At 40.8% G+C, this 67,382-nt stretch overlaps 1 protein-coding gene across 1 annotated transcript; it reads right to left on the bottom strand.

Moving 5' to 3' along the window:
* Positions 1-28,977: 28,977 nt before the first annotated feature.
* Positions 28,978-66,081, bottom strand: syt10 (synaptotagmin X). Its single transcript, XM_060903674.1, has 8 exons — positions 65,919-66,081; positions 63,352-63,784; positions 52,657-53,218; positions 38,294-38,414; positions 37,952-38,123; positions 35,690-35,819; positions 29,144-29,220; positions 28,978-29,051 (listed from the first exon to the last, which is right to left on the bottom strand). Exons 1-7 carry the CDS (start codon positions 66,064-66,066, stop codon positions 29,149-29,151), a joined length of 1,638 nt encoding a protein of 545 aa, XP_060759657.1. The 5' UTR covers positions 66,067-66,081; the 3' UTR covers positions 28,978-29,051; positions 29,144-29,148.
* Positions 66,082-67,382: the final 1,301 nt, after the last annotated feature.

Genomic DNA, 67,382 nt, shown 5'->3' with positions numbered 1-67,382 from the left:
TGTTCTTTTTGGAGAGCAGTGGCTTTCTGCTTGCAACCCTGCCATGCACAACATTGTTGTTCAGTGTTCTCCTGATGGTGGACTCATGAACATTAACATTAGTCAATGTGAGAGAGGCCTTCAGTTGCTTAGAAGTTACTCTGGGGGTCCTTTGTGACCTAACCAACTATTACATGCCTTGCTCTTGGAGTGATCTTTGTTGGTTGACCACTCCTGGGGAGGGTAACTGGTCTTGAATTTCCTCCATTTGTACACAATCTGTCTGACTGTGGATTGGTGGAGTCCAAACTCTTTAGAGATGGTTTTGTAACCTTTTCCAGCCTGATGAGCATCAACAATGCTTTTTCTAAGGTCCTCAGAAATCTCCTTTGTTCGTGCCATGATACACTTCCACAAACATGTGTTGTGAAGATCAGACTTTGATAGATCCCTGTTCTTTAAATAAAACAGGGTGCCCACTCACACCTGATTGTCGTCCCATTGATTGGAAACACCTGACTCTAATTTCACCTTCAAATTAATTGCTAATCCTAGAGGTTCACATACTTTTGCCACTCACAGATATGCAATATTGGATCATTTTCCTCAATAAATAAATGACCAAGTATAATATTTTTGTCTCCTTTGTTTAACTGGGTTCTCTTTATCTACTTTTAGGACTTGTGTGAAAATCTGATGATGTTTTAGGTCATATTTATGCAGAAATATAGAAAATTCTAAAGGCTTTACAAACTTTCAAGCACCACTGTAGCTCTCAGTTCATATCATTTTTATACTTCCTGAACATTGTTCATTTCAGCTTTGACATACAATGTAGAAACACCTCCAGTGTTGTTCTGTGAAATGTCATAAAATTTCATTTCTATTCTCTTTGACTAGATTTAATAAATTCACTTGTTAAAAATCTTTGCATGACTACATTCAATGATGTTCTTTAAAAAATGCAGCCAATTAAAGCCTGATTTGGTGTTCTGATGATTGTGCTTGGTGGGCGGCACGGTGGTGTAGTGGTTAGCGCTGTCGCCTCACAGCAAGAAGGTCCTGGGTTCGAGCCCCGGGGCCGGCGAGGGCCTTTCTGTGCGGAGTTTGCATGTTCTCCCCGTGTCCGCGTGGGTTTCCTCCAGGTGCTCCGGTTTCCCCCACAGTCCAAAGACATGCAGGTTAGGTTAACTGGTGACTCTAAATTGACCGTAGGTGTGAATGTGAGTGTGAATGGTTGTCTGTGTCTATGTGTCAGCCCTGTGATGACCTGGCGACTTGTCCAGGGTGTACCCCGCCTTTCGCCCGTAGTCAGCTGGGATAGGCTCCAGCTTGCCTGCGACCCTGTAGAAGGATAAAGCGGCTAGAGATAATGTGATGTGTGTGTGATGTGATTGTGCTTGCTCCAGACATGTCACTCCTCCAAAATCTCCCATAGGTATTCATTTGGGTTGAGTTCTGCTGACCGTGAAGGCCATAGCATATGATTTACATAATTTTCATCCTCATCAAACCATTCAGCGAGTCCTTGAGCCCTGTGGATGGATGGGGGCGGACTACTCTCATCAGGACAGAAACGTTTAATCATAGAATAAAGGTCAGTCAGAAGAATTTTGTGCTGATTTATAGTGAGCCAAACCATGGCAGGGAAAAAAAAAAGTATGTGCCCCCTTACAGCAGAACAGATCCTTTGTCACGCTTCTGTATTGATTGGCCTGGAAGTTTATGCACTAAACCTCTTATTGAGTAACTCATGGCATTTGTTTAGATATTTTGAGATGATAACACATCATCAGGTAAAACTTCGACTGTATGAAAAATTGACTTTTCTAAAACGTGAAGACACCACAGTCTCATGCTCAAGCTGGCTGGTTGCAGTACAATCTTTAGCTCCGCCCATCTCCATGAGTTTCAATCACAAACCAGCCTATTTTCCATGTCACTTTTCTTGTCTAAACTGTCTTTCTATATACAGTGTCTGATTTGAACCTTTATTGAACTGATATCTGCACATTTTTATTTCTATCCATCCATTATCCGTAACCGCTTATCCTGTGCAGGGTCGCAGGCAAGCTGGAGCCTATCCCAGCTGACTATGGGCGAGAGGCGGAGTACACCCTGGACAAGTTGCCAGATCATCACAGGGCTGACATAAGGGGACAAACAACCATTCACACACACATGGTCAATTTAGAGCCTAACCTGCATGTCTTTGGACTGTGGGGGAAACCGGAGCACCCAGAGGAAACCCATGCAGTCATGGGGAGAACATGCAAACTCCACACAGTAAGGCCCCTGTCAGCCACTGGGCTCGAACCCAGGACCTTCTTGAGGTCCTGTGAGGTGATAGTGCTAACCACTACATCACTGTGCCGCCTACATTTTTATTTTCCTCCAGAAATTAGTTTTTAAAATGTTATTGTATTATAAAGTAAGAAGGCAGAAATACAGTAAGAAATGAAGTGATTGACAGCGCTGACTGGAAGAGAGACCAGTTGAAGCCAACCAGCAAACTTCATCACAGGATTTACCTGCTTATCTGAATATTTCTGGAAACATGCACTAATACAAACTGTTAACCTTTTCTATTAAAATGTTTGAAACATTGAGAAGTTTAATAGGAAGAAGGTCAGTTTAATGACTCTAGCTTAATTGCGCTAGCACATAAGCTGCCATGATGGCTCTATTATTTCAGTATTAAAGACATTCAGCCAACCAGCTACTGAAATTTCTGCAGTCAGTGAACATAAACACTATTAATAATATCAGGATGGATTTTATAAGTAGGTGTCCAAAATAATAAGTTTTTAACTAACTGTGCATTGCTGACTGCAGTCTAAACCAGCTGGTCTTCCTGAAACCACAGTTAATCTGTCAGCGCATGTCCAGTAGGGTGGAGCTAATTTTTAAAGTTTTTAAATATGACCATCTTACCACCCAATTTATATATATATATATATATATATATATATATATATATATATATATATATATACACACACACACACACACACCTCTCTGGTAAAATATTAACAAAAATGAAGAAATCTAACTGGTAGCTCAATCAGCACGAAGTTTGGCAGCCAAGCCACAAAGTCCGCCACAATTAAGTACTGTTGTCATTAAAGGCATTATTCAATATACAGTGGTGCTTGAAAGTTTGTAAACCCTTTAGAATTTTCTATATTTCTGCATAAATATGACCTAAAACATCATCAGATTTTCACTCAAGTCCTAAAAGTAGATAAAGAGAACCCAGTTAAACAAATAAGACAAAAATATTATACTTGGTCATTTACTTATTGAGAAAAATGATCCAATATTACATGTCTGTGAGTGGCAAAAGTATGTGAACCTTTGCTTTCAGTATCTGGTGTGACCCCCTTGTGCAGCAATAACTGCAACTAAACGTTTGCGGTAACTGTTGATCAGTCCTGCACACTGGCTTGGAGGAATTTTAGCCCATTCCTCCGTACAGAACAGCTTCAACTCTGGGATGTTGGTGGGTTTCCTCACATGAACTGCTCGCTTCAGGTCCTTCCACAACATTTTGATTGGATTAAGTTCAGGACTTTGACTTGGCCATTCCAAAACATTAACTTTATTCTTCTTTAACCATTCTTTGGTAGAACGACTTGTGTGCTTAGGGTCGTTGTCTTGCTGCATTACCCACCTTCTCTTGAGATTCAGTTCATGGACTGATGTCCTGACATTTTCCTTTAGAATTCACTGGTATAATTCAGAATTCATCGTTCCATCAATGATGGCAAGCCGTCCTGGCCCAGATGCAGCAAAACAGGCCCAAACCATGATACTACCACCACCATATTTCACAGGTGGGATAAGATTCTTATGCTGGAATGCAGTGTTTTCCTTTCTCCAAACATAACGCTTCTCATTTAAACCACAAGGTTCTATTTTGGTCTCATCCGTCCACAAAACATTTTTCCAGTAGCCTTCTGGCTTGTCCACGTGATCTTTAGCAAACTGCAGATGAACAGCAATGTTCTTTTTGGAGAGCAGTGGCTTTCTCCTTGCAACCCTGCCATGCACACCATTGTTGTTCAGTGTTCTCCTGATGGTGGACTCATGAACATTAACATTAGTCAATGTGAGAGAGGCCTTCAGTTGCTTAGAAGTTACCATGGGATCCTTTGTGACCTTGCCGACTATTACTCGCCTTGCTCTTGGAGTGATCTTTGTTGGTCGACCACTCCTGGGGAGGGTAACAATGGTCTTGAATTTCCTCCATTTGTACACAATCTGTCTGACTGTGGATTGATGGAGTCCAAACTCTTTAGAGATGGTTTTGTAACCTTTTCCAGCCTGATGAGCATCAACAACGCTTTTTCTGAGGTCCTCAGAAATCTCCTTTGTTCGTGCCATGATACACTTCCACAAACATGTGTCGTGAAGATCAGACTTTGATAGATCCCTGTTCTTTAAATAAAACAGGGTGCCCACTCACACTTGATTGTCATCCCATTGATTGAAAACACCTGACTCTAATTTGCTAATCCTAGAGGTTCACATACTTTTGCCACTCACAGATATGTAATATTGGATCCTTTTCCTCAATAAATAAATGACCAAGTATAATATTTTTGTCTCATTTGTTTATCTGGGTTATCTTTATCTACTTTTAGGACTTGTGTGAAAATCTGATGATGTTTTAGTTCATATTTATGCAGAAATATAGAAAATTCTAAAGGGTTAACAAACTTTCAAGCACCACTGTAAAATGTGTTACTTTTTTAATCTTTGAGTTGATTGAGCTACCATTAAAATTTAAGATTTAATGCACAAATTTTGTCTATATGGTTTTTAGTACAAATGGAACATGTTCGGGGGGTAAACCAAATAAAATTAATGAAAAACAATTTTCTGTCATTTAAGCTCCATGCTAATGTCCAGTTCATGTCCGAGTGATATGTCCTTATTAGAAACGTCTTTTCATTTGTTTTCCACCATACACACATTCTGCAACATGGTGGAAGGGGGCTGGTGCAAAGGATTGGGGTTTACCTCATTTTGCCTCTCATCTCTATACTGCACAAATTCGAGAAGGAGAAAGTCTCTACTGCTCAGATACCAGTTGCAAATTTGATGACATGGCAGAGGTATTTTGGCTTCAGTGCCATAGAATGGGAGTGAATGGAGCCACGCGGTCCATGTTTTCTACAGTCAATGAGGTAAAATAAGATGACATGATCTTTACGCAAGAAGAAGGCAAGAAGTTGAATTATAGTGGCTTGTATATAATCGCATATATACAAGCCGCTATAATTCAATATATAATCACATATATTGCCTCCTTAATGAAGAGACAGGAGGCAAAGTTGGAGGTGGTGGAGTTGAGGATGTTAAGGTTTGCGATGGGAGTGACAAGGTTGGACAGGATAAAGAACGAGCACATCAGAAGGACAGCACATGTGGAGAGCTTGGGAATTAAGCTAAGGGTCATTCCATGCCAAATCAAGAGGTTATACTCGACCATCTCAGATTTCAATGAAATTTGGAGGGCTCAGAGATACTATTAAAAGAAGTTAATCCCCAAAACTTGAGCTTCCTATCACCAATAGTTTCAGAGATACATGCATTTGAATTTTTCGATTTTTTTGTTTTTTGCTCAAAACATACATATTTCAAAGTGCAATATAATCTTTATTATGCAAGATAGAAACCTAAAATTTTGCACAGAGAGACTCAATGTCTTGTACTATAAGCTTCAACTTAGAATTCCAATGGTCATTGTATATTAGATGGTGATTTTAACAAGGAAATTAAAAAGACAAATTTGCATTTTTTGCATTTTTAATTCATTCTGAAGCTTGCCTGTGGCAGTAATGCTTAAACTAAGAATGTTATTCAAATCTACACAGAAATATCTACCAATTTCAGTTTTACCAAGTCTCCACTATTCCTAGTTTGTCTGTAATAGGGTTTTGAAATTTGCCGATTTCTAAAACATGCCATTTTCAGTAGCATGGATTCCAATGTGGGATAGCAGTTAGGAACTTGTAAATTTTTTTCAGTAATCTCCTAGACCCATATTTTATATTTCCAAGTTTTTGTTCTATTTGTTTTTGATATATTTTCATATAACTGATATTTGAGGGTTAATAAATGCTTCAGTAAGGCTCAAGTAGGTTAGGAGACATGTTTCTTCCTCAATTTTAAATAAAATTTCAATTAATGCTCAGTATTAATTATTTGTAAATTGATTTTAATCTAAGACTGTGTAACATTAGCAATCAATGACCAGCTATTGTGTACCAGTCAACAGCCAGCCTTATCAATATCAACACAGCACAATAGGTGACCTTTGATACCAGAACAGGTGGCTCATATCTTATAGTTTTAGAGTCTGTAAACTGCATACTTGTTCAGATAACATTATATTGCTTGGATTATATTAAATACATTGTAATATAGAGCACTGAGAAAATTTACCAATGTTATTAACTGAGTGTGTTTCTTTGCAAGGATTGGATATTTTGAATAGTTGACTAGGGAATTTAATTGTAGTTGCTTTCAATTTGAGATCAGTATAAATGAGTTAGCCCTGTGATGACCTGGCGACTTGTCCAGGGTGTACCCCGCCTTTCGCCCGTAGCCAGCTGGGATAGGCTCCAGCTTGCCTGCGACCCTGTAGAAGGATAAAGCGGCTAGAGATAATGAGATGAGATGAGATGAGATAAATGAGTTTGTTCTTAGACATCTAGAAATGGCTGAACTTCCTCCCTGTTCTATAGGAATTGGACTAAAGAAAGATTCTGACTGCCATAAACTAACATACAACAGAAATTGTAAGTTAAGTGATTTATATGAAAAATGACTGACTGACTTCTTTAGTTTTTATATATATATATATTTACTGAAAAATGTGAAATGTTCATATATTATTTAGCTTATTTCAAAATGATATTTTAAAACCATATTTCTGTGACATGAACACAAGTAAAATGTTTCCTTATCTATAAAAATCATTTAGTTGTATTTATCAGTCCTTAATCATCAATAAAATGGAAATAATATCAAAAATTCGAATTTGGAAAAAATGGATATTTTAAACACCTGTAGGTCAGAAATACTTGAGAGACACAGAACAAAAACTTGGAAATATAAAATATGGGCCTAGGAGATTACTGAAGAAAATTTACAAGTTCCTAACTGCTATCCCACATTGGAATCCATGCTACTGAAAATGGCATGTTTTAGAAATCGGCGAATTTCAAAACCCTATTACAGACAAACTAGGAATAGTGGAGACTTGGTAAAACTGAAATTGGTAGATATTTCTGTGTAGATTTGAATAACATTCTTAGTTTAAGCATTACTGCCACAGGCAAGCTTCCAGAATGAATTAAAAATACAAAAAATGCAAATTTGTCTTTTTAATTTCCTTGTTAAAATCACCATCTAATATACAATGACCATTGAAATTCTAAGTTGAAGCTTGTAGTACAAGACATTGAGTCTCTCTGTGCAAAATTTTATGTTTCTATCTTGCATAATAAAGATTATATTACACTTTGAAATATGTATGTTTTGAGCAAAATGCAAAAAAATAGAACAATTCAAATGCCTGTATCTCTGAAACCGTTGGAGATAGGAAGCTCAAATTTTGGGGATTAACTTCTTTTAATAGTATCTCTGAGCCCTCCAAATTGCATTGAAATCTGAGATGGTCGAGCATAAATTTGTCAGATATTTGTTGATTTGGCATGGAATGACCCCTAAGACAGATGAGACTGAGATGGTCTGGGCACATCCTGAGAAGAGATGCAGAGCATGTTGGAAGGAGAAGGTTGAGGATGGAGCTGCCAGGCACATGAAAACGAGGAAGGCCAAAGAGGAGATACATGGATGCGGTGAGAGAGGACATGAAAGTGGCAGGTGTGGTAGAGAAGGATGTGGAAGACGGAGCAATGGAGACGAAAGATCTGCTGTGGCGACCCCTAATCGGGAGCAGCCAAAAGAAGATGATAGTCAAAGTATAAAATATGTACACAAGCATATAAATATCATTCATATTATACAAATGTGTATATATAAATTATAATAAAATGGAAAAGCCACATCATTTTCATGTTTTTTGTAAAACATATAAACATTTTAACCACTAGATGGAACTGTATAACTACTCAGAAAATAGCTCTATTTTTCTGATCAAGGTTTTTGATGTCTGCGCTACAAGTCTGATACGAGCCTGATGTATTTTATTCTGTAATGTTGTCTATAGCCTTCCTCATATCTTCAACTAAAGTCCAGTATGTAAATATTCTACTGTCCTAAAACAATAGTTTAGCAATAAAACATTTGAAATGAAAATTTGTACAAAAATAAAAATATACTTTTTTTTCTTCCTTATCTCAAATCCATCACAGGTTTTACATGACAATACTGACAAGGCTTCCTTTAAATAAGCCATCTGGCCAAAAGTGAATTTTCCTCCACTTTACCCCACATATAGTCTATCAGCAAAGACATGTTTGGTATCCTGAGTTTTTTTCCTTTTCCAGGACAATTGACCAATCAATCTGCTAAGAAAGAAAACAATTCTGGCATTAAGGAATGCAGATTATAAAATTATGATGTTATCGCCTATATTATCCTCATTGCTGTTAAAAAAGCAGACTTCGGATGACAAACGTCCTTGTTGATGAACTACATTTGGAATTTAAAAAAAAAAAAAACACCCTGGTTTCTTTACCAAGCCTTTGTACATTAGTTACGGTCTGCTTTTGACTGACCATCAGTTAATCCATGCACTGACTTCAGCTATTCACCTGTCACATATTTATCACATGATGCCTCTCATTTCTAAAGTCCCAGAGTAAGTTATGCCCAAAAATATTACGATCAGGAACACTAAACATGCTTATTATCTGCAGTAGTTCTGCAGTCTGCATTAGCAATCATGAAATTAGAGTGGTGATTGATGCTGGTGTTTTCTGCTGTCTGGTCGCTGTGGGAACAAGTATGCACCTATTACACACATCCAGAGACGGCTGCTGCCGATGGGTGTTTCCATAGAGACTGCAGGAAGCCAAGGACACCATAAGCAACCCTCATAACTCTTAACATTGGCACATGTACTATTCTCTTCTATCATTGTGCTGCAGACTGCAAATGAAAGAATCCTCTGGTGATTTGGGAAAGCAAATACTAGGATATTATATTAATTTAAAATATGTAATAATACATATCTGCATCATTATAATGTACATAATTAGACTGGCCTTATCGTGGCTTGAAGATTAATTTTGAATGCTGTTTTTGAATTGGGTAAGACTATGTATTGGTAATTTGGAATGTACACTACATAAATTGTGTTCTTTACTTCTCATGTAATCTATAGTACATCGTACATGATTCTCTTATAACGTTTACAGCACTGTTGATTTCACAATTCTGGTTGGTCAGTAGAGGAGGTGTGGATTCATTTTCTGTAACAGCAGCTCCACATAATCTGAATGTAAAAGATTTGGAAAACCTAAGAACAAAAAATAAATGTTGCCAGGCAAAACAAACCTCGCCCAGCTGCACTTATTTTATACCTATATCTTGATAATGGTAATATTTCTCAATCATCAGCTGTCAGGTTATAGTCCTATGAAAATCCATGACCTTGAGTTTGACATTTCAAAGTCATTCAAGGTCAAAGGTCATGGTGCCAAATGAAAGCCCGTATGGCACTTCCTATATGTTGATAAGGATAAATATCTGTCTACCATCAATTGTTTTCAAGTTACAGCCCTCTGAAAATCCGTGACCTTGAGTTTGACCTTTCAAAGTCACTCAAGGGCAAAGATCATGGTGTAGTGGTTAGCACTGTCGCCTCATAGCAAGAAGGTTCTGGGTTCGAGCCCAGCGGCCGGCGAGGGCCTTTCTGTGTGGAGTTTGCATGTTCTCCCCATGTCTGCGTGGGTTTCCTCCGGGTGCTCCGGTTTCCCCCACAGTCCAAAGACATGCAGGTTAGGTTAACTGGTGACTCTAAATTGACCATAGGTGTGAATGTGAATGGTTGTCTGTGTCTATGTGTCAGCCCTGTGATGACCTGGCAACTTGTCCAGGGTGTACCCCGCCTTTCACCCATAGTCAGCTGGGATAGGCTCCAGCTTGCCTGCGACCCTGTAGAACAGGATAAAGCGGCTACAGGTAATGGATGGATGGATGGATGGATGGATGGATCTTACTGACTTCCAAAGAGAGAAAAAAGAAAGTTTTCTGAGATGACTGATTATAATTGCTATAATGAAAGACACAAAAGGAACTAACTGGTTTTATGGATGTTCCACAACATTAAATGGATAAAAAGTACAACATGGCTTTCTTTAATTCATAAAAAATGTAATCATTGGCAAATTGCAGTGGTATAAGAGGAACAAAAGAAGACTAAAACACTTGAAGATGTGCTGTTACTGGAAAATCCTCCACTTCAGGGTGATAACAGTACATCCAATTCACATCGAGCTCCCTCATCGTTGATGTTTTATTACTTACTTTATTCCTTATACCCATTCGACTGGTTCTATTTATTAAGAAACTCATTCATGCTACACGTACCTAGTTCTCAGATTTGTACACACTCTCAGAAAGCATCAACAAATTCCCTTCACTCCGAGATGAATTGTTCAGTTCTGCCCACAACTCTAGTGGGCTTATCTCCGCTGTTTACCAAATTGAGCAGGGACCTGCATAAAACCAAGGGTATAAAGATGCTTAAGCCTGAACAATAGGGCATCAATCTTGCTAAATCCACCATCGTGCTCAAATTTCATCTTTTCTAGCCATTTATAGCAAGCTAAACAAAAAATGCAAAGTTCAGTAAGCGACATCTATCTATTTCTGTTACTAGACACCAGCCTAGACACAACTTGCTGAAAAAACTCAAGATAGTAAACAGTGCAACTATTTTATATTTGATCAATTAAACATGAATCTGTGTGAATGTCTGTTTGGGTATATCTCTTTCTGATAGAAACTGAGACTGGACTGAGGTTATATAAGGTTACATAAACACACATCATTATGTAGCAGTCGGTCCCTGACTGCAGCCACCCACTGACTTGGAGCACACACATCTTCAGTCAGTGATTCATTCGTGGAGTGTGGGTGTCCTGCAGCCCATTCATAGAAACACTCTTTTAGTTTGGAAGAACTGGGATTTATGGAGAAACTAAGGATTCATTACACACTGTACTCATACACACATTTACATCTGTAAAGTTGGATTCATGAAACCAAGGCTATTATTATTATTATTATTATTATCTCCTCACAGGGGGCGGCACGGTGGTGTAGTGGTTAGCGCTGTCGCCTCACAGCAAGAAGGTCCTGGGTTCGAGCCCCGGGGCGGGCGAGGGCCCTTCTGTGTGGAGTTTGCATGTTCTCCCCGTGTCTGCGTGGGTTTCCTCCGGGTGCTCCGGTTTCCCCCACAGTCCAAAGACATGCAGGTTAGGTTAACTGGTGGCTCTAAATTGACCGTAGGTGTGAATGTGAGTGTGAATGGTTGTCTGTGTCTGTGTCAGCTCTGTGATGACCTGGCGACTTGTCCAGGGTGTACCCCACCTTTCGCCCGTAGTCAGCTGGGATAGGCTCCAGCTGGCCTGCGACCCTGTAGAAGGATAAAGCGGCTAGAGATAATGAGATTATTATTATTATTATCTCCTCACAGTACCCCCCCCCCCCCCCAACACACACACACACATATACATACATCTCATCGTTCATTAACACACTGAACTCAGGGACCGCACATCTCACTTTGCCTCGCTCATTTGCACTATTCCGCACTACCTCATCTTAACAGCTGCTAGTTTGTTTATACTGCTTATTTCATGTTTCATGTTTACCTGCTGTACCTCAAGTGCCCTTGACTGTTTGGTTATTTGAACCAATTTATGTGTGTGTGTGTGAGTGCCCTTGACTGTTTGGTTATTTGAACCAATTTATGTGTGTGTGTGTGTGTATATATATGAGTGTTTAGTTTACGTCTAGTTCATATCTAGAGTGTTTATACTGTTTATATTGTCTGGGTGTTTAGTCTGTGTGTAGTTCTTATCTAGTGTTTACACTTTATATTGTCTGAGTGTTTAGTATATGTCTTGTTCTTATCTAGTGTTTATACTGTTTATTTATACCGTTTATATTGTTTGAGTGTTTAGTCTATGTCTATTTCCTATCTAGAGTGTTTATACTGTTTATATTGTTTGTTTTTTTCAAGTATTCTATTTTTATTTATTGCATTGCCTGTTTGCACCATGGGTCAGAGAGGACTGATATTTCATCTGTGCTGTATGTCGAGCATGTATAGCATATTTGACAATAAAGTTGACTTGACTTGACTTGACTCATCCAGCCAATGAGCTTATGCCATCATGTGTTGTCCTTCGTCCGTCCAGCGTCGTCCACATTTCATGAAAATTGCTTCTTCTCTCTCAGTTCTTCACTGATTTTTATGCGTTTTGGCATGAAGGTAAGTCTGCTTGGGGTGCATATGGCTTCTACCCAAATTTGCATAATTGCAATTAATAATAAAGATAAGGAGTAATTAAGCCCTAACGAGCAGTTTCCACACAAATCGCTTCTTCTCCCTTCATTCTTCACCGATTTTGATTCTTTCTGGCATGAAAGTAGGGGTACCTAGGGTGCATATAACCTCTACCCAGATTTGCTGAATTACAATTATTAATGAAGTTATGGACTAATTAAGCCTTAATGAGCAGTTCAACAAAAAATCATTTCTTCTTGGGCATTTCCTCGCCATTTTGGATTCTTTCTGGCAAATAGGTTGGTATTCCTAGGGTGTATATAGCTTCTATATATCACTTGTATATAGCTTACAACATTTATTGCACAAGGTGGCCCACTTTAGATCATTCCTTCTGGACTAGACAGGGCTGGAGTGAACTACGCCATCATTGATGGTCTCATTATTATTATCTCAACTCATCTCATTAACTGTAGCTGTTTTATCCTGTTCTACAGGGTCGCAGGCAAGCTGGAGCCTATCCCAGCTGACTACGGGCGAAAGGCGGGGTACACCCTGGACAAGTCACCAGGTCATCACAGGGCTGACACATAGACACAGACAACCATTCACACTCACATTCACACCTACGGTCAATTTAGAGTCACCAGTTAACCTAACCTGCATGTCTTTGGACTGTGGGGGAAACCGGAGCACCCGGAGGAAACCCACGTGGACACGGGGAGAACATGCAAACTCTGCACAGAAAGGCCCTCGCCGGCCACGGGGCTCGAACCCGGACCTTCTTGCTGTGAGGCGACAGCGCTAACCACTACACCACCGTGCCGTCCCGTTGTTATTATTATTATTACAAAGGGGTGTTAAAATCTATACAGCAATATAAATCAGTTTGAAGTTGTTTCAGACTGATGCAATTAGACAGCATATTCAGTGCCTTGCATAAGTATTGACCCCCTTAAATTTTTCACATTTTGTAGTATTACAAGTTGGAAAAGAAACGGACTAATTGGGATTTTAACCATTCAATTTACACAATCTGTCTAACATTTAACAGTGCAAAGTTGTTTTTTTTTTTTTATTGTGACACAAAGGTTAATCAAACAAACAAGCAGATATTTGTTGGTTGTATAAGTATTCACCACTCTCGGTCAATATTTGGTAGAGCTACCCTCGGCTGGAATTACAGCTGTAAGTCTTCTGGGATATGTCTCTCTGGTTGCCCTCTCACTATAGTTTTGCCCCTGGGTCTTTAAGAGCATTAAATGCATTCAGGCTGCTCTTCTTCCATAGTGCCTTTAGTACAGTGCTTTCTTTTGCGCAGGAGGATCCTGGTTCAAGGGGGCAGCACGGTGGTGTCATGGTTAGCACTGTCGCCTCACAGCAAGAAGATCCTGGGTTCGAGCCCAGTGGCTGATGAAGGCCTTTCTATGTGGAGTTTGCATGTTCTCCCCGTGTCTGTGTGGGTTTCCTCTGGGTGCTCCGGTTTCCCCCACAGTCCAAAGACATGCAGGTTAGGCTAATTGGTGGCTCTAAATTGACCGTAGGTGTGATTGTGAGTGTGAATGGTTGTTTGTCTCTGTGTGTCAGCTCTGTGATGACCTGTCGAGGGTGTACCTCGCCTCTTGCCCATAGTCAGCTGGGATAGGCTCCAGCTTGCCTGCGACCCTGTACAGGATAAGTGGCTACAGATAATGGATGGACGGATGGATAGATCCAGGTTCGAGCCAGATATGAGCTAGTTTCGATCCTTGAGGTTGAGCACTCACATTCTTGCTTAATTCTGCTCGCACTCTGATCTCTAGGACGTTCTGCCATTCCTGGTGCATTATTTGTTTGCACTGCCTGGTGGATCAGTGTGTTAGCACACTCACCACTACAATCCTGAGACCTTGGTTAAAGCCCAACCTTCACTTATCTCATTCTGATTGGTCAATCTCTGCTAATAGGTCTATTCTTTGGGTGCTCTGAATGAGACGGTTAGTAAGATATCCTAATTACAGGGTGTCTTACAACCCCGTTACAGTTACTAATATAACTATACTGTATATTTTACTCGATTGAACCGTATAAGGTCATGGGTGCCCAAGGCACATTGATGGGCATGGGGATGAAGGATAGCCTGTCTGTTCCGATCCCACAGAAGAACACAACTTGCTGAAAAAGTTAATTCTGGCTGTGATAGAAAGGTGTCAGAACAAACAGTGAATCTCAGCTTGCTGTGTATGGGGGCTGTGTAGCCAAAGACCGGTCAGAGTGCCCATGCTGACCCCTGTCCACCACCAAAAGCACCTACAGTGGGCATGTGTGCATCAGAACTGAACCATGTAGCAATGAAAGAAGGTGGCCTGCTCTGAAGAATCCCTTTTTTTTATACATCATGCCGATAGCTGAATGTGTGTGCATCGCTTACCTGGGGAAGAAGTGGCACTATGTGAAGAAGTTAAGCTGGCAGAGACAGTGTGATGCTCTGGGCAATGTTCTGGTTGGAAACCTTGGGTCCTTGTGGATGTTACTTTGAGACATACTACCTATCTAAACATTTTTTCAGACCAAGTACACTCCTTCATGGCAGCAGTATTCCCTCATAGCAGTGCCCTCTTTCAGCAGGATAATGCATCTTGCCACACTACAAAAACTATCCAGGAATGCTTTGGGGAACATGACAAAGAGTTCAAGGTGTTGACTTGGCCTCCAGATCTCAATCCAACCAAGGATCTGTGGGATGTACTGGACAAAAACGTCCAATCTATGGAGGCCTACCTCACAACTTACAGGACTTAAAGGATCTGCTGCTAATGTCTTGGTGCCAGACACCACAGCACACCTTCAGAGGTCTTGTGGAGTCCAGGCCTCGATAGGTCAGAGCTGTTTTGGTGGCACAAAGGGAACTTACACAATATTAGGCAGGTGGTTTTAATGTTTTGGCTGATAGGTGCATATCCTAATATAACCTAAATACCATGACAAATAGGTATTAGCATGCAAGCTGGGTTATTTTGTCAGAGTTATTAGCTGTTTTTCGTTGCCTTGACTCAATGTTTGCTTTGTACTTTGGCAAATCTTGCACTTATTTAACATCAATAACTGAAATCAGTGTGTGATTTGAGGCTCTGTCCTGTTGTGATTATTACTTCAGTAAATTGTTTCATTACGTGTTGACTACAGGAAATTATTTTTGCAAGTATATTGATCTGTCTGTTTGTCCGTTTGTTTGCTGGTGCTCTAGCATCGTCATTTCTTGACCAATCTTCACCAAAATGCACAGGACAACTCATTAGGGCCACACAACGACATCATTAATTTTTGGTGGGTCAAGGTAAAGGTCAAGGTCACCAAAGTCAAATCTTGTAAAAACACCTAATCGGCCATAACTTCCGTTTCTTTGTGATTTTCGCAAGTGTCGTGCTCTCCACGACTTTTCATTGGTTTGTTTTGTTTGTTGTTTTTTAATAATGAGTGTGTGATTCTGTGTTATGGATTGCTGTGACATCCACAGTGCACTCATACTTTGCAGATCAATCACAACCCTGAATTAGATCGGCAATAAGGAATTTATTTTTCCAACATGTATTAGATAGAAATGTCAAAGATGCATGTAATATTCTTTCTGTAATTATTTGAAGAACATATTACTATGATATTTTTGTCATCTTACTGGCTTGCCATATGGAGCCCTTGTGTGTGTGTGTGTGTGTGTGTGTGTGTGTGTGTGTGTGTGTGTGTGTGTGTGAGTGAGTGAGTGAGTGAGTGAAAGTGAGAGAGCATGTGTCAAATAAAATCAGCCAAGAGGGCTCTAATGATGTTTTTATTTTTATGATCCAAGGGGCTAAATGTCTATTCCTGGTCGCTCATATCAATATGTTTCTACCGGCGGCACTTCTCTTGGATGTTTTAGTAAACAGACACTGTGACCTTTTATCTCTGAAAGAGTTTTTGCTATCCAAATCAAAAGCAAAGGAATGAATAGTTTATGTTTTCTTGGACAAAAGGTGCATAATAATCAAAAGAGGCTTTTCCGCTGTCAGATTCTAAAGAAAGATACTGCAGAGAATTTGTGATATGCTTTTACACTACCGTTCAAAAGTTTGGGGTCACCCAGACAATTTTGTGTTTTCCATGAAAAGTCACACTTTTATTTACCACCATAAGTTGTAAAATGAATAGAAAATATAGTCAAGACATTTTTCTGGCCATTCTGAGTATTTAATCGACCCCACAAATGTGATGCTCCAGAAACTCAATCTGCTCAAAGGAAGGTCAGTTTTATAGCTTCTCTAAAGAGCTCAACTGTTTTCAGCTGTGCTAACATGATTGTACAAGGGTTTTCTAATCATCCATTAGCCTTCTGAGGCAATGAGCAAACACATTGTACCATTAGAACACTGGAGTGAGAGTTGCTGGAAATGGGCCTCTATACACCTATGGAGATATTGCACCAAAAACCAGACATTTGCAGCTAGAATAGTCATTTAGCACATTAGCAATGTATAGAGTGGATTTCTGATTAGTTTAAAGTGATCTTCATTGAAAAGAACAGTGCTTTTCTTTCAAAAATAAGGACATTTCAAAGTGACCCCAAACTTTTGAACGGTAGTGTATGATTGAGGTAAGCAAGAAGCGATAACCTTTAATCACTCCTTATACTACAGTGCTGCTGAATCCTCAGTTCTGAATAATGTTCTATAACAGCAGCACTGACAGTAGTGTTGCAATACAGATCACAGGTTTATATTAACGCACTTATTCTAATGTCATTATAGCAGTTGATGGTTTCTGAGAGGAGACAAGAGATGTTTATTTAGCAGGTAAGGAAGGAGTCTCCACTGTCAGTGCTTTGTAACAGTCAGAGGTAAAGTTTTATATTCCTCTTCACCATAGTCGATACAAATGATCTGTTTTGCCTTGACTGCACTCTCACTCATGATTGATTTCTCTACCGTATACACATATGACCTGGTAATTTTTCACCTCACGCTGGTTTGCTGTTAAGACATGAATGGTCAATAAGTTTCTCAAACTGAATGTTATTTTGCGAGGTGCATTGTTGAGAGAAGCATTTATGTGTTTGTCAATACTGTATTGAAAGAAGCCTGTTGAATGCCGCTGTGTGATGTGTTTTCAGGGACCAGTAAAGCCTTAAAGAAGAAGTTAAGGCAAATTTTTTATTATCAAAATTGTATTTATCTCATTTGATTAAATCTAGGAATGCATTTTTGATCGCTATTTTGTCACTGCTATAGCAAGTTATGAGTGTTTGAAATATGCTATGTAATATATCAGTCGGCGGCACGGTGGTGTAATGGTTAGCGCTGTCGCCTCACAGCAAGAGGGTCCGGGTTTGATCCCTGTGGCCAGCGAGGGCCTTTCTGTGTGGAGTTTGCATGTTCTCCCGTGTCCGCGTGGGTTTCCTCCGGGTGCTCCGGTTTTCCCCACAGTCCAAAGACATGCAGGTTAGGTTAACTGGTGACTCTAAATTGACCGTAGGTGTGAATGTGAGTGTGAATGGTTGTCTGTGTCTATGTGCAGCCCTGTGATGACCTGGCGACTTGTCCAGGGTGTACCCTGCCTTTCGCCCGTAGTCAGCTGGGATAGGCTCCAGCTTGCCTGTGACCCTGTAAAACAGGATAAAGCGGCTAGAGATAATGAGATGAGAATATACCAGTCCATATGTCGAAGCAATGGCCGTAAACGAGATTCATTGAGACCTGTGCGAGACATCGTAGGACGGAAGTAAAATGTACAGCGGAAATCAAAGTGACCAAGATCTGCCGACATTGTCAAAAGACGCGCGCGCCCTCTTTCGAATGCTGACGTAATCAAGCCGGAAGTTTTGTTTGTTTTGATAGCAATCAGGAAAGTTTGAAAAAAGTAGGCAGTAATCGTCATTTAAACTCGTTTTTGTGCAGTATTTCATTTGGAAAACAGTTTTCAAAACGGCAGCACTGACACCTGGCTGACACTTCATGTTTCGAAGTCTCGCACAAGTCTCGTGAAGATCACGTGAATAAGCGACGCCTGCCGTGGACCAAACGAACTAAATTCAACATGGCTAAAAACCGAATAGGCCGATAAGTATAATATTTAATCGCAATTAGTTGCCAATACGAGTCACGATATAAGGTTACTAAAACCGAAAACGTAATTGAATAACACGTTAATTAAGAAATAAAGCAAGTTTAAAAATGACTTCAGTTCTTCTTTAAAGATTGAAATATGGTGCAGCTGGATGTGTGGGATATAATATCATCAAAAGCCTGGCAAAATCATCTCACCATGTCTCTGTTTCAGCTATTGCAATCATGTCTGTCCATTCTGTGTTATAGTGAACAAATACTTCTGTACATGTACTTAAACAAGTAATTAAATCCTAAAATTATACTCTTTTCTTTGCTGTAATAACCCGTTGTACTGTTTCCTCTCTAACAGGCTTTTAGCTTGATAGAATTCTTAAATCCTGACCTATTTGTGCTTTGTGTGAGGATTTTTTTTTTTTGATGGAGCACTTCTGGATGTTACTCTGGATAAGAACGTCTGCCAGATGCTGCAAAACTAAATGTTATGCTGACATGCTGACTGAGAGTCTATTCATTAGACAGAATTCAGCATGAGTAAATTCTCAGGCTATAAAATCCTTGCTTTCTTCTTTTGAGCGACAGTGTTGCAATTAAACTGACAAGGTGAACATGATGACATGTGTTGGCGTTGCAGGCACCAACCCAAAGGACATCCAAAGCCCATCAACAACTGCTGTAGCCCCTCCAGTTTCCTCAGCAAAGCCATCTGCAGGCTTAGACGCTATTTATACCACAGCGCAGTTTAATTCTCGATTCTGTGGATTAGTTTTCTCAAAAATCAGTCCTGACAGATGTGTTCATTCTAACATTATCTTTTCTATAGCATACATGTCAACCTTTGGTCAACCAAACCTGTATAACCAACCTCCAAAATCCGTATTTCCCTTATAAAATCCGTATAAGATGCAAATTAAAATAATTTACCTAAAATTTGAATGATAATTAACAATGATATATCCCAGTTACTTTTTATTCAATATTAATAATAATAAACCTTCAGAATGAATACAAAGCTCCAATGTTTGACAAAAACACAAAGTGTTATCAGCGTAGTTACGAAGAAAATACTTCGTTGTTTGGAGACAGGTTTCACCGAGTGGCTATTATGCGCGAGACTTCATATTAGCCACAAAGTCAGGAAAATCTGTTCGTAAAATTACGCTATAATGACTAAATACAATGAAAAGTATTTTTCCAGTCTCACCTGTGAAAGGTAATCCCATGTGATCTCGTTTGGATGGTAAACCTGTTGGTACAGTTAAACGCAGCACATGAATGAGGCATCTTTATTCTCGGGCGAGGATGACGTATGATTCTACGCAGAAGCCGGCGTCTATGACTTCACGGTTGGCGGGATTCTCGCAATGCGGTGTGCGCATGATCAAAAGTGGAATGAAGTCTCGCTACCACAAGATAACGCGCGATTTCATAAGACTCTTTACTGGCTGTCTGTGGTGTACAGTACATTTGTAAATGTTATGCGTTCTTTTATCATCGTGGGAATTGATTATAGCTCTAAATAAATATTGAAGTTTTTTTTAAAGAATCCGTATAACTTTATTTATACGCCCGTATACGACGTTTATTGAATCAAATCCATATAAAATACGGACATTCCGTATAGGTTGACATGTATGCTATAGTCTCTCTTGGCAATCCCTCTGTGTAGAGTAAGATCTCTGCTTGCTATGTTTGTGTGTCAAGGTTGATGTGACCTATACAGTTCAATGCATAACTTGCATCACTTTAGGCACACAGAACAGGTGAAATCATCAATTGTGTCGCTTGATGTAGACAGCTGACGTTACTTTCTAGCTGCTCGTAGCCGCTCCTGATGATCTTTCCTTTGCTGTTCAAAGTTCTGAGAACCTTTGTGAACTGTGGATCTCCAGACAGATCTGTCGATAGTTTTATCTTCCCACATATCAGGATTGATACATATATACAGTATTATTTACCAGCGGGGAGGTCCGTATCGTGAAATACCGTCACCAAGGTCTTGAAAACACTGACCGCGGCCTCTGGGCCGAGGTCAGTATTTTCAAGGCTGAGGTCCTACATGTAAATCTAAATTATTCATGTGAAATAAATTATCTGGAAATAATTAACAGTTATTCCACGAAATTGAGTTGGATATGCACTGATAGCCAATGAGATGCGTAGTACCGAGTCGGCTATAAGCCATGTACGATGAGATTGAGTAGAATAACTGTTTTATTCTATCAAAATTCATTGGATTTTGAGAAACAGAGCATTTTTATTTTTATTTTTTGCAAATTCGTGAAATATAAACTTTATACAGAATGTCCGACAAAATCATTTCTGCTTAGAATGTAAACAAACCAGTGAAATGACTAGCAATTAGTGAAATATGCTATAATAATAATTCTTGAAAAATAAAAAAGATATGTTCTTACCATCAGATACTTTTATTTAATATTTTGTTGCTTCTTTGTATTTTTTGGGGGTTTGTTTTCAAGTAGAGTTTTTATTTCATCTTCGGTTGGTTATACGCACCGCCATTTTCTTCTTCTTCTTGAGGGTTTTTGACATTTTGGCGCCACCAACTGGGCTGGAATGTGGAATAGGAGATATTGGGGGGGGACTATATTCTTTTAGCTATCCATCCATCCATTATCCGTAGCTGCTTATCCCATGCAGGGTCGTAGGCAAGCTGGAGCCCTAACCCAGCTGTCTATGGGCGAGAGGCAGGGTACACCCTGGACAAGCCGCCAGGTCATCGCAGGGCTGACACACAGAGACAAACAATCATTCACACTCACATTCACACCTACGGTCAATTTAGAGCCGCCAATTAACCTAACCTGCATGTATTTGGACTGTTGGGGAAACCGGAGCACCCAGAGGAAACCCATGCAGACACGGGGAGAACATGCAAACTCCACACAGAAAGGCCCTCGTCAGCCGCTGGGCTCGAACCCAGAACCTTCTTACTGTAAGGCAACAGTGCTAACCACTACACCACCGTGCTGCCCATCTTTTAGGAGAGTAGCCAATCAGAGCACACGATTGCTCATATCCACTGAATGTGGATAGAATAGAATAGCCAATATTCATAATACATGTGAAAAATCCACTATATGTCATAGGATGATTGTGAGAAAATCATGTCAAAAATGAAACCACATGCTCTCCATGTGAAAATAAATGAACTGTAAAAGAAATCGTGAAAACATGCACTACATGGAAGAAACATATAGTAATTTGAAGTGTCTAAAAACTATTTGCTGTGCATAGGTTATTCATGTCAGTTATTATGACTTGATTATTATGTCAAGTTCATGTGATGCTTCTTTAAGGTTATGTAAATCATGTGCTTTCTGCAACAATAATAACTGTGCCCTCTGGAAAAATTTTCATCATAGTAATTCATCTTTGGTTTATAACTATAATCCATAGTGCCTCTAATATATACTTTTCAGTAAATAGTTGTTGAAAGGATTGACTGGATCATGTGTATATTATCCAGGCACAAATTCATAGCTGCAGATCTGAGCCTTTCGCCCGAATGAAGTTATCAACCCCAGGTCTCGGATTCAGAAGGTTATTTTGATATCCTTCTACAAAAACAGCCTGATCAAGGCTGCGGGCACAACACGTTTGAAGCAGTCCTTTGTAGTCATCAGAGGCCCTGAGATATAAAGCACACTTCTTCCAGTAAAACCTTTTCTTCTTAGATCAACACGTCTTGAAGAAAATACATCATCTTTAGGGAATATCAGCGGTGCCATCTACTCAGTTTGAGGTGTCACTGATGTGGAATAAAGACAAACGCTCGAAGAGCATCACATATGACTAAATCAACAAGACTATGGCTTTTTATAATAATAAGTCCAGACAGAGAAAAAAAAATCAGGCTGGGGGAAAACGTCTGAAATTGTCTGTCTCCTACTGCGTGTATGATTACTCTATCTGGAGTTAATTCTCCAGAGAATTATTATCTCAGGTAGCAGTTTACAGTCTGTGGAAAACAAATTAGTCATAACGAGCAATGTGGAGCCCGTAGGTAATTAACTCAGTAATGGAGACTGCATGGTTTTAGAAGCTAATGTATGCATATCGGCATCCGTAGACACTATAAGCAATATTCAACATTCTTCATCATCCAGCTCCGGTTTCCCCCACAGTCCAAAGACATGCAGGTTAGGTTAATTGGTGGCTCTAAATTGACCGTAGGTGTGAATGTGAGTGTGAATGATTGTTTGTCTCTATGTGTCAGCCCTGCAATGATCTGGTGGCTTGTCCAGGGTGTACCCCGCCTCTTGCCCATAGACAGCTGGGTTAGGGCTCCAGCTTGCCTACGACCCTGCACAGGATAAGCGGCTACGGATAATGGATGGATGGATGGATCCATCATCCAAGTTTTTGTGCCCAGGACAAGCAGCTTTCATAGTCAGGCTCTCATCTCATCTCATTATCTCTAGCCGCTTTATCCTGTTCTACAGGGTCGCAGGCAAGCTGGAGCCTATCCCAGCTGACTACGGGCGAAAGGCGGGGTACACCCTGGACAAGTCACCTGTCACAGTCCGGTCCAGTCCATCCTTGCCTGAGTTTGTGGAACTCCCATGCAGGCTCCAGGCCGGATCCAGGACAGGAATTCAGTCCTGCCTTGCTGAAGGCCATTTTCCCTAAAGCGGCACTCCCACACTTGCTACCACTCCTCTCCCATCAGGCAGGGCCTTTTTAAGAACTGTTTGGAGCTACTCCAGATGCCAGACTGTCTTCTGTAGACTTTCCTTGCCTCACTACAGCCCTTTGATATTATATCTTCTTGATTCCCCCTGCCTGAATTGTTCCTTGTTTTTTGTCTAGTTTTCTGTCCAGTTTTTTGCCCCTGTTGTACCTGCCTGTTCTTTTGGATTGTGTTTTCGCTTCCTCTGCCTGGATTTTCCTTGTCCCTGTGTTCTTCGGTTTTTGTGAAGATTTTTCTGTCCTGTTTTTGTCCCCGACCGTGCCTGCCTGCTCTTCTGTGTTTTTGACCTCTTGGCCCATTCTTTGACCACCGATTTTTGCCTGAGTCCTATTGTACTGTACCTCTGCCCTCTACTTCATTAAAGAAGTTTTTCTCTGTACACTGCCCGCCTTGAGTCTGCTCTTGGGTCCTCACTTCACCTCAGCTTGCCATTTCTGACAGCACCAGGTGATCGCAGGGCTGACACACAGAGACAAACAACCATTCATACTCACATTCACACCTACAGTCAATTTAGAGCCACCAATTAGCCTAACCTGCATGTCTTTGGACCGTTGGGGAAACCGGAGCACCCAGAGGAAACCCACACAGAAACGGGGAGAACATGCAAACTCCACACAGAAAGGCCCTCGCCGGCTGCTGGGCTCGAACCCAGGACCTTCTTGCTGTGAGGCAACAGTGCTAACCACTACACCACCATGCTGCCCATATGTATAACATTATGCATTTAATGGTGATGCAACACACTTTCACACCTTGATATTGTTAAGTTGGTGGTGCTTTCTGTGTGGGAGGGATGGCATTACTGCTTCTCTGTTGGGCGGCATGGTGGTGTAGCGGTTAGCACTGTCACCTCACAGCAAGAAGGTTTTGGGTTCAAGGCTGATGGGGGCCTTTTTGTGTGGAGTTTGCATGTTCTCCCCATGTCTGTGTGGGTTTCCCTCACAGTCCAAAGACATGTGGTTAGGTTAACATGGGACGGCCTTGGGCTGAAGTGCCCCTGAGCAAGGCACCTAACCCCCAACTGCTCCCTGGGTGCTGTAGCATAGCTGCCCACTGCTCTGGGTATATGTGTGTGCTTCAGATGGGTTAAATGCCGAGAGGAATTTCACTGTGTTAAGTGTACGTGTGATAAAGTTGTTCTTCTTCTATCAATCACAATAACTCTCACTAATTGCAGACATGCAGAAGAGGGTAGATTTCCTCAAGTCAAGTTTATTTTTATAGCACTTTTAACAATAGACATTGTCGCAAAGCAGCATTACAGATTTTTAATGTCTTTAAACATGATCTAATTTTATCCCTAGTCTATCCCCAATGAGCAAGCCTGTGGCGACGGTGAGAAGGAAAAACTCCCTCAGATGACACGAGGAAGAAACCTCGAGAGGAACCAGACTCAAAAGGGAACCCATCCTCGTTTGGGTGAAAGTGTGTTACGCCACCCTGTGATGCAGCATGAACAGCAGTTTGAAAAAAATGTAGAAGTTGACTATGCATGTCTTGAAAGAAGCACTTGAAAGCCCCACCCACCCCGGCTGGTAGTTGTCATATGACAGGGGAGAGTTTGCTTGTGGGTGGGGACTGACAAGACCAAATTGTGGGAAAATAGGGGTGATCAGGGTAATGAATGAATTTGAAAAAAAAAAAAAAAAATCATGACTGGCAGTTTGACAAAGCATTTACTTAGTTAAAGTACATAAGAAACAGATACAATAAAATTACAATATTCAGTATTTACTGAATAGTTACAAAAGTTATCACAAAACTGTACATTTCATGACGACGAGTACCGGTAGTGAGCACTTTTTTTTTCTTTGCCAGATATACGTAAGACAAAAAGCACAGAATTTTACCAAGTAACTACTCAATGGCTCAAAGAATGGCACTTTCAGCTAGTTCAATTCAATCTTTCACAATAGATGCAAATTGTGTATAAAGTTGTACAAGATCACAAGTTTATCATACAAATTATCACCAAACAATCCATAGAAATGCACTTTAACATATTTTCAGAGACTCAAGTATTTACGCTCAAGTATTTATGCACGTTGGCACTGGAAAGGAGGATATGTGCAAATACAAAGACAGCTCCAAAATTCAGTAGTTCCTATTTAAAATTTCGAATATCATTGAGGAAATAGAGAGACTGGTGTCAACACGCTACAAGAATGCATTACTTTTCGTTTACCTGGGGCAGAAACATAGTCCTACTGTGCAAATTAAAGGTAACAGTACACAGCCTTTATATATTTGCCATGTTCATTGCATTACTTTTGTGAACATTTAAAAGACAGAGCACTTTTAGTGGCCAATTGTGTGAGTGTTGTGAAATTTATACATCTTATATGATTTCTGAATCTACACAGCTGTTCAATCACTAATTCACACAAGGAATGCTGTGCTGCTACGGTAACATGAAATCACTGGTAAATGGGAATAGAAAATCATAATGTAATCATAATTCTGGATTATACCTTTGGTCCAAGAATGTTGCATATAAATTTAATTACTGAGAATAATTTGCATAATTGCAACGTGTTGTAGATTTACTGCTATGTCGGCTGTTTTTGAGCAACCCATTGGGAAAACCTAAATTTCCAAGCTTCTTATCTCCTCCATACGGTATGCCTGTTTCTTATTCAGTTACAAAACATGTCCAAAGTTAATAAAAGAAATCAATTTGAATCAGTGTTGTAGTCGAGTCACTAAACCTCGAGTCCGAGTCCAGTCTCGAGTCCCCAGTGTTCAAGTCCAAGTCATTAAAAAAAAATTCGAGTCGAGTCCGAGAACAAGACTCCATCCGAACCATTTGACGGTGGCTGTTTCAGCGCCATTAACATTAGTTTGTTCTTGAACATGACGTCTGAACAGGTGAATGTGCTTCTCTTTATCAGGGAGTGTGAAGTATTCCGTCAGAAATGGTTGGGAGACGGATGCAAGTGTAGAAGGTGTGTTTATTAATACAAGTGAAGATGGTAAATAATCCAGAACGGCAGGCAAAATCGTAAAACGGTGAAACAGGCAATAGGTCAAGCGAGGCACCAACAGGCTATCGTAGACTCGTCAGAACCAAAGACGAGAAACAGGAAATCAGGAAACCAAACAAGGAAATAAGGCTCGGTAATGTGTCAGCAACGCAACTCAATACTTCGCAAAGTAAGTGTGTTTTCACAGTCTTTATATAGGTACGTTGATTGCACCTTAATCCTGTGCAGGTGTGAGTCGTTTACGGCGCATGTGAGAGAGTCCACTTGGTGCACACGCTGTCCGGAGCACACCCGAGAGTCTATCTGATGCACGCGCCAAGGCGTGCTGGTGTGACACTCTTGCACAAAATTAGCACAAAAATTAATGTCGATATAAATATCTTATGGTAAATTATTATAACGTTACAAAAAATAAAGAAAAAATCTGAGTCCTCGTCTCCAATTTACGAGTCCGAATGCAGTTAATGCACGAGTTCGAGTCCAAGTCTGACTCATCAGTGCTCAAGTCCAAGTCAAGTCATGAGTCCTTAAAATCAGAGTACAAGTCAGACTCGAGTACTACAAGCCTGATTTAAATTATGTCAAGATCAGCTACATTTTGCTATTAACCCCATATACCAGGATTTATAGAGTAAATTCAACTTACTTACAAATTCATACGAAGGTTCGTTTTACTACTTTATTTTAAAGTTAAATAATTCCCTGGAACACACTGTGTTATCGTTAACTCTGCATTCTATGTCTTAAATAAAGAAAAGGAAATAGACAGATACAGTTAAAAGGACAGAAACAAACATCCCCAAATCTGTGCTCAGTACTAAGAACTGTTTTTAGTTCACCATTAAAGTGACACAGGTCGATGTGCTGGTTCAGGAATCATTTAATCCACTCCCTTTTCTGAATTGTTTGAGCTGATACCCATCCCCATAGCTGGTACGCATCATCTTGTTTCAATACATTTTATTTCCTAATGCGGGGCGTCCTAACCACGTGTTAGTCTGTTTACAAACCGCTCGCTCGGCAGCCAGTTCGGAAAAGTCACGTGAGGTCATGCACGGGTCGCGACCGAGGAGCCACAGCAAACATGGCGGATCGCCCAGATCGAACGAAGACTCCTAAATCGAGACAAAAAACAAAGATTTTAAGGAAGTATTTGACATTCTCAGAGGCAAAACGCGCAGACAAGCCGAGTAAATATTGCTGGCCGGCTTTCCTCGCTTATTATAATATTATAATGAAGATAAACTTCGTCTGTTTCCGTACCCAAGTGTAAACATTAGCGCGCGGTGTGTTTCCAGCTCATTCTCCTTCACAGGCATGACGCAGCGGGCAATACAAAATGTGATTCAAGTACATAGGGGTTATTCTAGCCCCACAGGGTACTATTCATCTTTTTAATACATCGACCTGTGTCACTTTAAAAATGAACATATTCTATTCAATTTATTTTTCTTATTTAAAAATACATAATTCATAGGCCATACGTGTCTGAAAAATTTGTGTATGAAACTAAATATTTCATTTTATCACTGCTGTCAAAACTGGTTTTAATTTCAACACATTTTAATTTGATTAGTCAAAAATAACATAAGCTTTATTTTTCATAAGTGCTAAATAAAACTAGACCTTAGTAATGGGCCTTTAAACATTTCTATAGGTATAAACAGCATTCTCTGCATTATGCACATGTGCTTCAGTGCATATTTATTGATATCCTGCAAACAAATGATTGATGATTTGTTGGGTTAACGCACTCTGTGATTGTTTTTTAGTTGTGATAATTTACAATCTTTGTTGTGCATTTAATGACTTCTGGAAATAACTCATCACGCTACATTATCTGCTACTGTGAATTTCCTTTTTTACAAAATCCGTACTGTCATGAAAGCATCATTAGTTTGACAGATCACTGCAACTCCTTCACGCAGTCAACCGTTTCCTAAAATCCACGTTCATTTTCTTCACTAAAGTATGATTTCTGCTGTCTGACATCCTGTTGCATGTTTATTAATGTTTTAATCAGACATATGGCTTGCTGGGATCTAGCTCTTATTTATTAATGTCAGATTGAAGAAGCACCAATACCCTGGATTGCTTTCATAAGCCTGAGGTCTTTCCTCAAATCAGGAAATTGTAGATTTAAATTCATACTTTTCCCTTTTTCTGAATTTGTTGGATAAAATGGTTTGTGCATCTTAAATATTTAAAACAAACTTCAGAATTGAAGCATACACTGCGATGTGTCTAAAGCACTGAAATGAAAAGCTGTGGCCTGTTTTCTGATGAACAGGTCTTTATAGGCTATATTTTGAGAGCAAGCTTTAATGTCCAGTTTCCTTTCCACCATGTGATCACTGATTATAGCAAATGGAAAGTTAGAAAGAGTGATTCACTTTACAAGATTAAGAAATGTATACGTACCCATAAAGCAGGAGTATAAACATTTGCATACATTTTTTTTTTTAACCACGTGTTGACGTCTACATCAGTCAAGTGACTAGTCAGGGCCCAACACTGCTGTTTTAACAGCAGATTAAAACAGATTTAAAATTAGATTTAAAATTTGCATGCCACTATTATGGTTGTCATTAAAAAAATAAATATTTAAAACATCAGACGTCATCATTATACTGTCAAACATCACATTCCATCACATCACCATTCAATAAAACTGTTGCCTCACCCATTGCTGTTAACATACACACTTTCAGCACAAGTTCTCGAGGTAATAGCTGTGTGTGTGCATGGGATACCGGCACTGCATTTTACCCTCTGGCAAAAAGATGGAACTTTACAAGCTACAACAAGAGAGAAAGAGATATCTGGTGGTGCAAACCAAAGACATGGCCACTAAGCAATGTGAAAATATTTATGTCTTTAGGGATCTCACTGTGGTTATGGAGTCTGTGGAGGTTTAGGGGAAGGGCAGGAAGCTTGGCTTTCAAAACTGGATCCCCTTCCTGGCCACTGTTAGAGATAACATTAAGATAGTGTGTTAGATATATGAGTACACACAGGTTGAATAAATCCTCATTTGCACTTTTAAATGCTATTTTCTGCTTGGATAAAAGCAAACAGGTACAGGTCTGGTGACCCGTACAGTGGTGCTTGAAGGTTTGTGAACCCTTTAGAATTTTCTATATTTCTCCATAAATATGACCTAAAACATCATCAGATTTTCACACAAGTCCTAAAAGTAGATAAAGAGAACCCAGATAAACAAATGAGACACAAATATTATACTTGGTCATTTATTTATTGAGGAAAATGATCCAATATTACATATCTGTGAGTGGCAAAAGTATGTGAACCTCTAGGATTAGCAAATTCGAGTCAGGTGTTTTCAATCAATGGGATGACAATCAGGTGTGAGTGGGCACCCTGTTTTATTTAAAGAACGGGGATCTATCAAAGTCTGATCTTCACAACACATGTTTGTGGAAGTGTATCATGGCACGAACAAAAGAGATTTCTGAGGACCTCAGAAAAAGCATTGTTGATGCTCATCAGGCTGGAAAAGGTTACAAAACCATCTCTAAAGAGTTTGGACTCCACCAATCCACAGTCAGACAGATTGTGTACAAATGGAGGAAATTCAAGACCATTGTTACCCTCCCCAGGAGTGGTCGACCAACAAAGATCACTTCAAGAGCAAGGCGAGTAATAGTCGGCAAGGTCACAAAGGACCCCAGGGTAACTTCTAAGCAACTGAAGGCCTCTCTCACATTGGTTAATGTTAATGTTCATGAGTCCACCATCAGGAGAACATTGAACAACAGTGGTGTGCATGGCAGGATTGCAAGGAGAAAGCCACTGCTCTCCAAAAAGAACATTGCTGCTCATCTGCAGTTTGCTAAAGATCATGTGGACAGGCCAAAAGGCTATTGGAAAAATGTATTGTGGACGGATGAGACCAAAACAGAACTTTTTGGTTTAAATGAGAAGCGTTATGTTTGGAGAAAGGAAAACACTGCATTCCAGCATAAGAACCTTATCCCATCTGTGAAACATGGTGGTGGTAGTATCATGGTTGGGGTCTGTGTTGCTGCATCTGGGCCAGGACGGCTTGCTATCATTGATGGAACAATGAATTCTGAATTATACCAGCGAATTCTAAAGGAAAATGTCAGGACATCTGTCCATGAACTGAATCTCAAGAGAAGGTGGGTCATGCAGCAAGACAACGACCCTAAGCACACAAGTCGTTCTACCTAAGAATGGTTAAAGAAGAATAAAGTTAATGTTTTGGAATGGCCAAGTCAAAGTCCTGACCTTAATCCAATCAAAATATTATGGAAGGACCTGAAGCGAGCAGTTCATGTGAGGAAACCCACCAACATCCCAGAGTTGAAGCTGTTCTGTATGGAGAAATGGGCTAAAATTCCTCCAAGCCGGTGTGCAGGACTGATCAACAGTTACCGGAAATGTTTAGTTGCAGTTATTGCTGCACAAAGGGGTCACACCAGATACTGAAAGCAAAGGTTGACATACTTTTGTCACTTACAGATATGTAATATTGGATCATTTTCCTCAATAACTAAATGAGCAAGTATAATATTTTTGTCTTGTTTGTTTAACTGGGTTCTCTTTATCTACTTTTAGGACTTGTGTGAAAATCTGATGATGTTTTAGGTCATATTTATGCAAAAATATAGAAAATTCTAAAGGGTTCACACATTTTCATGCACCACTGTAAGTGCAAAACATATTAAGAAATCTTAAACAGAAAATCAGCAAATCAGGAAAAAAAAAACCTAAACAAACCCTAAAACCAAAATCATTAGCAAATGTGAAAACGCAACAGCAAATTTGGAAACACATCAACATCGGGCACTTCCACATTTAACATCCATATTAAAGAAGGAAAACATTCACATCTCACTGACAATCTCAAATCAAATATTGACGTGCTATATGATTATGCTGTCAATCACATCACACTGAGCTCATGGTTTTAATAGCGCATACACTCTTAGAAAGAATGTGTAGAAAAATTACACAAATTATGTGTAGCTCTATGGTGGCACAGTGGTGTAGTGGTTAGCGCTGTCGCCTCACAGCAAGAAGGTCCTGGGTTTGAGCCCCGGGGCTGGCGAGGGCCTTTCTGTGTGGAGTTTGCATGTTCTCCCTGTGTCCGCGTGGGTTTCCTCCGGGTGCTCCGGTTTCCCCCACAGTCCAAAGACATGCAGGTTAGGTTAACTGGTGACTCTAAATTGACCGTAGGTGTGAATGGTTGTCTATGTGTCAGCCCTGTGATGACCTGGCGACTTGTCCAGGGTGTACCCTGCCTTTCGCCCGTAGTCAGCTGGGATAGGCTCCAGCTTGCCTGCGACCCTGTAGAAGGATAAAGCGGCTAGAGATAATGAGATGAGATGTGTAGCTCTCTAGTTTATGCATTTTGTGTCAATATTAAATTAAATTGTGTTGGAAGAATTCAGCTTTTTTACACATAGTTTTGTGTCATTTTAAAATGAATACAACCGATGAATTTGTTCACAACATTCAACGCCATGTGTGTAGACTGATCTGCTTTACACAAACTCAGTGTGTTTTTTTTTTAAATGCATTTTATTTGATTTAGTGTGATAATGACATCAACTTGCCATTTTATTTTCATTTTATTGGATACTGTTGTACATAAAATATCATATTTTATATTATAACAACTTCACTATGTGAATCGCTAAAAACTCCGCAGCTCAGTGGTCACTGAACGCCTCTGAACATCCTCTCCGTTTCTCAGAGATGATGTAAACAGCACTGCTAACACCAGACATTTAGAACGTAGTCAGTACTTACTTACTGCTCGCAGTGGTAAGTCACACCGGCCACACCGGCTCTTTGCGGATTCAAGACCCCAGCTTACAAACCCCTGGAACTTGGTGGAATGACAGTACTCAGGGAAATTTTAACTACTGGGGTGCCTCAAGTAGTGTTACATTAACATTAGCTGTTTCTATCTTCAGCTTGAAGAAGTTGAGCTTGCTACTTGTTTACAACGATACTCGATGTGCTCTTGAAGCAGGTAAAGTCTGGTTTGTGTTGTAGTTACAGTAGTGGTTAATTGGGTTTGGTTGGTAAGTGTGCATTTGATGCATGGTGTCACCAGGTAATGCTGATTTCCTGTGACTTTGGCTAGAGTGTACGATAAGCATCATGGGACTTGTACCGTATAACGTCAAAACCACCATTTTGACAGGGAGAGGATTTTCAAAATTCTTGAGGTAAGTTGTACTTGAAATCGCTTCATAATGTATATTTACATGCAAAAACAACATCTCCTGCTGCTGTTATTTTTAATACTGGTTTAGTTTGGTTTCTAAAAAAACTGTTAGACTGTGTATTTTATGCTGTATTAACTTTAGACATTTAGGCAAATTTGCTAACTTTAATGTCAAACTGGGGCAGCACGGTGGTGTAGTGGTTAGCACTATCACCTCACAGCAAGAAGGTTCTGGGTTCGAGCCCAGTGGCCGGCGAGGGCCTTTCTGTGTAGAGTTTGCATGTTCTCCCCGTATCTGCATGGGTTTCTTATGGGTGCTCCGATTTCCCCGACAGTCCAAAGACATGCAGGTTAGGCTAATTGGTGGCTTTAAATTGACCATAGATGTGAGTGTGAATGGTTGTTTGTCTGTATGTGTCAGCCCTGCGATGACCTGGCAACTTGTCCAGGGTGTACCCTGCCTTTCGCCCGTAGTCAGCTGGGATAGGCTCCAGCTTGCCTGCGACCTTGTAGAACAGGATAAGCGGCTATGGATAATGGATGGATGGATGAATGTCAAACTGGCACAGGCAGCTAATTTACATGGCACAAGTACAGCAGGGATTTTATTATTTTTTTTAGCTCGCCCAGGATGGAGTCCACCAGGGGCGAGGTATCGTTTCCAGTGTGGTTTCTTTGTTTCTTTGTTTTTTGTTAGCAACATTACGGGAAAACGGCTGGACCAATCTTCATGAAGCTTTCCAGATAGATGGGCAATGGTCTCACATAGAACCTCCAACATTTTGAGGGTCATCTGGTCAAGGTCAAGGTCACCAAAAAGGTCAAAATTGTTTTTTCCCCAATATCTTCCTTCATATTCATCATATTTACTTCAAACCAATTCCAAAATATTCATCTTTTAATTCTGCTTCCACTGCTATATGATATCTCTCATAGTTTTCTTTCAAACTTTAATTTGTTTGTTTGTGTCTGTCTGTTAACAATCTAGCATTTAGACGGTTGCACTGATTGACTTCCAATTTTCAGGGTAGGTGGGCAATGATCCGTAGATTACCTGATTAAATTTTGGGAGTAATCAGGTCAAGGTGAAGGTCAAGGTTACCGGAAAGGTCAACCTTTTGGTCAAAATAACATATTTTCCATTATAACTCAAAAACAGCTGCCGATAGACAAATGTTTACTATTACGAGCATATAGGAACTCCCATATGGCCTTTCATTTGGCACCATGATCTTTGACTTTGAGTGACCTTGAAAGGTCAAACTCAAGGTCATGGATTTTCAGAGGGCTGTAACTTGAAAACGGTTGATGGTAGACAGATGTTTACCATATCAACTTATAGAAAGTGCCATATGGGCTTTCATTTGGCACCATGACCTTTGACCTTGAATGACTCTGAAATGTCAAATTCAAGGTCATGGATTTTCATAGGACTATAACGTGACAACTGATGACTGAGAAATATTACCATGATCAACATACAGATATAAAATAAGTGCTGCCGGGTGAGGTTTGTTTCGCCTGGCAACACTTGTTTTTTTTTTTTAAGTTTTGTTGCTCAACTTGCAAGATGGAAATTTAACTTGATATATTTTATATAGTGGTGTGCCATTTTTATTAGCCTTTAGTTTGTACTTGGTATTATTAAAGAGCCTGGCAGGAACTGTAAGTTCTACTAATTATTCAGCATCATGAGGTGGGACTAATTTATCTTCTTCCTGCTAACTATATAACTTTGCTGTATAGCTAACTAAGATGTCCTTCATATAGCCATGGCTAGCTTAATCCAGTTATTCCCCATGACAGCAATCCTTTTAATACAAATACATTTAAGAAAATATAGTTCACATCTGGGGTGGCACGGTGGTGTAGTGGTTAGCACTGTCGCCTCACAGCAAGAAGGTTCTGGGTTCGAGCCCAGTGGCCGACAAGGGCTTTTCTGTGAGGAGTTTGCATGTTCTCCCCATGTCTGTGTGGGTTTCCTCCGGGTGCTCCGGTTTCCCCCACGGTCCAAAGACATGCAGGTTAGGTTAATTGGTGGCTCTAAATTGACTGTAGATGTGAGTGCGAATGGTTGTTTGTCTCTATGTGTCAGCCTTGTGATGACCTGGCGACTTGTCCAGGGTGTACCCCGCCTCTCGCCCGTAGTCAGCTGGGATAGGCTTCAGCTTGCCTGCGACCCTGCATAGGATAAGCGGTTACGGATAATGGATGGATGGATGGATAGTTCACATCCATAAGAATGTTAGTGTAACTGCAGCCTCATGTTACTTGGCATTAAGTGTATAGATTTTATGTTGGAGGGGGGAAGGAAATGAGCTGTGATATCAGTGAATGCTTTGTGTCAAAGTATTGTAAAAAAAAAAAAGAGGGTGCTGCATTATCTATCTAAATGTTAAAATTTTATTAATTTATTATGCACTAAAAAGGCAGCATGGTGGTGTAGTGGTTAGCGCTGTCGCCTCACAGCAAGAAGGTCCGGGTTCGAGCCCAGTGGCCGGCGAGGGCCTTTCTGTGCAGAGTTTGCATGTTCTCCCCGTGTCCGCGTGGGTTTCCTCCGGGTGCTCCGGTTTCTCCCACAGTCCAAAGACATGCAGGTTAGGTTAACTGGTGACTCTAAATTGACCGTAGGTGTGAATGTGAGTGTGAATGGTTGTCTGTGTCTATGTGTCAGCCCTGTGATGACCTGGCGACTTGTCCAGGGTGTACCCCGCCTTTCGCCCGTAGTCAGCTGGGATAGGCTCCAGCTTGCCTGCGACCCTGTAGAAGGATAAAGCGGCTAGAGATAATGAGATGAGATGAGATTTTTGTGAAGCGTTTTAGGCATGTTTTTAACACAATGTGCATAGCCAAGGACAGCACATTATGTGTTAATATCACACATTTACACATCTTCATGTTAAACTTCCTAACACATTAACTTTATTAAAATAATTAACACAGTGAATGTGTCAAATTAACACAACATGCGTTGTCCCAAAACTCAGCCATTGATGTGTAGGAATTAATAGTTTGTCTCAGTTTTAACACCTCCTTTCTAAGAGTGTACACTTTCAGCACAGAGGTAATTAACATGAGGTGGCTGTAGAATGGAATAATTTCTGTACTGTAGCGTCCAATACCTGCAGATATTTTTCTACATTTTCAATATATTAGCTATGTTACACACCAAAAGATGCTATAGATAAGCTGATGAACTGAGCTTCTCCCTACCTCACACAGAATGTGCCAGTGGGTGATGGGTTTGCGTGGGTAGGCCAGCATCTCGTTCCAATGGTCTCGACCCAGACCCTCAGCATCAGGGCCCGTCCGACACACACCGATCACCTCATTGTGTCCAACTCTGGTGAGAAATATCATCATGCAGAAGTTTGCAGCTGGAATAATACAGTGTTTTATGAAAAAGCATACACTTTAAGACATCTGACTAAAGCGTTAAGATTTAATAATATGCAGTCAACTCAGAAAGAAATGGTAAAATGAAAATGGAGAAGGAGCCACAAAGGAAACCCAAGGATTTCAGAATTTCGTAGTTACTTCTTAAGTATGTCATGTTTAAAAATGAATTATAAAATGCTACCTCTATAATAACACATTGCTTCAAATGTTCGCACAACATAAGCCTTTACTGAGACTGTCCCATAAAATAAACATCTGAACTTTGCCACTTGTGTGTTCTGATCTGATGTAGCTGTGTACTGGTTTAGTCTTGGTATATGGCCCATTCGATAATTGCGAGTACATTTCAAGTGTTGACTCTGTTAGTCATCGTGAACTCTGTTATCGCTAACCTGGGGAATCCATTAACAGAACTGATGATAACAGAGTTGACATCTCCCATCGTTTTGTGTCTTAACTCCACATGCTAACTTCAAACTATCTACAACATGGCATGTATAAAAACAGAATTTTATGGATTTTAATCATATTATTATTGTTTTTAAAAAAACGAGTGAGAGATTCACTCCAATGTCACAGTAACAGATCTCATCTCATCTCATTATCTCTAGCCGCTTTATCCTTCTACAGGGTCGCAGGCAAGCTGGAGCCTATCCCAGATGACTACGGGCGAAAGGCGGGGTACACCCTGGACAAGTTGCCAGGTCATCACAGGGCTGACACATAGACACAGACAACCATTCACACTCACGGTCAATTTAGAGTCACCAGTTAACCTAACCTGCATGTCTTTGGACTGTGGGGGAAACCGGAGCACCCAGAGGAAACCCACGCAGACACGGGGAGAACATGAAAACTCCACACAGAAAGGCCCTCGCCGGCCACGGGGCTCGAACCCGGACCTTCTTGCTGTGAGGTGACAGCGCTAACCACTACACCACCGTGCCGTCACAGTAACAGATTTGACGAATAATTCATCTACTGTTGGTGTAGTTTCAGCATTTTGTTCAAATTTATGAGAGAAGAAACACAACACACCTCACTGCCTTTCTGAAGTTTCCCGCCAGAGGAAATGACGTTTCTTGGTGCAGGTGTCGTGCGTATTATTAAAAGACTTTGTGGATTTTATGCGGTTTTATAACAAAGTTAACAGAGGTGACAAGAACATTGGGATGTATAAAAATCTCATCTCATCTCATTATCTCTAGCCGCTTTATCCTGTTTTACAGGGTCGCAGGCAAGCTGGAGCCTATCCCAGCTGACTACGGGCGAAAGGCGGGGTACACCCTGGACAAGTCGCCAGGTCATCACAGGGCTGACACATAGACACAGACAACCATTCACACTCACATTCACACCTACGTTCAATTTAGAGTCACCAGTTAACCTAACCTGCATGTCTTTGGACTGTGGGGGAAACTGGAGCACCCGGAGGAAACCCACGCGGACATGGGGAGAACATGCAAACTCCGCACAGAAAGGCCCTCACCGGCCACAGGGCTCGAACCCGGACCTTCTTGCTGTGAGGCGACAGCGCTAACCACTACACCACCGTGCTGCCCATGTATAAAAATAATTTTTTTTTTATTACTGAAATTTCACATAATACAGAAAATAGACTTTCTATGCAATTGATTTTATAACAGTTAAGAGAATAAGCCCCCAGAAAAACAGACTGTGAGACTGAATCACTTCATGTTTATTTGAGTTGAATGTATGAATCAGGAGTCGAAGACAGCCAATAATGTGGAGGGAGGGGTGGAGTCATTTAGTTAATGTTTTATGGATAAATTGGATCTAAAATGTACATCAAGCATTGCTACTGGTAAAAGTTTGTCATAATTTGCATTAATGTTCAAAACTGATTCAATAAAGATTTATTTTGTGGAAAATAACAAAAGGTTTATCTCAGAGACGCTAAATGTACCCCGGATTCTAGAATGACCCATATACTATACCAGTTATTTTCATAAAGTGTGCCAATACTTCTGTAGCACAATCTATTCCAATTGTTGTAATTAGCTATGCCATTGCAGCTCCATGAAACTGGCACATGGTTAAGAAGCCACCACTTACCTATCATAATCCATCACCATAATCGACAGGCTGACCTGCTCCACATTCTCCGGAGGGATGTCAAAGATGATGGCCTCGTTGTACACAGGGTTGAGTGTGCTCTTCTTCGTGGTGGTCTTCCGTTTCTTCAGTCTTCGACCATCACAGATCAGCGACACTTTAACATACGGGTCTGAGGAAGCAAGCACTCTTGTCTGGATTCAAATGTTACACAACCGTTACATCTATGTCGTTTTCACTTTAACTTTTGTATTTCAGCTGAGATTAAAAAATGATGTTTAGGATGTTTTATCTGACCAGATGGAATGCTATATACTTCAGGTGTGCATCACTGGCACTCACCAGAAGAGCCAGTGATGTCCATGGCTTTGAGATTCCGGCACTTGATGACAGTCAGAGTCATACGGCCAGCCGTAGGAAGGTAGCAGAGGGAGTACATAATTTCCCCTAAATCCACACTCTCCTGTGGAGGAGCACACACACATATCACATCACACATCACTGATGTTCACAACAGGCTTCCAAGACAAATTAGTACAGCAAAATAAAAACACACTTCTGGTGATACTCATCTCTAGCTGCTTTATCCTGTTCTACAGGGTCGCAGGCAAGCTGGAGCCCATCCCAGCTGACTACAGGCGAAAGGCAGGGTACACCCTGGACAAGTTGCCAGGTCATCACAGGGCTGACACATAGACACAGACAACCATTCACACTCACTTTAGAGTCACCAGTTAACCTAACCTGCATGTCTTTGGACTGTGGGGGAAACCAGAGCACCCGGAGGAAACCCACGCGGACAACATGCAAACTCTGCACAGAAAGGCCCTCGCCGGCCATGGGGCTCGAACCCAGGACCTTCTTGCTGTGAGGCAACAGTGCTAACCACTACACCACCGTGCCACCCTTCTGGTGATACTTGTTGGCAAATAATATAAAGCAAATTCTTAAAGATTTTCTTTATCCCCGTTGACACTATGAAGATACAACGAACATAAACCATTAATACTCCAAATAATTAACAATTATTCCACGAAATCGAGTCATACATGAGCTGATAGCTGACGAGGCACGTACCACTGAGTTGGCTATAAGCCATGTATGACGAGACTGAATGGAATAATTGTTTTATTCTATCCACATTCACTAGATTTTGAGAAACAAAGCATTTGTATTTTTATTTTTTGCAAATCCGATAAATAAAAACTTTATACAAAACGTCCAACAAAATCATTTCTGCTTAGGCGGACTTCTAATAAACCTATTGATGGCTGCACGAATTGACTTTAGTGTTGGGTTTTTTTGTAGAAAGTCCCGTCTTGCTGTCATGCTGAGGTATAGAATAGTTTTAGACATTTATTTCATTCTTCCTTGGACATTTCAGTTATGTAATTTTCAAACTTCTTTGAGCTTTTGAACCAGTCTAAAAAAATTCAACAAATTTTAATGCTTAAAGATGAAGAATGTAAACAAACTGGTGAAATGACAGTAGCAATTTGTGAAAAATGGTAAAATAATAATTCTTGAAAAATATTAAAAAAGATATGTTCTTATCATCAAATACTTTCATTCCATATTTTGTTGCTTTTTTGTATTTTAGGGGGGTTTGTTTTCGAGTAGAGTTTTTATTTCATCCTCGGTTGGTTCAGCAACATGCTCCGCCATTTTGTTTTTCTCTACTCACGGTATATGAGCTGATAGCTTAGTAGTAGAGTAGCCCATCAGAAGGTGTAATTGCTCATATCCAGTGAATGTGGATATAATAATGCTATTTATCTCAGCAATGAAGATACCCTTGGAGATACTTGATTAATGTTTGCTCGTCAAGTTCATCTAACCATCCATCCATTATCTGTAGCCACTTATCCTGTTCTACAGGGTCGCAGGTCAAGCTCATTGAAAGAAATTTAATCTAGAGAGTGTCTTTAAACCTGCCTGTGAGACATCTGCTGTTTCTAATGTTTACTTAAGTATATTTCTTGTAAAAATATATCACAAGAAATCACAGTATGGTCCTTTACTTAATGTGTACACATCATTACAATATGCTCAAACATTATGTTCACTAAATGGGGAATGCTTCAGTTTTGTAATCAATCTCCTATTAATCATTTATGAGTAGAGTAAATGCTCATCATCTCTAGCCACTTTATCCTGTTCTACAGGGTCACAGGCAAGCTGGAGCCTATCCCAGCTGACTACGGGCGAATGGCGGGGTACACCCTGGACAAGTCACCAGGTCATCACAGGGCTGACACATAGACACAGACAACCATTCACACTCACATTCACACCTACGGTCAATTTAGAGTCACCAGTTTACCTAACCTGCATGTCTTTGGACTGTGGGGGAAACCGGAGCACCCGGAGGAAACCCACACAGACACGGACAGAACATGCAAAGTCCGCACAGAAAGGCCCTCATCGGCCACGGGGCTCGAACCCGGGCCTTCTTGCTGTGAGGCGACAGCGCTAACCACTACACCACCGTGCCGCCCTCTAGAGTAAATGCTGTTATATATAATAAGGATAATAAAATCATAATAACTCAGTAACCATTTCCTTGAACCTTTGTGGTTGGGGGTTTAAGGTTTGCTTAATTACTGTTTAAATATCCATCCATAATCTGTAACTGCTTATCCTATGCAGAGTCACAGGCAAGCTGGAGCCTATCCAAGCTGACTATGGGCAAGAGGCGTGGTACACCCTGGACAAGTCACCAAATCTTCGCAGGGGTGACACATAGAGACAAACAGCCATTCACACTCACGGTCAAATTAGAGCCACCAATTAGCCTAACCTGCATGTCTTTGGACTGTGGGGGAAACCAGAGCACCCGGAGGAAACCCACGAAGACACGGGAAGAACATGCAAACTCCACACAGAAAGGTCCCCATCGGCTGCTGGGCTTGAACCCAGAACCTTCTTACTGTGAGGCGACAGTGCTAATCACTACACCACTGTGCCGCCCTTTTGTTTAAATATATATCAGCTAAACAATACGAAATTAAGAAAATATCACACCTATGGCCATGAGCTTTGGGTAATGACCGAAAGAACAAGATCGCGGATACAAGCGGCCAAAATGAGTTTCCTTCGCAGGGTGGCTGGGCACTCCCTTAGAGATAGGGTGAGAAGCACAGTCACTCGGGAGGAGCTCGGAGTAGAGCCGCTGCTCCTCCACATCGAGAGGAACCAGCTGAGGTGGCTCGGGCATCTTTTTCGGATGCCTCCTGGACGCCTCCCTGGGGAGGTGTTCCAGGCATGTCCCCCCGGGAGGAGGCCCCAGGGAAGACCCAGGACACGCTGGAGGGACTATGTCTCTCGGCTGGCCTGGGAACGCTTCGATGTTCTTCTCGAGGAGCTGACCGAGGTGTCTGGGGAGAGGGAAGTTTGGGCTTCTATGCTTAGACTGCTGCCTCCGCGACCCGGTCCCGGATAAAGCAGAAGAAGACGAGATCACACCAGTTCTAGAATCCACCCAAAACGCCACTTCACAGAACACATTCCAGCCTGCAAACATGGCCACCACAGTCTGCCACCCTTGAATCAGACCAAGAAAGAGTTCAGCTTCCAGACTGAGCTCTTGGGGGGGAAACCCACACACCGTATATAAACATGGACTCTCACAATGACTCTTCATGATGTAACGCTCAGTGCATTTGTACCTGACTTACTAAACCTTGTATTCTTGTTACAATAGTTTGGTTTTGATCTTGCCTTGTCACGTTTTTGGATTTTTTGATTTGCCCATGTTGTCCTGTTTGCTAATCACTTGACCTTAAGCCTGTACCTGATTCACAAGGCTGTGTTATGATTTTGAACTGTTTGCCTGTATTTTTTTAAAGAAAACATCAAACCTACATTTGCATCTGTCTCTGACGCTATTGTTTGATGTGTTAACTAAATGATGAACGCTTCGAGTTTGTAATAATAATCAAGTCTCTACTAGTCATTTAGTAAATGGTGTTAAATGTATTATAAGTATAATAAAAAATATGGCAATTTAGTAACCATTTTCTTGAACCATTGTAGTAGGGGGTTTAGGATTTTCTTAATTAGTGTTGAAATACATATCAAATAAATAATAAGAAATTAAGAAAGTATTACCACATTCTGTCTTGATTAAATACTCTTCCACTATGCTGGGGAAAAGTATAATGACTTGATAAATGCAATGGCATAATCCATTGTGGGGTTTGTTTGTTTGTTTGTTTCTGACACTAATTAATTATGAAACAGTATTAATTGGCACAACACTACTATTTATTATGTTGTGTGAATAATCAAAGCCATTAGATAAAATCCACTTGTATTCCACAAAGTAGTGGTCAGTGACTGCTAATAATATGTACTCAAATTTTGAATACCAATACTTCTGACTCACCCAGATGGAAAGTCTGTCCTGTTTATGCTATTCCTGAGATCCATGTGGTACACATTTAATAATAATCAGTTCAATACACTCGATTTTACATATTTGAATAATTCTTCATTTTTAAGAAATATTTTGAAGGCTGCTCTGTCTTTGTTTTGAATGCAAGATCATCCCATCTCATTATCTCTAGCCGCTTTATCCTGTTCTACAGGGTCGCAGGCAAGCTGGAGCCTATCCCAGCTGACTACGGGCAAAAGGCAGGGTACACCCTGGACAAGTCACCAGGTCATCACAGGGCTGACACACAGACACAGACAACCATTCACACTCACATTCACACCTACGGTCAATTTAGAGTCACCAGTTAACCTAACCTGCATGCCTTTGGACTGTGGGGGAAACCGGAGCACCCGGAGGAAACCCACACGGACACGGGGAGAACATGCAAACTCCACACAGAAAGGCCCTCGTCGGCCACAGGGCTCGAACCCGGACCTTCTTGCTGTGAGGTGACAGCGCTAACCACTACACCACTGTGCCGCCAAATGCAAGATCATGATGTAGAAATTCTACAAATCTTGAAATTACTCAGTTATCCTGCTGCAACACATAATAACCCATGACAAAAGTGTTAGAAAATGACAACTGGTGAAAAATGTGAAATGTGCTTGCACAGAATTGTTTACATGATCCTATTGGATACTGAGAAATTACAGTCTAGTATGCACCACTTGACGTGAGTAATTCAATACCATTATTAGAACTGCAGCAGCACTACGGTTATTAGATTTGCATTCAGTTTGATTTTTTTTTTCTTTCCCCTGAATCACATTCTTGATATTATAATGGGTTTAGGGTCAAATAAAATAGAAATTAGTGCACTATTAAGGAGAAATCTTTCTTATTAAAAATGCAGTTGAATGTTTTATATAAAACCATGGTGCTCAGCCGGAAACGGGTGGAGTGCCTACTTCGGGTCAGGGGAGAGTTGCTACCTAAAGTGGAGGAGTTTAACTATCTCGGGGTTTTGTTCACGAGTGAGGGTAAGGGGGAGCAGGAGTTGGACAGACAGATCGTGGCAGCGTCAGCAGTGATGCGGATGCTAAACCGGTCTGTTGTGGCAAAGAGAGAGCTGAGCCAAAAGGCAAAGCTCTCAATTTACTGCTCCATCTATGTTCCCACTCTCACCTATGGTCACAAGCTGTGGGTAGTGACCGAAAGAATGAGATCGCAGATACAAGCAATAGAAATGAGTTTCCTCTGCAGGGTGGCTGGGCTTTCCCTTAGAGACAGGGTGAGAAGCTTGGTCATTCGGGAGAGACTCAGAGTAGAACCGCTGCTCCTCCACATCGAAAAGGAGTCAGTTGAGGTGGTTCAGGCACCTTGTTAGGATGCCCCCTGGACGCCTCCCAAGGGAGGTTCTCTGGGCATGCCACACCGGGAGGAGACCCCAGGGCAGACCCAGGACATGCTGGAGAGATTACATCTCTCGGCTGGCCTGAGAATGCCTCGGTGTTCCCCCGGAATTGCTGGTGGAGGTGGTCAGGGAGAGGGAAGTCTGGGCTGCTCTGCTTAGGCTGCTACCCCTGCGACCCGAATCTGATAAGCGGTAGAAAATGTATGGATGTATATATATATATATATATATACACACCGGTTAATTTGCAGATAATTAAATTTTCACGATGGTTCACAATTATTACTAATCATCAAAATCACTGTACATTATACTGAAGTGTAATTAACGAAGAACTATCTACTACTGGAGTATTGAAGCAGTAATGAACAAACTGCCTTTAATGTATACAGTTATAGATGAATAATGATTTATTATCCCACTATCTGGTGTCACCCAGAAGAGGATGGCTTCTTTTTAGAGTCTGGTTTCTTAAGGGTTCTTCCTCATGTCAACTCGGAGTTCTCCTTGGCCCGGTCAACACTCACTTGCTTATTATGGATATAAATATATACAGTGCCCTCCATGATTATTGGTACCCCTTATAAAGATGAGTAAAAAGGGTTAGAAAAAATCCACCTTTTGGTGTAATCACTTCATTTCACACTGAAAAAATAAGAAAAACCCAACCTTTAATTGAAATAAATTTATTCAGAGAAAAACAAATCCCTCATCAAGAAATAATTATTTTCAACAAAAACACATGTTCCATTATTATTGGCAGCCCTGCAGTTAATATTTTGTACAACCTCCCTTTGCCAGTAAAACAGCACTGAGTCTCCTATAGCATTAAGGTTGGAGATACAGAGCAGGACATCTGAGACCATTCCTCTTTACACAATCTCTCCAGATCATCCAGGGTTCGAGGCCCTCTCTTGTGCTCTCTCCTCTTCAGCTCAGCCCACAGGTTTTCAATGGGGTTCAGGTCAGAGGGCTGAGATGGCCAGGGCAGAAGCTGTGCTCAGCGAACCATTTTTGTGTTGATTTGGATATATGGTTCGGATCCTTGTCCTGCTGGAAGATCCAATGGCGACCTAGTTTTAGTTTCCTGGCAGAGGCAGCTAGATTCTGATTTAAAATGTCTTGGTATTTCATAGAGTCCATGATGCCATGTACCCTAATAAGGTTTCCAGGACCTTTGGAGGAAAAACAGCCCCCAAACATCACAGAACTTCCACCATATTTTACAGTTGGGATCGGGTTCTTTTCATTATAGCCATCCTTCTTTTTATGCCAAACTCACCTTAAGTGTCTATTGCCAAAAAGCTAGATATTTATAACATTAGACCAAAGAACATGGTTCCAGTCAAAGCTGAAGTTGCATTTCACAAACTTTAGGTGTTTATGGTTAACTGAGAGAAAAAGTTTTTTTGTTTTTGTTTTTTCTTTTCTGCCAGACCTTCCAAATAATCTGTTGGCATGGAGGCGGTGTCTGATGGTGGTTTTGGAGACTTGGAAACCCCAAGATTTTACGTTTTCTTCTAATTCACCAACCATGATCCTTGGGGATTTTTTTTTTATTTGCCTCTCTCACCCTCCTCCTCACTGTACATGGGGGCAAAATAAACTTGGGTCCTCTTCCAGGCAAGTTTGTAACACTTCCAGTTGGTGTCCACTTTTTTACTATTGCCCTAACAGTAGAAATGGACATTTTCAGGCGAGTAGCTTTTTTTGATAACCATTCCCAGAGTTATTAATGTCAACACACTTCTCCCTCATCTGGTTTGTGTGTACTCTTATTGTTGGCCTCTGTGTCACCTCATATTTGTTCCCCAGTTAATCAGGAAGTCATGGATTACAGCATGAAAGTTCCTACACACTCCAGTCAACTCAAAAATACTGTGCAATTTAATGGGAAACAGGCTTCAGTTACACTGTGTTCAGTATAATTTCTAGGGGTGCCAGTAATAGTGGAGGGCACTGTATTTCTATAAAGCTCCTTTCTGGCAATGTCTATTTTTGAAAACACTATACAAAAATTATACATTACAAAAATTGAGTTGAGCTGAATTGAAACAACATGAGTGTAAGTTGTGATCCCTTTTTTTTTCTAATGTAGGCATGGTGGTGTAGTGGTTAGCGCTGTCGCCTCACAGCAAGAAGGTCCGGGTTCGAGCCCTGTAGCTGGCGAGGGCCTTTCTGTGCGGAGTTTGCATATTCTCCCCGTGTCCGCGTGGGTTTCCTCCGGGTGCTCCGGTTTCCCCCACAGTCCAAAGACATGCAGGTTAGGCTAACTGGTGACTCTAAATTGACCGTAGGTGTGAATGTGAGTGTGAATGGTTGTCTGTGACTGTGTGTCAGCCCTGTGATGACCTGGCGACTTGTCCAGGGTGTACCCTGCCTTTCGCCCATAGTCAGCTGGGATAGGCTCCAGCTTGCCTGCGACCCTGTAGAACAGGATAAAGCGGCTACAGATAATGAGATGAGATGTTAACCATTATTCTCCCTTAGGATGCATGTGCAGTGACATGTGGTGCCCAATTTAAACCCATTGCGTCAACTAGGGATGAAATGGAGGGTTAGAATGTGAAGCGGAAGTGTGACTGCTCAAGGCTGCAATCAATGGCCTGGTCTATTCTGGGTTATCTGAGGAACCAGACTGTCTCCACAGTTCTAGCTAGCTCTGAGCATTAGCTTTGTCCCTGGAGCAATACAAGCTCTTTCATTTTACTACACTAGTAATGAAGAGGATATTTATAATAATAATAATAATAATAATAATTATTATTATTATTATTATTGACCAATTTCCCCTTGGGAATCAATAAAGTATTTTGGATTTTGCTTCTTTAGTTCAGCTCTACTGTGGCTACGACCAAGAAATTAACAGTAAATATTACACAAACCAAAATCTTCACATTTACAAACTTTTCACATATACTGATGCAATGCAACTTGATGATGAAAAATACAATATAAAGTGGTGCTTGAAAGTTTGTGAACCCTTTAGAATTTTCTATATTTCTGCATAAATATGACCTAAAACATCATCAGATTTTCACACAAGTCCTAAAAGTAGATAAAGAGAACCCAGTTAAACAAATGAGACAAAAAATTATACTTGCTCATTTAGTTATTGAGGAAAGTGAGCCAATATTACATATCTGAGTGGCAAAAGTATGTGAGCCTTTGCTTTCAGTATCTGGTGTGACCCTCTTGTGCAGCAATAACTGCAACTAAACATTTCCGGTAACTGTTGATCAGTCCTGCACACCGGCTTGGAGGAATTTTAGCCCATTCCTCCGTACAGAACAGCTTCAACTCTGGGATGTTGGTGGGTTTCCTCACATGAACTGCTCGCTTCAGGTCCTTCCACAACATTTCGATTGGATTATGGTCAGGACTTTGACTTGGCCATTCCAAAACATTAACTTTATTCTTCTTTAACCATTCTTTGGTAGAACGACTTGTGTACTTAGGGTCATTGTCTTGCTGCATGACCCACCTTCTCTTGAGATTCAGTTCATGGACAGATGTCCTGACATTTTCCTTTAGAATTCGCTGGTATAATTCAGAATTCATTGTTCCATCAATGATGGCAAGCTGTCTTGGCCCAGATGCAGCAAAACAGGCCCAAACCATGATACTACCATCACCATGTTTCACAGATGGGATAAGGTTCTTATGCTGGAATGCAGTGTTTTCCTTTCTCCAAACATAACGCTTCTCATTTAAACCAAAAAGTTCTATTTTGGTCTCATCTATCCACAAAATATTTTTCCAATAGCCTTCTGGCTTGTCCACGTGATCTTTAGCAAACTGCAGATGAACAGCAATGTTCTCTTTGGAGAGCAGTGGCTTTCTCCTTGCAACCCTGCCATGTACACCATTGCTGTTCAGTGTTCTCCTGATGGTGGACTCACTCTCCTGATCATAAGAGAGGCCTTCAGTTGCTTAGAAGTTACCCTGGGGTCCTTTGTGACCTCGCCGACTATTACATGCCTTGCTCTTGGAGTGATCTTTGTTGGTCGACCACTGCTGGGGAGGGTAACAATGGTTTTGAATTTCCTCCATTTGTACACAATCTGTCTGACTGTGGATTGGTGGAGTCCAAACTCTTTAGAGATGGTTTCGTAACCTTTTCCAGCCTGATGAACATCAACAATGCTTTTTCTGAGGTCCTCAGAAATCTCCTCTGTTCGTGCCATGATACACTTCCACAAACATGTGTTGTGAAGTTCAGACTTTGATAGATCCCTGTTCTTTAAATAAAACAGGGTGCTCACTCACACCTGATTGTCATCCCATTGATTGAAAACACCTGACTCTAATTTCACATTCAAATTAACTGCTAATCCTAGAGGTATGTAATATTGGATCACTTTCCTCAATAACTAAATGAGCAAGTATAATATTTTTGTCTCATTTGTTTAACTGGGTTCTCTTTATTTACTTTTAGGACTTGTGTGAAAATCTGATGATGTTTTAGGTCATATTTATGCAGAAATATAGAAAATTCTAAAGGGTTCACAAACTTTCAAGCACCACTGTAAAGCATTTATCCAAGATTAAGCTGTCCTAGAGAGCCACATGAACCACAAGTTTTGAAGGACTTGATAATTGAATTTTATTAAGGATGTGCTAATTTCTATTAAATAAAATAAATCCTTTGAGATATTGTGGCTTTCCATAACTTAAGCTTAAGAAGTGTGCGATAATCAAATAAGGACAGACAGACAGACAAAGAAATAGAGAATGACAATTTCACAGACATCACACATTAAACCTTCAAAACATGACAGGGACAATGATACACAGCCATGTCAACAAAATTATACATAGACTGAAGTACTGGGAGGCATCAAAACAACAATCAGGATATCAAATAAGATGTGCAGACAGAACAATCAGTGTTTATGAATCCTGCAGTGACTGATGTGTCAAACTTTCCAGAGTGGAGATTAGGCTTCAGTGTGAGTGAGACACCACAAAGACACAACGTCCAGCTTTAAATAAATAAAAGGCCATCTTCCCTTATATCCACCTGAGCTTCAGGGTGAGTGGACTTTATTAGAAAACACACTCGCTTCACTGAGAGTTAACTGAGTATGACAAGGTCCTCCAACAAATATTTTAATTGCATTTGCACTCATATCTTATGAATATTTTATAACATGGGTGAAATTTCATGTTTCAGTGGCAGTTTGTCTCATGATCTTATAACATGTGTCTGTCTCTGTGATTTCAAGTATAAGATAATACAACCCTAATTCCAAAAATTTTGGACGTTGTGTAAAAGGTAAATAAAAACAATGCAATGATTTTTAAATCCTTTTCAACCTATATTCAATTGAATATGATATAAAGACAAGCTATTTAAAGGGCATATTCTGGACCAATTTCGTGGTTTTTTTATATGAAAGAATGTCCCTTTACACACTCATCCAGAAGGGTAATTTTGCACAAGGCCATCTGTCTACAGCAGAAATAATAATAAAATAACAAAACGCGTCTGGAAAAATCCCAAGGGAGTCTGGAGCCAGATTCGTGAGGTTATCTGCGGAAGCGCCAGCAGGCTGGGCGAGCTTGCACAGTTTCAGTGCACAGCCTGTGTAGACCAAGCGCTCCCATTTCTCTCTCATTGTCCGGTCTTTTGGAAAACGATGAGTACTAATCCCATCAAGATTGGTGTTGCTACACCCTCCTACGATACATCTGTTAACCATTTTAATAATTACATGATAACGTTGAAGAAATTTGGAGAAAACCACCAGGTCGTTTTCTCATAAACAAACCAGCGCTGATGTAGGATTCAGAGGGCGGCATCCCACATGCGACATCACGAAAATCAATGTTTCCCGGGAAATCCAAATGCCAAGTTTTTTCAGAGGCGGACCAATTCGCCTCAAATGGCTTGATTTCAACTGGATTTTTCTGGTATTGCGCAAGGTAAAAAAAAATTGCAGAGAATGCAGAATGTTACAGATATTTGACTAAAGTTTAATATAAAATAGGAGAATTGCACTGATCTTGCTCCTGAATTTACCCGTGATATGCACTTTAACGTTCAAACTCATCTCATCTCATTATCTCTAGCCGCTTTATCCTGTCCTACAGGGTCGCAGGCAAGCTGGAGCCTATCCCAGCTGACTACGGGCGAAAGACGGGGTACACCCTGGACAAGTCGCCAGGTCATCACAGGGCTGACACATAGACACAGACAACCATTCACACTCACATTCACACCTACGGTCAATTTAGAGTCACCAGTTAACCTAACCTGCATGTCTTTGGACTGTGGGGGAAACCGGAGCACCCGGAGGAAACCCACGTGGACACAGGGAGAACATGCAAACTCCGCACAGAAAGGCCCTCGCCGGCCACGGGGCTCAAACCCAGACCTTCTTGCTGTGAGGCGACAGCGCTAACCACTACACCACCGTGCCGCCCCAACGTTCAAACTGATTTTTTTTTTTAAATATACACTCGTTTGATGCCTGTAACACATTCCAAAAACAATAGGACAGGAGCATGTTTACCACTGTGCGACAGCACGTTTTTTTTTTTAACAACACTCAGTATGTGTTTGGGAACTGAAGACACTAATTGTTTAAATCTTGAAAGTGAAATTCTTTCCCATTCATGCTTGACAACTTCAGTTACTCATAAGTGGAAGTGTCCTGCTGGAATAAGCAGGGACGTCCCTGAAAAAGACGTCGTCTGAATTGTAGCATATGTTGCTCCAAATACTGTATGTACTTATCAGCATTAATGGTGCCTTCACAGATGTGTAAGTTACCCATGCCATGAGCACTAAAACACCCCTATAGCATCATAGATGCTGGTTTTTGAACTTTGTGCTGGTAACAATCTGGATGATCTTTTTCCTGTTTAGCCCAGAGGACATGACGTCCATGATTTCCAAAAACAATTTGAAATATAGACTCACCAGACCACAACAGACGTTTCCACTTTACATCAGTCCATCGCAGATGAGTTCAGGCCCCAAGAATTAAGCTATTTTTCTGGATGTTGTTGATGTATGGATTTCATTTTGCAATTGTAGATTCAGTAACACACTGTTTACCGACAACGCTTTTCCAAAAGGAGTTCATTATGTGTCTTACAATCATGTTGGGGCGGCACGGTAGTCTAGTGGTTAGCGCTGTCGCCTCACAGCAAGAAGGTCCGGGTTCGAGCCCCGTGGCCGGCGAGGGCCTTTCTGTGCGGAGTTTGCATGTTGTCCACGTGGGTTTGCTCCGGTTTCCCCCACAGTCCAAAGACATACAGGTTAGGTTAACTGATGACTCTAAATTGACTGTAGGCGTGAATGGTTGTCTGTGTCTATGTGTCAGCCCTGTGATGACCTGGCAACTTGTCCAGGGTGTACCCCACCTTTCGCCTGTAGTCAGCTGGGATAGGCTCCAGCTTGCCTGTGACCCTGTAGAACAGGATAAAGCGGCTTGAGATGAGATGAGACAATCATGTTGGTTTTTAATGCAGTACCACCTGAGGGATCAAATGTCACAGGAATTCAACACTGTCCCTTATGTGCAGAGATTTCTCTGAATTCTCTGACTCTTTTGATGATATTATGGATTGTCTATGGTGAAATTCCTAAATTCCATTCAAGTGTATGTTGAAAAAAGTAGTTCTTAAATTGTTGGACTATTTGCCCACGCAATTTTCACAAAGAGGTTCACCACTTTGTGAAAATTGTGTGAGCAAATAGTCCAACGGTTTAAGAACAACTCACGCCATCCTTGTTTGTGCACTACTGAGCCTTACCAATTACCAGTTAACCTCTAACATGTTAAAAACAGGTGTTTCTTGAGCATTCCACAAATTTCCCAGTCTTTTGTTGCTGCTGTCACAGCCTTTTTTTTTTTTTGGCTTTTTTCACCCTTATTGGATAGGACAGTGTAGAGACAGGAAATGAGTGGGAGAGAGACCAGGAAATGACCTTGGGCCAGAATCAAACCCATGTCCCCAGATTTATGGTATGGCGCCTTATCCACCTGAGCCACGATGCCTTATATTCTGTTATGCATACTATACAAGTGCCTGTGAATTTGTGGTTACTAAAGAAAATTTATTATTATAAACCTGTGATCTGAAATACAGCCAGCCCTACTGCCAGAGCTGAAAATTCATTAACATTTCCTGATCAATCAGATTCGAGAATTGAGCAGCGTTGTGGTAGTCTTTTAAGTAAAAGAAAGAAAGAAAGAAAGAAAGAAAGAAAGAAAGAAAGAAAGAAAGAAAGAAAGAAAACATTGGGAAAATAGTCACTTCTGCATCCTTAAGGTGAGAACACTTCTTCATAGCACAGAAGATGTCCATGTGAAAAGATAACAGCATTTTTCAAGACATAAAAATGGCTGTGACACAGTATGACTGAACGCGTTACATAAATTGAGAAACCTGCTGAGGCGTCATTTGGAGCGGGATGAAAAAGCCAAACGGACAGTAGAACATATTCAAAGGCTGACGTGGAAAGAAAACAAGAAATGTTTGCCTTCTTTCACAGAATCATGTCTACAGCACTAAAGCAGGATGGCTAATCAAAGTCTGCAGCGTTAGTCATATCTAATGTCTGTATTTCCCCGTGGCATAGCAAGGAGCTAATTTTGTCTCCCTTTGGATTAGGTGCGTGGGTGTTCGGAAGAGTGACTCAGTTTTGAGCTGAGCCCTCCTTCACACCTGGCTTAGGATAACAGCTCAATTCACTTTTTAATGAAATACCCTGTTTCTTGCCATATTGGTTCTTGTGGGCTCTAGTTTTTGAGAGACAACAGTTTGCCAGTAAATTAATGATCTGGATCATTGATTAAGTTGATTATACTTGTGGTTTGCAATTTTGAAATGCAATCAAGATGTGTTAAAAAAACATTTAATACCACACTCACAACAAAAACACACAATACTCACTGTAGTGGATGCAAGAATGTCCTTCCAGACCACAGCCTCACGTGACAGGTCTGAGAGCTCAAACAGGTTATCCACTACTACCTCGCCAATCATGTCATGACTTGTGAAGCGGTCAAAATCGTAGACGCTGAAGTGCAACTTGCGATTACACAGCTGATCGTACTCCACCGGGAAACAAAACACCTCGTCAAATGTGGGGTTGAGTGTCTTTCGATGGACCCGTGTCTGGAACTTCTTTTTACGCTCAGGGAGCAAGTAGATCTTTACGTAGGGGTCGGAGGTACCCGTGAAGTCCTTGGCTGGCAGGTCCAGGGCTTTAAGGATGCGCACAACTAAAGCCTGCTCCTCATAGTCATACTTCAGTGCAAAGCTAAGCTTGCCACATGTCTCCACTGGCTCCTTGTTCCCTTCCTCTGAGTCCACAGACTTCTGCTTGTAGAGTTCTGGTTTTATGCGTCCAATGCTGACTGCTGAGGACTGTCTCACTGGCAGAGTGTCCATGGTGAAGTCTACACTGGTGACATTCATCTGCCGCCGGAGATGCCGACGAAAGGAATTGTGTCTAGCAAGAAAGAAGATAAGTTATTGCAGAAGAATGAGGATATTTATCCATCCATCCATCCATCCATTATCTGTCGCCACTTATCCTGTTCTACAGGGTCACAGGCAAACTGGAGCCTATCCCAGCTGACTATGGGCGAGAGGCAGGGTACAACCCGGACAAGTCACCAGGTCATCGCAGAGCTGACACAGAGACAAACAACCATTCACACTCACATTCACACCTACGGCCAATTTAGAGCCACCAATTAGCCTAACCTGCATGTCTTTGGACTGTGGAGGAAACCGAAGTACCCGGAGGAAAGCCATGCAGACATGAGGAGAACATGCAAACTCCACACATAAAGGCCCTCATCGGCCACTTGGCTCAAACTCAGGACCTTCTTGCTGTGAGGCAACAGTGCTAACCACTACACCACCGTGCTGCCCAGAATGAGGACATCTCATGTCAAATTCCATAAAAGCCCAGCCATTTTCAGAGATAGGCTGAGAAGATCAAGGCAAACTGGCCATCAAAAAGTTCTGAAATTTTCCCAGTGGGTGACTATTTCCCTCTACATTTCAGTTATCAATTTCCTGTATTTAAACAAACTCTCGTGGTTACCAGAGGACCAGCCCCCCACTGTAACCCTAGCTATGTAATAGGCGAGAGGCCGAGGGCTACAGAAACAGAGATCGGCGCTGCCTAATGCGCCATACGGTGTGGCAAGGACTTTAGAATTTCCTGTGGTTATGAACACAAGTAGACTAGATAAAGCTGGAGAAACAATTACTGTAGGTGTGAAGATAGTGCAAGAAAAGAAAAAAAAGAAAAGCTACACTTCTAGATGTAACAAACTGTTGAAAAATTTTATCAAATTTTAATTTCCAAATTGGCTGCGTCTCATTGTGATGATATGGAGATCAGGGCTGAGAAAGCAAGTACTCAATGGAGTGGTCTATATAGCAAAATAAGGTGTTCTTTTACAGCAGCCTCTATTAAGGAACTTGTTTTGTTGTACTAGAATCCTGCAGATTTTGTCATTTTATCTCCCAGAAAATGTACTAATCTACTTAAGGGTGATCTATTTTCTCTTTACACAAGAAAATAAATACATCCATTTTAAAGATGCAACCATCACTGCCTTGTGTCCGATGTGTCCTTAGCATTGGCATGGATGTTAAGTAATACATCCACTAGAGGGCAGCTCAGAGTCAAAGTTTCTGACAACAGCAAACATGGTGACATGGAGTAGGTTACAATAATGTACCTGTTAATAAAGAGGCAAAAGCAGAGGCAGCATTGTAGATGGCGATAGATGTATACATTTTCTTACTAAATCACAAAACTCTCCTCAAAAACTTTCACCGTTTTTAGAATTTCTTCGTAGTGTCTCACTTGAACTACTGGCTACACTGCCCCCATGGTTTCTGGTGGTACTGCCCTGTTTTACCAGATCCGTTAGCTTTCAGAAAACATATGGACGAAATGAACGAAATGAGCCATAGCTGGCAAGAGACAACTAGCGATGATCCTTTCATACTACAGTGAAAACCCAAACTTAAAATCATCTCTTTAGCTTATATTTGTAAAAATTCCATGCCTTAACAGTGCAGCATGCATATTACAGAAAGCAAGAGCATATTGCGCTGGTGTCCCAAACACTTTGGTGTTTGATTTTAAATTTTTGTGAATGCTTGTGCTGCTAGCTTTCTGAAATGAGAGAACCATTCATCTCATCTCATCTCCTCTAGCCGCTTTATTCTGTTCTACAGGGTCACAGGCAAGCTGGAGCCTATCCCAGCTGACTACGGGCAAAAGGCGGGGTACACCCTGGACAAGTCGCCAGGTCATCACAGGGCTGACACATAGACACAGACAACCATTCACACTCACATCTACGGTCAATTTAGAGTCATCAGTTAACCTAACCTGCATGTCTTTGGACTGTGGGGGAAACCGGAGCACCCGGAGGAAACCCACACAGGCAGAACATGCAAACTCCGCACAGAAAGGCCCTCGCCGGCCACGGGGCTCAAACCCAGGACCTTCTTGCTGTGAGGTGACAGCGCTAACCACTACACCACCATGCCGCCCATGAGAGAACCAGCACAGGAAAAAATAAATAATAAAAAACCTGCTTACCATTCAATTAAGTCAAAGCTTAATTAAAATATTCGTAATATTCATAAAGTGTATATGAATGGCTTCAGTGGCTTCACTTTAAGCATTTTGCTTATTTGATTGCTTTTGTTTATGTGAAAACATGTGATACCTAATACAGGTGAATTAAAGAGGAAACTTCTGCAGGCCCCAACAGAGGGAAACCTATGCTATAACATCACTGTTAGGTCGTACTATGTGCTGATGGACTTTTATTTGTTATTTTGGACAAAAGTAGGGGGGCATTTAAAGCAAATTCCAGGGCTAAATTTTGTTCCCAATGGATCTTCAGCCCTTTCCTCAGATGCATAATAACTTCCATATTTTAACTATACCATGGCTTTTTACTTTCGCTCAATGTCACCGAGCAACTGGAACTTTTCACAATCGAAAACATAAACCGATTTTGTAGAAAAACTTTTGCACTCAGTTGCAACTGCATACTACAGATCTTTGTAAGGTGTTTGACACTTATGATTGTGCCTCACAAAAGACGCGTCATGTCTAAAAGGACTTAAAAGTTCCACCTGCTCTCAGCTTGTAACTGTATCTCTGTGCTTTTACTGCTCTCTTATTATAAAAATAATTTTAATATGAGCAAACTAATGCATTTACAAAACATGTGACTCAAAGGATTAATGTAGTTGAATAGCTGGTGTTTGAGCAGCAGATTTGGTTTTTTTTACTAAGTTTTACTGGCAAAAGCTGATCAACAGGTCAGACCTACAGTGGTACTTGAAAGTTTGTGAATCCTTTAGAATTTTCTATATTTCTGCATAAATATGACCTAAAACATCATCAGATTTTCACACAAGTCCTAAAAGTAGATAAAGAGAACCCAGTTAAACAAATGAGACAAAAATATTGTACTTGGTCATTTATTTATTGAGGAAAATGATCCAATATTACATATCTGTGAGTGGCAAAAGTATGTGAACCTTTGCTTTCAGTATCTGGTGTGACCCTCTTGTGCAGCAATAACTGCAACTAAATGTTTCCGGTAACTGTTGATCAGTCCTGCACACCGGCTTGGAGGAATTTTAGCCCATTCCTCCGTACAGAACAGCTTCAACTCTGGGATGTTGGTGGGTTTCCTCACATGAACTGCTCGCTTCAGGTCCTTCCACAACATTGCGATTGGATTAAGGTCAGGACTTTGACTTGGCCATTCCAAAACATTAACTTTATTCTTCTTTAACCATTCTTTGGTAGAATGACTTGTGTGCTTAGGGTCGTTGTCTTGCTGCATGACCCACCTTCTCTTGAGATTCAGTTCATGGACAGATGTCCTGACATTTTCCTTTAGAATTCGCTGGTATAATTCAAAATTCATTGTTCCATCAATGACGGCAAGCCATCCTGGCCCAGATGCACCAAAACAGGCCCAAACCATGATACCACCACCACCATGTTTCACAGATGGGATAAGGTTCTTATGCTGGAATGCAGTGTTTCTCTTTCTCCAAACATAACGCTTCTCATTTAAACCAAAAAGTTCTATTTTGGTCTCATCCGTCCACAAAACATTTTTCCAATAGCCTTCTGGCTTGTCCACATGATCTTTAGCAAACTGCAGATGAGCAGCAATGTTCTTTTTGGAGAGCAGTGGCTTTCTCCTTGCAACCCTGCCATGCACACCATTGTTGTTCAGTGTTCTCCTGATGGTGGACTCATGAACATTAAAATTAGCCAATGTGAGAGAGGCCTTCAGTTGCTTAGAAGTTACCCTGGGGTCCTTTGTGACCTCGCCGACTATTACACGCCTTGCTCTTGGAGTGATCTTTGTTGGTCATCCACTCCTGGGGAGGGTAACAATGGTCTTGAATTTCCTCCATTTGTACACAATCTGTCTGATTGTGGATTGGTGGAGTCCAAACTCTTTAGAGATGGTTTTGTAAACTTTTCCAGCCTGATGAGCATCAACAACACTTTTCCTGAGGTCCTCAGAAATGTCCTTTGTTCATGCCATGATACACTTCCACAAACATGTGTTGTGAAGATCAGACTTTGATAGATCCCTGTTCTTTAAATAAAACAGGGTGCCTACTCACACCTGATTGTCATCCCATTGATTGAAAACACCTGACTCTAATTTCACCTTCAAATTAACTGCTAATCCTAGAGGTTCACATACTTTTGTCACTCACAGATATGTAATAGTGGATAATTTTCCTCAATAAATAAATGACCAAGTATAATATTTTTGTCTCATTTGTTTAACTGGGTTCTCTTTATCTAATTTTAGGACTTGTGTGAAAATCTGATGATGTTTTAGGTCATATTTATGCAGAAATATAGAAAATTCTAAAGGGTTCACAAACTTCAACCACCATTGTACAATATCTGCAAACAATTCATGTGAATTCAGTAAATAATTCAAATAATTGTGGCATAATCCTTCAGAGGGATATTCAGCTCTGTGTAATAATATTCACATAGCCATAGTGGAGTAAAAATATCCCTTCCATGCAATTTGAGGCATGACTCGTCTTGATACGAAATCCAATATGTCATATTGTTATTATTCTCTTTTTGGGTTTCTCTGGTGTTTTCAAATCTCATGTGGGCAGTCTAATATTTAAGGTATAGAAACATTATTTCAGTCAGTTTAAATGTTTAATAAAGGATAGTGCTAATCTAGTTTGTCTAGGTTTACCATTTTATCTCTTCCAAGATGAATAAAAAATCATTACAGTAAATCTCTCATCCCTCCATTTGGTTCTCCTTGGCTGGTGATTAGCTGCCCAACATGGCCAGACCCACCTGATGCAAGAATAATGTGTCCATGTTTGCAACCAGATGGCCACAAAGTGCTATTTCTAAGCCATTATCTCCTCACAGACTGAGCCCATATTATAAACCTTGCTTTCATGCTACAAATTAACCTTTCTGACTCAACGTTTTTGTTCTCAGTGTTGCTCTAAAGTATTTATGACAAACTATTTATTTCCCTTTTATTCATTTTCTCTAGAATGCAGTTAGAGGACATTATAGTCGACACACACTTTTAGCAGCTTGTGTTTTTTTCAGGCTATCAACCACACAGCCCTCTTGGCATGTTTGTATTTTAACATAGCTGCTCCATCGTGCCATGTGACCATACAGACATGCCAACAGGGGCAAAGCAGAGAAATGCAGCCCTTTTCTCTTTCAGCAAGATGAAACCGCTTAGATAAATGTGTTCTCCAGGATCTCTGGCCAAAATGTTGTAAGGCCATTGAGGCTAGTGAGGATTTATTGCACAGAATTAAGTGGCTTAATGTCCTTCGCAGGAAAGAAGAATAACTGAAAACAATATGGAGCTGCTTTGGTGACATGGTGGTTAATTTTTAATAAGGTGTGACCATTTCAAGATTTAAGGAAAGTTTAATACTATTAGTCACCTCCGTGCTTAGGCTCCTGTGGCCAAAATGGTCTATTTCAATTGCTTTGTCGGTGTCTCAAACATTTTCATATACAATAGTTGCGATTCAATAGGAACTGTATTTACCTCAATATTATTTTGTGGCCTCAAAATTATAAGTCATGGATGCACCTTATCAAATGGTAACCATCTCAACACCTCCAAATAAATGTGACTGGTGAAAATAATCAGAAATGAACTGTGGTCATGTATTAAGTCTATTAGCTGGACACTCCATACAAATAATCAGGAAAATAATATTTTTTAAAAAAAGGCCACACAGTAAAATGTAAAGTAGAAGACATGACGGAAACCAAAGCGGCAACGTCCAAATGAATGAAGCAGGAGAAAAAAAGATCCTTGTCCTTTTTTTTTAACAGCTGACCTTTAAGCTCCCTCATTTGTCCTTTCTCTGTATCCTATCAACATGTAATTTGGGGGATACATCATTTATTAGGCTGCATCAGGGTTTTAATGGCAGCTCTGTGAGAACTCAATAATGGCCACCATCAGTAGAGGAGTGCAGCTGTTCGTTAGGTCCCCAGCAGTACAAGCTTTTACAGTACGTCAGTTCTATTGCATGGCAATACTAATTACAACCCCTTTTCCTTTAAATGTAGTGTTGAGAACAAAACAAAGAGGAGAACAGCTGATTGTTTAATTGCCGTTGTCATGGCAGCGTGACTCGGGTACTCAGGCTGGAAGGCTGTAGTGATTACAGGGCTAGTGAAAGAAGGTAGGGGGCTTGTTGCAGCCCTGTCAGACATGGAGTGAAAATAGCAAATGCTGCCGTCACAAGCTTTTAAATTTGATATAAACATCATCAATTAACTCTAATGCTGAAAACAGTTCTCCGTATGCTGATTTCTTTCCTTAATTGCAACAACCTTGATAACTGATGAGGCAGCAAGTACTAAAAGTCTGCTTCCCTTACTAAATGGAGTTTTCATTTTACATTGGCAGATACAAAGTTACTCAGTTCATACTTTATTCAAATCTTTTAATAAAACTGAGACAAATACAAATGTGACAAATTGTTTGGTAAATCAAATACAATTGCTAAAATTTCAATATATTATATTGCATTATTAAGGTTCAAACCTGTGCTACTTTTTCACAATTATGTGAAAAACAGTCTTGAATTTGGACTTGTTTTTTTTTTGGACTGCACTGGAAACACTGATACCCCTTTTCCATCAAGGCAAACTGATGGAAATTTGGAGTGGGTGACCAATCTCAAACCAGTTCTTCGCATTTCAACAGCCAAAGAACTGGCTCTCGGCCAGGAAATCTCGTTCCAGAGTGGCACCAACTCTTTGCTGGTCTAGAACCAAGAACCGCTTACATCAGGAGCTTGGGATGGGGTTATCGTGATAACATGGCCAGCAAAAGCTTTGTGACCACCATGTTTAAAAAACCAGAGCTAGTATAGTATGTAGTCTGATGAGTCTCAATGATAAGATGAAAAAGAGACAATGTACTCCATCATTATTGTTGTTGTGCTTGGAAATAGTGGCACTATTATGGGGAACATGTGCGCTGTTTACCAGCACTAACAGGGCTGGCTAGCAGCACCAGCCCAGAACTAGCACCTGGATTGCGGTGGTGATGGAAAAGGGGTCATGCACTCAAAATGGGTTAAAACTATTAAATGACTCAGCTGCATGCCCTTTTTCTTCACCGTACATAGTGATATATAGTGCCCTCCATATTATAATCTGCATTTATTTTGCTAATGTTCAAAAACCCACTTTATAACGGCCTCAGAATTTTGTGATGCAAATATGAACCCTACCATGGAGCTGTTGAGTTGTAAATGCAAATTGCAGTATGAGATTTAATGAATGAATGAATGTTTAACCATACCCAACTTCCTGATGGCCCAGATGTATATGTACACAGGTGTGCAAAAAAGATGGATGGAACATCACAAGGATGGAACTCATCTTTTTACTATAAATAATTCATTCTTTCATCCGTCTTCAGAAAGGGCTTTATCTTGGTCAGGTAAATTAGATTTGCCAGTCCACTTACCAGCAAGTTTTTGGACGGTGGGAAGAAACCATAGAGAACTGGGAGGAGACCCACACAGATCTATGACCCTGAAGCTGTGAAGTAGCAAAACTACCCATGATACAACCTTATATATATATATATATATATATATATATATATATCCATCCATTATCTGTAGCCGCTTATCCTGTTCTACAGGGTCGCAGGCAAGCTGGAGCCCATCCCAGCTGACCATGGGTGAGAGGCGGGGCACACCCTGGACAAGTCGCCAGGTCATCGCAGGGCTGACACATAGACAAACAACCATTCACACTCACATTCACACCTATGGTCAATTTACTCACCAATTAGCCTAACCTGCATGCCTTTGGACTCTGGGGGAAACCGGAGCACCCGGAGGAAACACACAGAGACACGGGGAGAACATGCAAACTCCGCACAGAAAGGCCCTCGCCAGCTGCTGGGCTCGAACCCAGGACCTTCTTGCTGTGAGGCAACAGTGCTAACCACTATGCCACCCTCTTATATATATATATATATATATATATGCAATGCAATAATGAGTACACCCTCTTTGAAAAGTAACATTTCACACAATATGCCAAGGAACATAAAGATATATTTCCAAAATGTTCCCAGACTAAGTTAAACACAGGTTCTGTTGAGCTTTTGAACTCAAAACAAAGACTAATAATATAACTTAAATTATTTTTATTTCAGTTTTAGTGAAATTTGTGTGGTGCAGAAATGAGTACACCCCACTGAAGGGCTCTGAGTAAAGCAACTTTTTAGGCTACCAATGTGGACCTGAACAAACAATTAACCACAGGTGAGTCTAATTAGTCATTACACAGGTGTTAATTAGGCAGTTGGCTACAAAAGGCTGTTACCTAAAGCAAACCACCCTTTCCCATTTCCTGCTGTCAGCAATGGCACCTCATGGCCAGGAAATGTCTCTGGATCTGAGAAAGCGGATTATTGCTTTACACAAGAGAGGTGAGGGCTACAAGAAGATCAGTAAAGCCTTACTTATCAGTAAGAACACGGTTGCAAAAGTGATCCAAAAATTCAAGACAGATGGAACTGCAGCCAAAGTACAGAGACGTACAGGCCGGCCAAGAAAATTAACACCCAGGCAGGAACGGCTTGTAATGAGAAAAGTTGAGGAAAATCGGCATGCAAGTGCACAACAGGTATCTAAGGAAGTAGAGACTGAAATTGGAGTGAATGTGTCACGTGACACAATATGCCGTACAGTGCAGCGGAATGGCATGCATGGGTGTCGTCCCCGAAGGAAGCCTCTCCTAAAGCCCAGTCACAAAAAAGCCCATCTAGAGTTCGCCAGGGCACATGCTGAAAAGGATGAAGGCTACTGGGACTCTATACTCTGGAGTGATGACACCAAAATCAATCTTTTTGGAACTGATGGCTTCAAAACAGTCTGGCGTCGCAAGGGTGAGGAGTACAAGGAAAAATGCATGGTGCCCACAGTGAAACATGGAGGGGGTAGTGTTCTTATGTGGGGTTGCATGAGTGCTGCGGGTGTTGGAGAACTGCATTTCATTGATGGCATCATGAATTCTCAAATGTACTGCTCTATACTGAAAGCTAAGATGCTTCCATCACTTCGGGCCATTGGCCGTCGTGCCATTTTTCAACATGACAATGACCCAAAACACACATCTAAGGCCACTGCTGACTTTCTGAAGAGGAACAGGGTGAGAGTGATTCCATGGCCAAGTATGTCACCTGATCTGAACCCTATAGAGCATCTTTGGGGAATACTGAAGAGGCAGGTTGAGCATCACTCTCCATCCAACATCCAGGCTCTGAAAGATGTCATCCTTGAAGAATGGAAAAAGATTGATGTAGCCAAATGTTGTCAACTTGTGCACTCCATGCCAAGGAGACTTGGGGCTGTCATTGCAAATAATGGAGGCCATACAAAGTACTAAATGTACTGGATGTAATTGAGTTTGTTGTGGGGTGTACTCACTTTTGCTCCACCCCACTTTCACGGAAACAGAAAAATATGTAATTTAAGGCATCTTTTCACCTTTCTGCTTGAGTTATAATGTAAGAACATAGTGCAATAAACATCATCAAGAAACTGTTTGGGACATATTCTTTGTGTTCATTTTAATACTGTGAAAAATGTCGTTTTTCAGGGGGGGTGTACTCATTATTGCATTGCACTGTATATATATAAGAGCAAAGTAAACAAACATGCTACAGTATCATGCTAGACAATATTTTTAGGATTGCTTCACTTTTGGTTAAATAAAACCTTGCACCCATCAGCTATGGAACAATGAGAGCCAAAAGTCAGCTGAGAGAAACAGGTCAGAGATTTAAGATCTAGAATTAAGACCTGTAGGGACCTGGGATCTCTGATAAGAATTTCAGGGAACTAGAAGAAGAGGAGAGAAGCTTATAGGAGTTGATCTTTTTTAGAGCAGTAGATGAAAAGAGTTTAGTGGACTTTGAGAACCGAGAGGATCTCAAGGAATTATGGGAATTGGGAGTTCAGATAGAGAGAAGCTCAGGAGAGACGCTAGGAGAAGCTAGATACCTGGAGAAGGAGGTGGGTTCAGTGCTCTGTTTCTGAATCTTGGCCTTCTTACTGAGGCGTTCACGTATTGTCTGCTGCACCTCAGCCGGGATGTCTGGAGATGTCTGGCTGATCTTCATGGCTGCCTCAAGTGACTTCATCGAACTACGACCATTTACCTTCACCTCAGGCACCTTCCACCTCTGCTCCTCCTCCTCTTTCTTCTCCTGCTTCTCGGCTGGTATGGTCTGGCACTCCGGAAGAGACAGCGGGACATGAGGTGCGGGCACTGGTGCCTCAGGTAGCACCCCTTGCGGAACAGTCTCGCTGTGTGAGGAGAGTGCCTTGCTTCTCCAGATGGGCCAGCACAGCTTCCAAAACACAAAGAGAGAGACTACCAACAGGGCGAGTCCACAGAAACCCACGAGCACAGCTAGGAGACTTACAGAGATGTCTACAGGCAATGAGACGTGATTTAGGGGAGGAACGTTGAGAGGGCAGAGCAAGAGATAGAGAGTCAATGGAGGAAATAGAAGAGAAGACCAGGAGATGGTGAGAAATAAGAATAGAAGGAAAAAGATGATGGGGTAAAGTGAAGAATTGAAAGGACAGATGAGACAAACAGAAAAAAGCAGCAGCAATGAAAGAGTTGGACACACAAGGAAGAGAGTCATAAAGAGAAAGAGAGAGAAAAAGAAGGAAATGCATAAGAAAAGGAAGAAGACTTAAAATCCTGTATTGCAGAGAAGGGAAAAGTATTATATGCAATCAAAGTTTTAATAGAAAATGACAAGGGAAGTCATAGTGTGAATAAAACACACAGTTAATACGTGTTGTCATTCATCATGTTTAACTAATCTGACATGCTTTTTTTATTGAAGTGTCAAAGATTCTAAGTCATATCTGAATGTAATTCTTCAACTTTGACATGTCTACAACCAATAAACGATACATTCTCAATAAACATTTGAAACACTCAAATCAAACAAGCAAACACTTATTTTATTCAAATATGTCAGTGTGTTTCATGTGTGTTTGCATATATCTACCGTAAGTGTGTGAGTATGTGTGCGAGTGTAGGGTGGTCCTGCGTCGTCTCTGGAGATAATGCAATGCAATGCAACAGACACATTTCTAAGACACAGGTGTCACCATAGCAGCAGACTGGGCTTCATGGACATAGTGATCAATAGAATAATTAATGCTTCGTAAACATTTACCATTCTGTCGGGAACATACTGTATTGTGTCTTTTGACATTTACAATCCTGTAAATATTTCTTAATTAGCATATGTCACGTGTCACAGTAAAAGCATACAAGATAATCAATCATATACCGGATGAGTTGATAAAATGTGAAGAATCAGTGTTTCAGAATAGCCTGTTTTTTCAAGATGCCACACTAACCAGGCTGATAAAATGATATGATACATGATTGATTCCTAATTTGGAATAAAGTCAGTATAGTGAGCTTGTACAGATGGGATGTGACAATTAGCTATAATCCAAGTTTATTACAGTGTGAAATGCATAGTGGAATATATGTTTCACCACATTTCGTAGCCAATCTTTGCTTTCTGTGCAATATACTTCATGCATGATCACATAACTGGTTCCTGATGACTCGACTCTATCTGAACAAACCGAATCGATTAGATAAACAACTCTGTAGTTTTGATTTTCTCAGAATTCTGCGGCAAGGAAAACCTGTTGCACTCCAGGACATTACAATTCCTCTCAGGAAGCAAATAATAATAACAACAACAACAACAACAATCATAATAATGACAACAACAACAACAATAATAATAATAATAATAATATTATTATTATTATTATTGTTATTATCATTGTTGTTGGTGTCATTATTATTATTATAATTATTAACAACAACAACAACAATAATAATAATAATAATAATAATAATAATAATAATAATATTAATGACAACAACAACAACAACAATAATAATAACAATGACAACAACAATAACAATAATAATAATATTTATAACAACAATGATTATAATAACAACAACTACAATGACAACAACAACAACAACAACAACAACAATAATAATAACAACAGCAACAATAATAATAATAATAATGACGACAACAATAACAGCAACAACAACAATAATAATAATGATGATAACAATAACAACAACAACAACAATAATAATAATAATAATAATTACAACAACTACAATGACAACAACATTATTTATAATAATAATAATATTATTATTAACAACAGTAACAATACTAATAATAAGAATACTTACAACAACTACAATGACAACAACATTATTTATAATAATAATAATAATAATAATAATAATATTATTATTATTATTATTATTATTATTATTATTAACAACAACAACAATAATAATAATAATAATAATAATAATAATAATAATAGAAAACATTCCTGTCATATCCCTCTAGTATTTAGACACTTCATATGACAGAAAGAACTTTCTAGCACAATTGAACTGTGAAGTAAAGTGGAAAAGACGAGCCTTCTGTGCTTAAACAGCCATTTTAGAACTAAACGAGCTCAATTGTTTTCGTCACATTTACCTGAACTTCCTTTACCTGGTATGTTGCTCTCGGTTGGAAAGATGTCGGCGCATTTCTCGCGGTCGACGTGTCCGGCGAGGCACAGCTCGGTGATGATCTGGAGAGCCCGGTGGCACAGGCTCACGCCGTCCTCGGTGCGCGCGCTCATGTCTTTCCTGTTAATCCATTGTATATTGGAGGAGCCGCGCGCGCGAGGGTTCATCGGGACGCCGCGTGCGCTGCTGACCGCGAGAAGTGGAAAAGGAAGCGCGCGACGCGTCCACGTGCGTCTCATTCATCGGCACCTGCAACTCGTGGCGCTCGCGGACGCTTTGGAGAGAGCGGACGCGCTGCAGCGGGCTTCGTCACGAGCCAATAGGAGAAGAGAGCACGGAGTGTTCTGGACACGCGCTGTTCATCCACTTCACGTGCCATTAAGTTACACTGCACTCCGGCCAGCAGACAGGCTGCAGAGACTCACAGACAGAATGGAACAGCAATGAAGAGCTGCATTGTCTCTTCTCAGTATGATCCAAATGGCAGCATGGTGGTGTCGTGGCTAGCACTGTCGCCTCACAACAACAAGGTTCCACGGGGGCTTTTCTGTATGGAGTTTGCATGTTCTCCCTGTGGACTAAAATATACTTTAATGAGCCTCATCTCATCTCATCTCATCTCATCTCATCTCATCTCATCTCATTATCTCTAGCCGCTTTATCCTGTTCTACAGGGTCGCAGGCAAGCTGGAGCCTATCCCAGCTGACTACGGGCGAAAGGCGGGGTACACCCTGGACAAGTCACCAGGTCATCACAGGGCTGACACATAGACACAGACAACCATTCACACTCACATTCACACCTACGGTCAATTTAGAGTCGCCAGTTAACCTAAACTGCATGTCTTTGGACTGTGGAGGAAACCAGAGCACCCGGAGGAAACCCACGCAGACACGGGGAGAATATGTAAACTCCGCACAGAAAGGCCCTCGTCGGCCACGGGGCTCGAACCCGGACATTCTTGCTGTGAGGCAACAGCGCTAACCAGTACCAGTCCGTGCTAGCAGTATATCTAATCCAAAGCAATGACAAAATTTAATAAATAAATAAATATGGGCGGCACGGTGGTGTAGTGGTTAGCACTGTCGCCTCACAGCAAGAAGGTCCTGGGTTCGAGCCCAGTAGCCGACGAGGGCCTTTCTGTGTGGAGTTTGCATGTTCTCCCTATATCCGCATGGGTTTCCTCCGGGTGCTCTAGTTTCCCCGACAGTCCAAAGACATGCAGGTTAGGCTAATTGATGGCTCTAAATTGACCGTAGGTGTGAATGTGAGTGTGAATGGTTGTCTGTGTCTATGTGTCAGCCCTGCGATGACCTGGCGACTTGTCCAGGGTGTACCCCGCCTCTCGCCCATAGTCAGCTGGGATAGGCTCCAGCTTGCCTGCGACCCTGTAGAACAGGATAAGCGGCTACAGATAATGGATGGATA

Source organism: Neoarius graeffei, chromosome 21, assembly GCF_027579695.1.
Source record: "Neoarius graeffei isolate fNeoGra1 chromosome 21, fNeoGra1.pri, whole genome shotgun sequence".
Lineage (NCBI taxonomy): Eukaryota > Metazoa > Chordata > Actinopteri > Siluriformes > Ariidae > Neoarius > Neoarius graeffei.
Note: the sequence above shows the minus strand (reverse complement) of the source record. Positions and strands in the feature narration are given on the sequence as shown.

Coding starts and splice junctions, on each gene's coding strand:
- syt10 (XM_060903674.1), bottom strand. CDS start 66,066: ATGAGCGCGCGCACCGAGGACGGCGTGAGCCTGTGCCACCGGGCTCTC. Junction 63,785..65,918: donor ACCAGGTAAAGGAAGTTCAG/GTAAATGTGACG, acceptor CATTGCCTGTAG/ACATCTCTGTAAGTCTCCTA. Junction 38,124..38,293: donor GGACATCACTGGCTCTTCTG/GTGAGTGCCAGT, acceptor TTGCTTCCTCAG/ACCCGTATGTTAAAGTGTCG.